The 72,089-nt window shown below is 43.4% G+C and overlaps 3 protein-coding genes and 2 pseudogenes across 4 annotated transcripts; 2 read left to right on the top strand and 3 right to left on the bottom strand.

Annotated features, from left to right (window-relative positions):
• Window positions 1-32,199: 32,199 nt before the first annotated feature.
• Window positions 32,200-54,192, bottom strand: LOC123396188 (annotated as a pseudogene).
• Window positions 54,193-55,016: 824 nt separating this feature from the next.
• On the bottom strand, window positions 55,017-58,773 carry LOC123396187 (annotated as a pseudogene).
• A 1,949-nt stretch (window positions 58,774-60,722) lies between these two features.
• LOC123396186 lies at window positions 60,723-61,337 on the top strand. The gene has a single exon (XM_045091223.1). It carries the CDS (start codon window positions 60,762-60,764, stop codon window positions 61,335-61,337), a length of 576 nt encoding a protein of 191 aa, XP_044947158.1. The 5' UTR covers window positions 60,723-60,761.
• A 2,620-nt stretch (window positions 61,338-63,957) lies between these two features.
• On the top strand, window positions 63,958-64,750 carry LOC123396114. Of its 2 annotated transcripts, XM_045091157.1 has the most exons (2): window positions 63,958-64,551; window positions 64,595-64,750. In XM_045091157.1, exons 1-2 carry the CDS (start codon window positions 63,988-63,990, stop codon window positions 64,598-64,600), a joined length of 570 nt encoding a protein of 189 aa, XP_044947092.1. In that variant the 5' UTR covers window positions 63,958-63,987; the 3' UTR covers window positions 64,601-64,750. The 2 variants fall into 2 exon arrangements, with proteins under 2 accessions (XP_044947092.1, XP_044947093.1); XM_045091158.1 differs by lacking the exon at window positions 64,595-64,750 and having other exon boundaries at window positions 63,958-64,557.
• A 3,023-nt stretch (window positions 64,751-67,773) lies between these two features.
• LOC123398910 (subtilisin-like protease SBT5.3) lies at window positions 67,774-70,766 on the bottom strand. Its single transcript, XM_045093352.1, has 3 exons — window positions 70,627-70,766; window positions 70,347-70,554; window positions 67,774-70,058 (listed from the first exon to the last, which is right to left on the bottom strand). Exons 1-3 carry the CDS (start codon window positions 70,714-70,716, stop codon window positions 68,032-68,034), a joined length of 2,325 nt encoding a protein of 774 aa, XP_044949287.1. The 5' UTR covers window positions 70,717-70,766; the 3' UTR covers window positions 67,774-68,031.
• Between the last annotated feature and the right edge of the window lie 1,323 nt (window positions 70,767-72,089).

Below are 72,089 nucleotides of genomic sequence, written 5' to 3'. Positions count from 1 at the left end.
AACTAGCATGACAGAAATTCCCGTGTGTCCTCTGGAGAATTTTTCCTCTTGTAAGACTTTGTCCAGGCTTGTCCCTTGCTACAAAATGGATTGGGCCACTTTGCTGCACCGTTGCTACTTTTTTTACTTGTTTCTTGCTACGAATCATCTCACCACACAATCACTTGTTACCGACAATTTCAGTGCTTGCAGATTTTTCCTTGCTAAAAACCACTTGTCAGATCCTTCTGCTCCTCGTTGGGTTCGACACTCTTACTTATCAAAAGGACTACGATTGATCCCCTATACTTGTGGGTCATCAGGGAGCTACAACCTATCCACCTTATCGCCCGATCGGCCGGAGACGACATCATGCTCTGGTCGAACAGATGCTCAAAGGAGCAGACCATGCTCCTACTGCGGGATTGGTGCACCATGTTGTTTCACCTTTCGGAGAGATCGTAACCTTTTTACCTTTTTCCTTATTTTTTCCTCCTGCCACCACCCCCCCTCCTCCTCCCCGTGTTTTCCTGTTGTAATTATACTGTTTAATTAATGAAATGGTTCAGGCCGGCGTAAGCCCACCGTAGCACTGTAAAAAAATAATGCCGATCACCTTTAGTCCCGGTTGGCTTACGAACCGGGACTAAAGGAGCTCCACGTGGCCGTCGTGGGACGCGTGGCGGGAGGACCTTTAGTCCCAGTTGGTAACACCGACCGGGACTAAAAGGCAGCCACGCGTCAGCAGGTGCCATGCTCTGGTTTTTTTGAAAGGAGGGGATTAGGTGTTTTGAAGGGTTTAGGGTTTTCATATTGTGTTTCTCCCTTTTATTTTTGTGTTTACCATTTATATTTTATGCTTTCCATTCAACTCGATGCTAGCTAGTACAAATAGCAATGAAAGAACCATTACACAACACCGTCATGATCAATATATAGAAAGAACCATGAGTATCACTTGAAATTTGTTCAACTTAAGAAACAAACATCAATGTATCACATTCATCTTAACATAATAATTAATTAACTAACAGTTCTCGAGCTGATATATTCATGACTTAGTTCTAAACATGGTCAATAACAACCATCATCTGATAGTCCTTGCGGTTGCTCTTCCTTATAGTGATTACCACAAGGGTGTCCACCCTTAGTTCTCTCTTACCCTTGATGAAATCCTGCGAGTCGTCCTTGTGGAATGATATGCTCCCGTCGGATTTTGTCTTGTATTGGACGTTGGTGACAGGCCCTCTTGGTCCATGGATTACTCCAACATTGTCGACGGCGGGGATGTCCACTCCGGAAAACATCTTTAAAGGTAACTTCTGAAGACCCCATCATTAAGAGAAAATAGAGAGCACAGAATGTTAGACATCTCACCATACTTAGTTCGGACCAAAAAGAGATGAAAGAATATAAAACGTCTCACCATAACTTTTTTGACCATGTTTGTTTTTGTTAGACGATGCACAAAGGGCTTCCCCAAGAACGACGAAGAGGATGGTACCATTTCTTTCACACTAGCTTTATCATCCCGAGTTAGCTTCTTCATCCTTTGGGAAAAAATGCAGAAAGAGTAGGACCATCATCTTCATCTTCGATCTCCTCCTATTCACCTTGGTTGTCCTCATCTTCATCATGGATATCCTCATCTTCATCCTGGTTGTCGATGTCATCTTCGTCATCTTGCGTGACAATGTCATCTTGGTCATCGTCATCATCATCGCTTTGGACATATAATGTCCTTAAACTATTCACCTCTCCTATGAAAAAGCTATGAGTTATCCTACTTTAAAATTGTTCACTACAATGTATTGTTCCCATCCATCACCATATATGATGGTTTTACTCTTTCCTTTGCGCAGATCCAATTCGAATTCGCGCTCCTCATTATCCTCAAAGTACAACACATTACCATATGAATTCTTGAAGTCCCCCCCTTATGTTGCATGAAACACACTATGCAACAATTAATAATCAACAACAAAGTCAGTAAAATAGTTAAACAAATGATTAGAATTCAATACAAATTCAAGTTAAAGACTGTTGCCACTGATTTTTGAAATCCCTTTCTGAAAAATACCCCGATCTGCGATGCAGTTCCAAGACTGTCCATACATGAATTTTAGCACACCTTGCAGATCTTACGCCTCATGGTCCCTAATAAGCCCAAGTAGTTTGTCAAACATAAGAAAATGCAATTAACACTTTTTTATATTTCATTTCCGAATGTAGAATAGTTCATAGATGTAACTTATGATATATAATGTGAATCTTTAAAAACTCATAACATGACATGCCTTATTGCAACCTGAGAAACAAAAATTTATATAATGTGTATGTTATTTAACTTAAGCACTATTCATTTGAATCTTTTATCTGTTTTTGTATGTAAGAAATGATCATGTTTGTTGTTGAGATTTCCCAAGTGCACATGATAGATCACCATCAAGATATGAAAAATTGATGAACATAAAAAAATATAATACCATACATACATGAACATATACATACATACGTGAACATACGTACATCCGTACATTAACATACATATATATGCATGAACATAAAGAAAATGCAGGGCAGAGGCTGTGGCTAAGCAGTAGGGCAGGGGCGGCTGCGGCGGTAGTGCAGGGCAAGGGTTGCAGGAGCCAGTACATGTTTTTAGTAGTAATCTGTGAAAGTTTGAGATAATACTTTGAGCTCAACCCCATGATCCTAGATTCGCTACTGGATGTAACGCGACATATGTGAATCCAAACCACACGAAGACGGTGAACATAGAGACGAGAGGAGCGGCGACGGCTCAAAGTGGGAGGAGGGGCGGAGTCGATGGAGGTGGCCAGCCGGGGGCGACGAAGATGAGTGGCACGCGGTGGGGTCGGGGCCGGAGGAGCGACGACAGTGGCATTGGGGTCAGAGACAAGAGGAGCCGGCGACGCGGCGTCGGGGTTGGGGGAGCGCAGACGGCGTCGATCCAGCAGCTTGGTGGCGTCGTGCGTGGGTTCGACGTCGGAGTGGAGAGAAATGTTGGGGAGGGAGGTCCGCGGATGTTATATATTTCCCAACAGTTTAGCCCGGATCATGGCTCCAATCGGGACTAAAGGGTTGGCATCCCGCCCTTTCGCCTGACGAAATTCCCCCCTTTTGTCCCGTTGGAGGCTCCGACCGGGACTAAAGGCTTGGCCTCCCGCCATTTGCGCTGGCAAAATTTCAGCTTTATCCTGGTTGGTGGCTCCAACTGGGACTAAAGGAACTACAAATGACCCTGAAATTGAAAAGCACTACAAATGAACTCTGAAAAGGTTGAAACTTGGCATGGTATCATAATTTCACCCACATAGCATCTGGTAAAAAGTAGAGAGAGTTACGTCAAAAACTATATGCATTTCGTGTATAAACTGGACAATCTATTTCGAAGTATCACGATTTCGGACAAAACTCATTTGTTACAAAGAGATTTCATTTTTTAACATATTTTAACTAGAGACTTTTTGTGCGTTCAATATGCACCGTTCGAAGCCACATAATCAATTTTCAACCCTTTTCTGATTTCATTTTCTATTTTTCATGCATTTAATGATTCTCTTTAGCTAAATAACCCTGAAATTAAAAGGCACAACAAATGAACTCTGAAAAGGTTGAAACTTGGCATGGTATCATAATTTCACACACATAGCATGTGATAGAAAGTTGAGAGGGTTACGACAAAAACTAGATGTACTTCGTGTACAAACTGGACAATCTCTTTCGAAGTATCACGGTTTCGGACGAAAACTCATCTGTTACAAAGAGATTTCATTTTTAACATATTTTAACTCTATACTTTTTGTGCGTTCAATATGCACCACACAAAGCCACATTATCAATTTTCAACCCTTTTCTCACTTCATTTTTCTATTTTTCATGCATTTTATGACTTTTTTGAGCTAAATGACATTAAAATTGAAAAGCACTACAAATGAACTCTAAAATGGTTGAAACTTGGCATGGTATCATAATTTTACACACATAGCATGTGCTAAAAAGTTGAGAGGGTTACAAATGGATTTCATTCTTTGACATGCAATATGAGTGAGATTGTAGGATCAAAGCTTGGATAAACTTATTGCTTATTGCGCCGTAACCATGGATAATCTTCATCGTTTAACAAGATGCTTGGGTCAGCCTTCACATTGAAGGGAGAAATTTCATGAAACTTTTCATAATCTTCTAACATGTCTATCTTGTCCTCCACCCCCACGATGTTTCTTTTTCCTGAAAGAACTATGTGGCGCTTTGGCTCATCGTATGATGCATTCACTTCCTTATCTTTTTCTCTCGGTTTGGTAGACACGTCCTTCACATAGAAAACCTTCGCCACATCATTGGCTAGGACAAATGGTTCATTTGTGTACCCAAGATTGTTGAGATCCACTGTTGTCATTTCGTACCGCATGTCTTCCTTTACCCCGCCTCCTTCCAGATTGACCCATTTGCACCGAAACAAAGGGTCCTTCAAATCTTTCCCATAGTCAAGTTCCCATATCTCCTCTATGTAACCATAATATGTGTCCTTCGGCCTATTGGTGTTCGCTACATCAAAGCGGACACCACTGTTTTGGTTGGTGTTCTTTTTATCTTGGGCGATCGTGTAAAATGTATTTTCATTTATCGCATACCCTTTGGAAGTTAATATAGTCAAAGATGGTGTCCTGGCCAACAAGTACATGTCATCTCCAACAATGTTTTTACCCATGAGATGTGTTTGCAACCAACCGTCGAAAGTCCCGATGTGTTCACGTGTAATCCATTCGTCAGACTGCTCCGGGTGTTTGGAGCGTAGAATATTCTTGTGTACATTGATATACGGGGTCGCCAAGGTAGAATTCTATAGAACTGTGTAGTGTGCTTGCGCCCAAGAATGCACGTCCCTATATATTATTGAGTTTGGTCCTAGCGTATCCTTTCCACTCAGTCTCACCTCATGTCGCGATTGTGGGACACCAATCGGCTTAATGTCAGGAATAAAGTCGACACAAAATCCAATGACCTTCTCTATTTCATGGCCCTTGGATATGCTTCCTTCCGGCCTAGCACGATTTCGGACATATTTCTTTATGACTCCCATGAACCTTTAAAAGGGGAACATATTGTGTATAAATACAAGACCCAGAATGGCAATCTCGTCGACTAGGAGAACTAGGACGTGCGTCATAATATTGAAGAATGCTCGTGGGAACACTGCTACTGCAACAAAAGACCTTCCAACGGCGCCAGAAACACGTGCTGACGGGAGACTATTCTTCTCTTGATACTCCTCAGCAACAGCACCAGGAATCCTTCTGCTACGGCTACGCCTTTAGGTACTTCCTAGGCAAATATGCAAAGGATTCCCCCGTGGCCTTGGAGCCTTGCGTTGGTGTTCCCTCGAAGTGAAAAGGGTGATGTAGCACAGCGGCGGTAAGTATTTCCCTCAGTTTTGAGAACCAAGGTATCGATCCAGTGAAGGAATATCAAAAGTACCTGCACAAACACAAAGAGCTTGCTCCCAACGCTATGAAGGGGTTATCAATACCTTATAGATTGTTTGCCAAGTGAGACCTGAAAACAACAAAGTAACAAAGCAAAGTGAAAGCGAAAGTGGAAACGATAGGTGTGAATAGACCCGGGGGCCGTAGTGTTCACTAGTGGCTTCTCTCATGAAAGCAAGTAGACGGTGGGTGAACAAATTACTATCGAGCAATTGATAGAACTGCACAAAGTCGTGACGTCATCTATGGCAATGATTATATCTATAGGCATCACGTCCAAAAAAAGTAGACCGATACTTTCTGCATCTACTACTATTACTCCACACGTCGACAGCTATCCAGCATGCATCTAGTGTATTAAGTCCAAAAGAACAGAGTAACGCCTTAAGCAAGATGACATGATGTAGATGGACAATCTCATATCTACTATAAAATCCCATCTTGTTACCCTTGATGGCAACAACATGATGCGTGCCTTGCTGCCCCTACTGTCACTCGGAAAGGTCACCACACGGTATGAACCCAAAACCAAGCACTTCTCCCATTGCAAGAATCATAGATCTAGTTGGACAAACAAAACCCAAGACTCAGAGAGACTTACAAGAATATCAGATCATGCATATAAGAAATCAGCAAAGACTCAAATATATATCATAGATAATCTGATCACAAATTCACAATTCATCGGATCTCGACAAACACACCGCCAAAGAGGATTACATCGGATAGATCTCCATGAAGATCATGGAGAACTTTGTATTGATGATCCAAGAGAGAGAAGAAGCCATCTAGCTACTAACTACGGACCCGTAGATCTGAAGTGAACTACTCACGAGTCATTGGAGGGGCGATGATGTTGATGTAGAAGCCCTCCAACTCCAAAGTCCCCTCCGGCAGGGCATCGGGAAGGGTTTCCAGATGAGATCTCGCGGAAACGGAAGCTTGCGGCGGTGGAAAAGTGTTTTCATGGATTCCCAGATTTTTTTCTGTATTTTAGGGAATATATAGGCGAAGGAGCTAGGTCAGGGGGGCGCCAGGGACGCCACAAGCCTGCTAGCCGCCGCCCCCTGGTGGCGGCTACAGGTCTTGTGGGACCCCTGTAGCTCTCCTGCCTTGGCCCTCAAGCCCCCTGATTTTCTTCCGTTCGGGAAAAAATTATTTTGGGGATTTTATTCCGTTTGGACTCCGTTCCAAAATCAGATCTGAAAAGAGCCAAAAACATAAAAAAAATAGGAACTGGCACTTGGCACTGAATTAATAAGTTAGTCTCAAAAAAGATATAAAAGATACATAAAACATCCAAAGATGACAAGATAACATCATGAAACCATCAAAAATTATAGATACGTTTGAGATGTATCAAGCATCCCCAAGCTTAACTCCTGCTCGTCCTCGAGTAGGGAAGTGATAAAGAATGAATTTTTGATGCTTTCATGCTACCTAGCATAGATGTCCTTTGTAACTCCTCTTATGTGACGTGAATGTTCAGATCCATTAGATTCAAAACAATAGTTTGCTATTGACGTGGAAACAATAATACTTCAAGCAAACTAGCAAGGTGATCATGAACTTTCAAAATAACAAGGCCAAAAGAAAGTTATCCCGACAAAAGCATAAGTCTGGCTATGCTCTATCATCATTGCACAACAAATTTAAATCATGCACAACCCCCGTATTGGCCAAGTAATTGTTTTCACACCTTTACTTTCTCAAACCTTTTCAACTCTCACGCAATACATGAGCGTGAGCCATGGTTTTAGCACTATAAGTGGTGTGGAGTGTGGTGGAGGTTGCAAGACAAACAAGGAGAAGATGATCACATTAACTAGGCATATCAATGATCTGTGGAGATTCTCATCAATAGATATCAATGTGAATGAGTAGGGATTGCCATACAAATGATGCACTAGAGCTAAGAGTATGTAAAAGCTCTGAAAGAAAACTAGTGGGTGTGCATCCAACTTGCTTGCTCACGAAGACCTAAGGCAAATTTGAGGAAGCCTATCAGTGGGTTATACAAGCCAAGTTATGTAATGAAAATTTCCCACTAGCTATATGGTGGTGACAAAACGAGAGACTCTCAATCATGAAGATCATGGTGCTTAATAAGCACAAGTGTGGAAGGATAGTAGCATTGTCCCTTCTCTCTTTTTCTCTCATCATTTTTTTGGTGGGCTCTTTGGCCTCTTTTTATTTATTTTTCATTTATTTTGGTGGGCATCTTTGGCCTCTTTTGTTTCCTCACATGGGACAATGCTCCATCAATGATCATCATCACAATTTCAACTCAAAACTTAGAGCAACGATGACTCTATATGGAATGCCTTGGGTAATGTACCGTGACAATGATCTAGCATGGCATAGACATTAATGGAAACATCATGCTAGCTATCTTAAGATCATGCAATGGCAATGTGGACGTGGTGGCACATGTCATGGTGGTAGTTGCATGGCAATATATCTCGGAATGACTTTGAAAAAAGCCATAGTAGGTAGGTACGGTGGCTGTTTTGAGGGAGGCTAATGGTGGGTTTTGTGCACCGGCGAAAGTTGCACGGCACTAAGAAGATAGTGATGGTGGAAGGTGAAAGTGCCTCCAAACCATGGACTCAACATTAGTCATGAAGAACTCATATACTTGTTGCAAAAGTTTTAGTAGTAATCAAAACAAAGCATTCAACGCATACTCCTAGGGGAAGGGTTGGTAGGTATAAACCATCGCGCGATCCCGACCGCCACACAAAGGATGACAATCAATAGACTAATCATGCTCAAACTTCATCACATAGCGGTTCACCTCATGCTCAAACTTCATCACATAGCGGTTCACCATACGTGCATGCTACGGGAATCACTAGCTTCAACACAAGTATTTCTAGATCCACAACACCTTACTAGCATAACTTCAATATTACCGCAACCATAACTCAAAACTAATTGAGATGAATCAAACTTCTCTAACTATTCAATGCACATGAAGGTGGAAGTTTTCATATAACTACCCCTTTTGAGACTACTTTCAAAGCATAGATCAACTACCAAGCCACGCACCGATGTGCTCTAAAAGATATAAGTGAAGCAAACAGAGCAAAATCAACTAGCTCAAAAGATATAAGTGAAGCACATGTGAGCTGAATTGGCTACCAAAGGATATAAGTGAAGCTCGACAAAATCACGGTGAATGCATGTCTGTCTATCTAGGTGTGAGGCAAGGATGATAGTGACACAACAAAAATAAAAGACTCCTACGATACAAGACGCTCTAAGCAAAACACATAACATGTGGTGAATAAAAATATAGCCCCAAGTAACGTTACCGATGGATTTGAAGACGAAAGAGGGGATGCCTTCCCGGGGCATCCCCAAGCTTAGGGTTTTAGGGCATCCTTGAATCTCTAGGGGTGCCTTGGGAATCCCCAAGCTTGAGCTCTTGCCACTCTTTATCTCTTTGTCCATAAGAACTTCACCCAAAACTTGAAAACTTCACAACACGAAACTTAAACAGAAACTCGTGATAACATTAGTATAAGAAAGCAAACCACCACTTCCTTAGGTACTGTAGCAAACTTGAATTCTACTTATGTTGATTTTGGTTACTATATTTTCAATCTTCCATGGCTAATACCCCCCCCCCCCGATACTATCCATAGTTTCATCAAAATAAGCAACCAACTCAACAAAAACAAAATCTGTAATCAGCAGACCAGTCTGTAGCAATCTGTATACTTTGTATACTTCTGATACTTCACAAATTCTGAACAATTACGACAATCTGAAGAATTTGTGTAGAAATCGGCAGAAAAAAGAATCAACTCAAAAGCTGTTACGGAAAAAAAATGTAAATTTGTTTCGTGAGCAGAAAGTTTCTGTCTTTTCCAGCATGACCAAACGATCATCCCCAAGACTAATGATAACGGTTTTGCTTGGCACAAACGCAAAAAGAAACACAAAAAACACAATAATAACAGAATTATGAAAGTGTGGAAAACAAAAAACAGAAAGAAAAAGGATAGATTTGTTAGGTTGCCTCCCAACAAGCGCTTTTGTTTAACGCCCTTAGCTAGGCAAAAGGTGAAGGAATCACGTATAGTCATGTTTGGTGCTCAAACCATAAGTAGCCCTCGTCATAGATTCATAAGGCAATCTTATTTTCTTTCTAGGAAAGTGCTCCATGCCCTTCTTTAAAGGAAATTTAAATCTAATATTCCCTTCCTTCATATCGATGATAGCAGCAATAGTCCTTAGGAAAGGTCTACCAAGAATAATGGGACATGAAGGATTGCAATCTATGTCAAGTACAATGAAATCCACGGGTACATAGTTCTTATTTGCAACAATAAGAACATCATTGATCCTTCCTATGGGTTTCTTGACAGTAGAATCCGCAAGATGCAAATTAAGAGAACACTCTTCAATCTCATGAAAACCAAGAATATCACATAAAGACTTTGGAATCGCGGAAACACTAGCACCCAAATCACACAAAGCATTGCACTCATAGTTTTTTATCTTGATTTTGATAGTAGGTTCCAACTCATCATGAAGTTTTCTAGGTATAGAGACTTCTAAATCGAGCTTCTCTTCAAGAGATTTCATCATAGCATCTACGATATGCGCGGTAAAGGCTTTGCTTTGGCTATAAGCATGTGGAGAGTTTGCAATGGATTGCATCAAAGAAATGCATTCAAACAAGGAGCAATTATCATAATTGAATTCCTTGAAATCCAAAGTGGGAGTTTCATTACTACCCAAAATTTTGATTTCTTCTACTCCACTCTCCACACCTTTATCATCAAGATGGGTAGACTCCGAATCATTGGGGCGTTTTCAACCAAAATGGATTCATATCCAGCCCCTTCATCAATAGGTTTGACACGCGAAAAAAAAGATTAAAGAGGAGTCACACCAAGCACTTTAAGATCTTCGTGATTTGCATCACTAGAACGCACCCTTTTAAACCATTCATGCCTAGCGCGAATTTGGGCGGTTCTTTCTTTGCTCTCATTCCTGGAGACACGCATAGCTTTCAAAGTTTCATCCAAGTTGACCTTGGGAGGAGCACATATAACTTTCAAAGCATCAATATCACAAGACATCCTATCAACGCTCTTAGCCAAATCGTCTATTTTGAGTAGTTTGTTGATGAACTTTTGAGAGTTGATGAACTCTTTGATATTACTCTCTAAATCAGAGGGTAATTTGTTGTGACTTACATAAGTGTTGTTGTAGGAATTGCCATAATTGTTAGAGGAGTTACTAGGAAAAGGCCTAGGAACACAGTTTCCTCTAAAAGCATTGTTGTTGCCAAAATTGTTCCTACCAACAAAATTCACGTCCAAACTAGCGTTGCTACTCTCAATCAAGGAAGATAGTGGCATGTCATTAGGATCTAAAGGAGCATTTCTACTAGCAACAAAATTCATCAACTTGTCCATCTTAGCACTAAGCGAGTTAATTTCTTCTATAGCGTGTACCTTTTTGCTAGCAGGTGACCTTTCAGTGTGCCACTCACAGTAGTTGGTCATGATATTGTCAAGGAGTTTTGTAGCGTCTCCTAACGTGATGTCCATGAACGTTCCACCTGAGGCGGAGTCCAAGATATTGCGAGAGGCAAAATTCAAGCCAGCGTAAAAGATTTGTATAATCATCCACAAACTCAAGCCATGAGCGTGACAATTTCTAATCATTAACTTCATCCTCTCCCAAGATTGTGCAACGTGTTCATGATCAAGTTGCTTGAAATTCATGATATCGTTACGTAAGGAGATGATCTTAGCCGGCGGAAAATACTTGGATATGTAGGCATCTTTGCACTTATCCCAAGAATCGATACTATTTTTAGGCAAAGAAGAAAACCAAGTATTTGCGCGATCTCGCAACGAGAAAGGAAAACAGCTTCAACTAAATCACGTCATTATCCACATCTCTTTTCTTTTGCGTATCACAAAGCTCAATGAAGGTATTGAGATGGGATGCGGCATCTTCACTAGGAAGGCCAGAGAATTGCTCTTTCATAACAAGATTCAGCAAAGCTGCGTTGATTTCATACGATTCCGCACTAGTGGCGGGAGCAATCGGCGTACTAATAAAATCATTATTATTGGTACTCTAGAAGTCGCAAAGTTTGGCGTTTTCAGCCATGATGACTTCAAGAAACAAACAAGCACACAAGCAAGCAGGAAAACCGGCAAAGGAAAACGGCAAAAAGGCAAAAGGCAAAAGAAAACAGCAAAGCAGAAAGGCAAATGAAAACGACAAATGTGAAGTGGGGGAGAGGAAATCGAGAGGCAACTGGCAAAAAAGTAAATGCAAGAGAGGAGTTCAAGAGACCTACTTGGATAGATCTCTCCTTCCCAGGCAACAGCGCCAGAAATACTTGTGCTACTGCAACAAAAGACCTTCCAACGGCGCCAGAAACACGTGCTGACGGGAAACTATTCTTGTCTTGATACTCCGCAGCAACGGCACCAGGAATCCTTCTGCTACGGCTACGCCTTTAGGGACTTCCTAGGCAAATATGCAAAAGATTCCCCCGTGGCCTTGGAGCCTTGCGTTGGTGTTCCCTCGAAGCGGAAAGGTTGATGTAGCATGATACGTCTCAAACGTATCTATAATTTTTGATGGTTTCATGATGTTATCTTGTCATCTTTGGATGTTTTATGTACCTTTTATATCTTTTTTGGGACTAACTTATTAATTTAGTGCCAAGTGCGAGTTCCTGCTTTTCTGTGTTTTTGGCTCTTTTCAGATCTCATTTTGGAACGGAGTCCAAACGGAATAAAATCCCCGAAATGATTTTTTCCCGAACGGAAGAAGATCAGGGTGGCTGTGGGCCAAGCCAGGAGGGCTCCAGGGAGCCCACAAGCCCCCACTCCGCCACCAGGGGGGAGGCGGCAGTGGCAGGGCTTGTGGACTCCCTGAGCCCCCCCTGACCTCAATCTTTGGCCTATATATTCCCTAAAATACAGCAAAAAATCAGGGGATCCACGAAAATACTTTTCCGCCGCCGCAAGCTTCCGTTTCTGCGAGATCTCATCTGGAGACCCTTCCCGGCGCCCTGCCGGAGGGGACTTTGGAGTTGGAGGGCTTCTTCATCATCATCATCACACCTCCAATGACTCGTGAGTAGTTCACTTCAGACCTATGGGTCCGTAGTTAGTAGCTAGATGGCTTCTTCTCTCTCTTGGATCTTCAATACAAAGTTCTCCATGATCTTCATGGAGATCTATTCGATGTAATCTTCTTTGGCGGTGTGTTTGTCGATATCCGATGAATTGTGGATTTGTGATCAGATTATCTATGATATATATTTGAGTCTTTGCTGATTTCTTATATGCATGATTTGATATCCTTGTAAGTCTCTCCGAGTCTTGGGTTTTGTTTGGTCAACTAGATCTATGATTCTTGCAATGGGAGAAGTGCTTGGTTTTGGGTTCTTACCATGTGGTGACCTTTCCCAGTGACAGTAGGGGCAGCAAGGAACACATTAAGTAGTTGCCATCAAGGGTAACAAGATGGGCTCTGTCGTTGATATGAGATTGTCCATCTACATCATGTCATCTTGCTTAAGGCGTTACTATGTTCTTTTGGACTTAGTACACTAGATGCATGCTGGATAGCGGTCGACGTGTGGAGTAATAGTAGTAGATGCAGACAGTATTGGTCTAATTGTTTTGGACGTGATCCCTATAGATATAATCATTGCCATAGATGACGTCACGACTTTGCACGGTTCTATCAATTGTTCGACAGTAATTTGTTCACCCACCGTCTACTTGCTTTCATGAGAGAAGCCACTAGTCAACACTACGCCCCCCTGGGTCTATTCACATCTATCGTTTCCACTTTTGCTTTTACTTTGCTTTGTTACTTTGTTTCTTTCAGTTCTCACTTGGCGAACAATCTATAAGGCATTGACAACCTCTTCATAGTGTTGGGAGCAAGCTTTTTGTGTTTGTGCAGGATCTTGTGATACTCCTCCACTGGATCGATACCTTGGTTCTCAAACTGAGGGAAATACTTACCACCGCTGTGCTACATCACCCTTTCCGCTTCGAGGGAACACCAACGCAAGGCTCCAAGGCCACGGAGGAAATCCTTTGCATATTTTCCTAGGAAGTCCCTTAAGGCGTAGCCGTAGCAGAAGGATTCCTGGTGCCGTCGACACGACTATTCCTGGCGCCATTGTCGGGGAAGCACAGCTGACATCAGAAGTATTTCTGGCGCCATTGCCGGGGAGGAGAGATCAAGATCTATCCAAGTAGGTCTCACAAACTCATCTCTTGCATTAACTTTTGTTGCGAGTTGCCTCTCGTTTTCCTCTCCCCCACTTCACATTTGTCGTTTTCATTTGCCTTTCTCCTTTGCCGTGTTCTTTTGCCTTCTGCCTTTTTCGTTCGCCCTTTTCTCTCGCTTGCTTTCTGTTCGCTTGTGTGCCATGTGCCTTCAATATGCTTGCATCTTTGCTTGCTGAAAATCTAGTGATATGGATCCTCATCCACTAGCTAATCTCTTTAAGAGACCCACTTATGTGGAACGAATTGCTAGTGAGTTGAGTGCACTTGACTCTCTTTGTGGAGTTTTGCTTGATATGCGTGAATCTGAAAATCATGATGAAGAAATTCATGAAATGATTCACGAGGGCTCCTTGGATGAAAATCATGATTGCAATGGTTTCACTATAAATTCTATTAGTGACAATCATGCTAAAATTATGCAAAACCCTAAGCTTGGGGATGCTAGTCTTGCTATGTCCACTACTTGTTGCAAAGATCATGATTGGGGTGATGATTTGTCTTTTGATCTTGAAAATCTGTTCAAGCCTCAAGATGAATATGATATTTGCAATATTATTGAAAGTGGGTTTGGAGAAGTCATGACTTTAGATGATAATCCCACTATTTTTGAAGAGCGTCAACTTTGCATGCATGTGGATCATGAAAAGAATATCCTTTGTGATAGTTACATTGTTGAATTCATTCATGATGCTACTGAAAATTACTATGAGAGAGGATCATATGCTTCTACTTATTGCAATAGTATCAAGCTTCCTCTCCATATGTTGAAATTTTTGAAGCTATGCTTGTTTTGCCTTCCTATGCTAGTTGATTCTTGCTCCAGTAAATTGTTTGATCACAAAATCCCTATGCATAGGAAGTGGGTTAGACTTAAATGTGCTAGCCATTTGCTCCATGATGCTCTCGTTGTGTTTCAATCCTTACCTTTTATGTGAGCATCATTGAAATCCATGCCTAGCTAACGGTGTTAAACGATAGCGCTTGTTGGGAGGCAACCCAATGAATAAATTTTTCTTTTCTTTTTGCTTCCTGTTTTGTTTTCTCCACACTTTCATAATTCTGTTATGATTGTGTTTTTTGTGTTTCTTTTTGCGTTTGTGCCAAGCAAAACCGTTATGATTAGTCTTGGGGATGATCGTTTGGTCATGCTGGAAAAGACAGAAACTTTCTGCTCACGAAACGAATTTTCATTGTTTTTCTGTAAGAGCTTTTGAGTTGATTCTTTTTGCTGCTGATTTCTACGCAAATTCTTCAGACTGTCGTAATGTTTCAGAAGTTTTGAAGTACGAGAAGTATATGAAATATACAGATTGCTACAGACTGGTCTGCTGTTAATAGATTCTGTTTTTGTTGTGTTGGTTGCTTATTTTGATGAAACTATGGATAGTATCGGGGGGTATTAGCCATGGAAGATTGAAAATACAGTAACCCAACATCAGCACAAGTAGAATTTAAGTTTTCTACAGTACCTAAGGAAGTGGTGGTTTGCTTTCTCATACTAATGTTATCACGAGTTTCTGTTTAAGTTTCGTGTTGTGAAGTTTTCAAGTTTTGGGTGAAGTTCTTATGGACAAAGAGATAAAGAGTGGTAAGAGCTCAAGCTTGGGGATTCCCAAGTCACCCCAAGAGATTCAAGGATGCCATAAAAGCCTAAGCTTGGAGATGCCCCGGGAAGGCATCCCCTCTCTCGTCTTCAATCCATCGGTAACGTTACTTGGGGCTATATTTTTATTCACCACATGTTATGTGTTTTTTGCTTGGAGCGTCTTGTATCGTAGAAGTCTATTATTTTTATTGTGTAACAATCATCCTTGCTTCACACCTAGAGAGAGAGACATGCACTCACCGTGATTTTGTCAAGATTCACTTATATCTTTTGGTAGACAATTCAGCTCACATGTGCTTCACTTATATCTTTTGAGCTAGATACTTTTGCTCTATGTGCTTCACTTATATCTTTTAGAGCACAACGGCGCGTGGCTTGGTAGTTGATCTATGTTTTGAAAGTAGTCTCAAAAGGGATAGTTATCCAAAGGGATACGAAAACTTCCACCTTCATGTGCATTGAATAGTTAGAGAAGTTTGATTCATCTCAATTAGTTTTGAGTTGTGGTTATGGTAATATTTAAGTTATGCTAGTAAGGTGTTGTGGATCTAGAAATACTTGTGTTGAAGTTAGTGATTCCCGTAGCATGCACTTATGGTGAACCGCTATGTGATGAGATCTGAGCATGATTAGTCTATTGATTGTCATCCTTTGCGTGGCGGTCGGGATCGTGCGATGGTTTATACCTACCAACCCTTCCCCTAGGAGTATGCGTTGAATGCTTTGTTTCGATTACTAATAAAACTTTTGCAACAAGTATATGAGTTCTTCATGACTAATGTTGAGTCCATGGTTTAGATGCACTTTCACCTTCCACCATCACTATCTTCTTAGTGTCGTGCAACTTTCACCGGTGCACAAAACCCACCATTGGCCTCCCTCAAAACAGCCACCATACCTACCTACTATGGCTTTTTCAAAATCATTCCGAAATACATTGCCATGCAACTACCACCATGACATGTGCCACCACGTCTACATTGCCACTGCATGATCGTAAGATAGCTAGGATGATGTTTCCATTGATGTCTATGCCATGCTAGATCATTGCCACGATACACTACCGAAGGCATTGCATATAGAGTCATTGTTGCTCTAAGTTTTGAGTTGAAAGTGTGATGATCATCATTAATGGAGCATTGTCCCATGTGAGGAAATAAAAGAGGCCAAAGAAGCCCACCAAAATAAGAAAAAGAGGCCAAACAGCCCACCAAAAAATGAGAGAAAAAGAGAGAAGGGACAATGCTACCACTTTTTCCACACTTGTGCATATTAAGCACCATGATCTTCATGATTGAGAGTCTCTCATTTTGTCACCACCATATAACTAGTGGGAAATTTTCATTATATAACTTGGCTTGTATATTCCAATGATAGGCTTCCTCAAAATTGCCTTAGGTCTTCGTGAGCAAGCAAGTTGGATGCACACCCACTAGTTTTCTTTTAGAGCTTTCACATACTCTTAGCTCTAGTGCATCATTTGTATGGCAATCCCTACTCATTCGCATTGATATATATTGATGAGCATCTCCGCAGCTGATTGATATGCCTAGTTAATGTGACTATCTTCTCCTTTTTTGTCATGCAACCTCCAACACTCCACACCACTTATAGTGCTAAAACCATGGCTCACGCTCATGTATTGCGTGAGAGTTGAAAAGGTTTGAGAAAGTAAAGGTGTGAAAACAATTACCTGGCCAATACCGGGGTTGTGCATGATTTAAATTCGTTGTGCAATGATGATAGAGCATAGCCAGACTATATGCTTTTGTAGGGATAACTTTCTTTTGGCCTTGTTATTTTGAAAGTTCATGATTACCTTGCTAGTTTGCTTGAATTATTATTGTTTCCATGTCAATAGCAAAATATTGTTTTGAATCTAATGGATCTGAACATTCACATCACATAAGAGGAGTTACAAAGGACATCTATGCTAGGTAGCATGGAAGCATCAAAAATTCATTCTTTATCACTTCCCTACTCGAGGACGAGCAGGAGTTAAGCTTGGGGATGCTTGATACGTCTCAAACGTATCTATAATTTTTGATGGTTTCATGTTGTTATCTTGTCATCTTTGGATGTTCTATGTATCTTTTATATCTTTTTTGGGACTAACTTATTAATTCAGTGCCAAGTGCCAGTTCCTGTTTTTTCTCTTTTTTGGCTCTTTTCAGATCTGATTTTGGAACGGAGTCCAAACGTAATAAAATCCCCGAAATGATTTTTTCCCGAACGGAAGAAGGTCAGGGGGCATGTGGGCCAAGCCAGGAGGGCTCCAGGGAGCCCACATGCCCCCACTCCGCCACGAGGGGGGAGGCGGCGGTGGCAGGGCTTGTGGCCTCACTGAGCGCTCCTGACCTAGATCTTTGGCCTATATATTCCCTAAAATACAACAAAAAATCAGGGTATCCATGAAAATACTTTTCCGCCGCCGCAAGCTTCCGTTTCCGCGAGATCTCATCTGGAGACCCTTCCCGGCGCCCTGCTGGAGGGGACTTTGGAGTTGGAGGGCTTCATCATCATCATCATCACCCCTCCAATGACTCGTGAGTAGTTCACTTCAGACCTATGGGTCCATAGTTAGTAGCTAGATGGCTTCTTCTCTCTCTTGGATCTTCAATACAAAGTTCTCCATGATCTTCATGGAGATCTATTCGATGTAATCTTCTTTGGCGGTGTGTTTGTCGAGATCCGATGAATTGTGGATTTGTGATCAGATTATCTATTATATATATTTGAGTCTTTACTGATTTCTTATATGCATGATTTGATATCCTTGTAAGTCTCTCCGAGTCTTGGGTTTTGTTTGGCCAACTAGATCTATGATTCTTGCAATGGGAGAAGTGCTTGGTTTTGGGTTCTTACCATGTGGTGACCTTTCACAGTGACAGTAGGGGCAGCAAGGCACACATTAAGTAGTTGCCATCAAGGGAAACAAGATGGGCTCTATCGTTGATATGAGATTGTCCATCTACATCATGTCATCTTGCTTAAGGTGTTACTCTGTTCTTTTGGACTTAATACACTAGAAACATGCTGGATAACTGTCGACGTGTGGAGTAATAGTAGTAGATGCAGACAGTGTTAGTCTACTTGTTTTGAACATGATGCCTATAGATATAATCATTGCCATAGATGACATCACGACATTGCACGGTTCTATCAATTGCTCAACAGTAATTTGTTCACCCACCGTCTACTTGCTTTCATGAGAGAAGCCACTAGTAAACACTACGGCCCCCGGATCTATTCACATCTATCGTTTCCACTTTCCTTTTACTTTGCTTTGTTACTTTGTTGCTTTCAGTTCTCACTTGGTGAACAATCTATAAGGAATTGACAACCCCTTCATAGCGTTGAGAGCAAGCTTTTTGTGTTTGTGCAGGATCTTGTGATACTCCTCCACTAGATCGATACCTTGGTTCTCAAACTGAGGGAAATACTTACCACCGCTCTGCTACATCACCCTTTCCGCTTCGAGGGAACACCAACGCAAGGCTCCAATGCCACGGGGGAAATCCTTTGCATAATTGCCCAGGAAGTCCTTTAAGGCGTAGCCGTAGCAGAAGGATTCCTGGTGCCGTCGACACGACTATTCCTGGCGCCGTTGCCAGGGAAGCACAGCTGACATCACAGCACAGCGGCGGTAAGTATTTACCTTAGTTTTGAGAACCAAGGTATCGATCCAGTGAAGGAATATCACAAGTACCTGCACAAACACAAAGAGCTTGCTCCCAATGCTATGAAGGGGTTGTCAATCCCTTACAGATTGTTTTCCAAGTGGGAACTGAAAGCAACAAAGTAACAAAGCAAAGTGAAAGCGAAAGTGGAAACGATAGTCGTGAATAGACCCGGGGGCCGTAGTGTTCACTAGTGGTTTCTCTCATGAAAGCAGGTAGACGGTGCATGAACAAATTACTGTCGAGCAATTGATAGAACCGCGCAAAGTCGTGACGTCATCTATGGCAATGATTATATCAATAGGCATCACGTCAAAACAAGTAGACCGATACTTTCTGCATCTACTACTATTACTCCACACGTCGACCGCTATCCAGCATGGATCTAGTGTATTAAGTCCAAAAGAACAGAGTAACGCCTTAAGCAAGATGACATGATGTAGATGGACAATCTCATATTTACGATAAAAGCCCATGTTGTTACCCTTGATGGCAACAACATGATGCGTGCCTTGCTGCCCCTATTGTCACTGGGAAAGGTCACCACACGTATGAACCCAAAACCAAGCACTTCTCCCATTGCAAGAATCATAGATCTAGTTGGCCAAACAAAACCCAAGACTCGGAGAGACTTACAAGGATATCAAATCATGCATATAAGAAATCAGCAAAGGCTCAAATATATATCATAGATAATCTGATCACAAATCCACAATTCATCGGATCTCGACAAACACACCGCCAAAGAGGATTACATCGGATAGATCTCCATGAAGATCATGGAGAACTTTGTATTGAAGATCCAAGAGAGAGAAGAAGCCATCTAGCTACTAACTACGGACCCGTAGGTCTGAAGTGAACTACTCACGAGTCATTGGAGGGGCGATGATGTTGATGTAGAAGCCCTCCAACTCCAAAGTCCCCTCCGGCAGGGCACCGGAAAGGGTCTCCAGATGAGATCTCGCGGAAACGGAAGCTTGCGGCGGCGGAAAAGTGTTTTCGTGGATTCCCTAATTTTTCTGTATTTTAGGGAATATATAGGCGAAGGAGCTAGGTCAGGGGGGCGCCAGGGAGGCCACAAGCCTGCTAGCCACAGCACCCCTGGTGGCGGCTACAGGGCCTGTGGGCCCCGTGTAGCTCTCCTGCCTTGGCCCTCAAGCCCCCTGATCTTCTTCCGTTCTGGAAAAATTTATTTCGGGGATTTTATTCTGTTTGGACTCCGTTCCAAAACCAGATCTGAAAAAAGCCAAAAACACAAAAAAAACAGGAACTGGCACTTGGCACAGAATTAATAAGTTAGTCCCAAAAAAGATATAAAAGATACATAAAACATCGAGAGATGACAAGATAATAGCATGAAACCATCAAAAATTATAGATACGTTTGAGACGTATCAAACACCAACTCGAAACTGACAAGACATTGGACCAAATCATTTTGTAACCTTGGTAGGATTTCTGGATTGATTACCTTCTGAGAAATGGAAATGAGGAATGCACATAGCTTCAGAATAGCTAATCGAACATTTTTTGGTAGAAGCCCCCTCAATGCAACCGGAAGCAGTTCCATCATAATCACGTGGCAGTCATGAGACTTTAGGTTCTGGAATTTTTTTTCTCTGCCAATTTATTATTCCCTTTATATTTGACGAGAAGCCAGACGGGGCCTTGATACTAAGCAGGAATTCAAAAATAGATTTCCTTCTCTGCTTTGGTAAGAGCGTAGCTGGAAGGACCTTGATACTTCTTTGGATGCATGTCGTCTTTCTCGTTCATATGTTGTATCTTTTGTCTTCCCATACATGCCCAAGAAACGTAGTAGTTCATGAAAACATTCTTCGTCACGTGCATCACGTCGATTGCAAAGCAGACCTCTAGGTCTGTCCAATAAGGTAGGTCCCAAAATATAGATTTCTTCTTCCACATGGGTGCGTGTCCCTCGGCGTCATTTGGAACAGATTGTACTCCAGGATCCTTTCCAAAGACAACTTGTAAATCCTTTACCATATCGAATATAACATCACCTGTACGGAGGACATACTTCTTCCGGTGATGTGCCTCACCTTTGAAATACTTGTCGTTCTTTCTTAAGATGCCTGCTCGGAAGAAATCAACGATGTCGCAAGAACAAATTCTTCTTCATATTTGTCCAAATATATACTTTCAGTCTCATGTAAACAGTGCATGCATGTGTGGTATCCCTTATTTATCTGTCCTGAAAGGTTACTAAGAGCAAGCCAATCATTGATGGTTACAAACAATAACACTCGTAGGTAAAATTACTGCTCTTTGTGCTCATCCCACACACGTACACCTTTTTTATCCCACAACTGTAAAAGTTCTTCAACTACTGGCCTTAGGTACACATCAATGTCGTTGTCGGGTTGCTTAGGGCCTTGGATGAGCACTAGCATCATAATGAACTTTCGCTTCATGCACATCCAAGGAGGAAGGTTATAGATGCATACAGTTACACGGCAGGTGCTATGCTTGTTGTTGTGCTCCCCAAAACGATTAATGCCATCTGCACTAAATCATACGTTCCTTGCCTCATCTACAAAGTCCCCCCACTTTCTCTCAATTTTTCTCCACTACGATCCGTCATGAGGGTACTCTCAACATCTCGTCTTTCTTACGACCTTCTCTGTGCCATCGCAACAATCTGGCATGCTCTTTGTTTCTAAACAGACGTTTCAACCGTGGTATTATAGGAGCATACCACATCACCTTGGCAGGAACCCTCTTCGTGGGGCGCTAGCCCTCAACATCACCAGGGTCATCTCATATGATCTTATACCGCAATGCACCGCATACCGGGCATGCATTCAAATTCTCGTACTCGTGAGTGTAGTAGAGGATGAAGTCATTAGGGCACGCATGTATCTTCTAAACCTCTAATACTATATGGAAGAAAACCTTATTTGCTTCGTACGTACTGTCACGCAATTCATTATCCTTCGGAATCTTGTTCTTCGTTATTTTCAGTATCTTCTAAAATCTATTGTCAGACATACCATTATCTGCCTTTCATTGCAGCAATTCCTGTGTGGTACCGAGTTTTGTGTTGCCATCTTCATAATTTGGGTACAACCATTTTTTTCTGATCCTCTAACATGCACGTGATAACCCACAAGTATAGGGGATCGCAACAGTTTTCAAGGGTAGAGTATCCAACCCAAATTTATTGATTCGACACAAGGGGAGCCAAAGAATATTCTCGAGTATTAGCATTTGAGTTGTCAATTCAACCACACCTGAAAGACTTAGTATCTGCAGCAAAGTTTTAGTAGCAAAGTAGTGTGATAGTAACGGTAGCAGCAGTAACAGTAGCAGTAGTGACAGCAGTAGCGGTAAAGTAACTTAGCAAGGACCAATATAGGAAAAGCTCGTAGGCATTGGATCGGTGATGGATAATTATGTCGGATGACATTCATCATGTAACAGTTATAAGATAGGGTGATATGTAACTAGCTCCAGTTCGTCAATGTAATGTAGGCATGTATTCCGTATTTAGTCATACGTGCTTATGGAAAAGAACTTGCATGACATCTTTTGTCTATCCCTCCTGTGGCAGTGGGGTCCTAATGGAAACTAAGGGATATTAAGGTATCCTTTTAATAGAGAACCGGAACAAAGCATTAGCACAAAGTGAATACATGAACTCCTCATACTATGGTAATCTCCGGGAATGGTTCCGGCTATTGTCACTCCAGGGTTGCCGGGTCATAACACATAGTAGGTGACTACAACTTGCAAGATAGGATCAAGAACACACATATATTGATGAAAACGTAATAGGTTCAGATCTGAAATCATGGCACTCGGGCCCTAGTGACAAGCATTAAGCATAGCAAAGTAGTAGCAACATCAATCTTAGAACATAGAGGATACTAGGGATCAAACCCCATCAAAACTAACTCGATTACATGATAGATCTCATCCAACGCATCACCGTCCAGCAAGCCTACAATGAGATTACTCACGAATGACGAAGAGCATCATGGATTTGGCGATGACGGATGGTTGGTGATGACGACGGCGTCGAATTCCCCTCTCCGGAACCCAGAACGGACTCCAAATCTGCCCTCCCGAGGAAGAACAGGTGGTGGCGGCGGCTCCGTATCGTGAAACACGATGAACTCTTCTCTCTTAATTTTTCCTGGGCGAGAGAGACTTTATAGAGTTGGAGTTGGAGTTGGAGGCTGCGGAGCTACGTGGGCCCCACAAGCCTGCTAGGCGCGCCCTAGGGGGGCGCCTCCTGGGCTTGTGGGCCCCTGGCTCCGTGTCTTCAGGTAATTCTTGCGCCAGTATTTTTTATATATTCCAAAAAAAATCCTCGTAAGTTTCCAGGTCATTCCGAGAACTTCTATTTCTGCACAAAAACAACACCATGGCAATTCTGCTGAAAACAGCGTTAGTCAGGGTTAGTTCCATTCAAATCATGCAAATTAGAGTCTAAAACAAGGGCAAAAGAGTTTGGAAAAGTAGATACGATGGAGACGTATCAACTCCCCCAAGCTTAAAGCCTTGCTTGTCCTCAAGCAATTCAGTTGACAAACTGAAAGAGACAGAAGAAAAACTTTTTTCTAACTCTGTTTGATCTTGTTGTTGTAATTATGTCTAACTCATATTCAGATTTTCAGCAAGATCATAAGCTAACCACATAAGAAATAACATTTAGGTCTCATGGTGTACTCATATCAATAGCATAATCAACTAGCGAGCAATAATAATAAGTTTCAAACGTCAACACTTCAATCAAAACAATCATAATACAATATGAACAGATGGTATCTCGCTAGCCCTTTGTGAGACCGCAAAACATAAATGCAGAGCACCTTCAAAGACCAAGGGCTGACTGAACATTGTAATTAATGGCAAAGAAGATCCAGTCACATTCATACTCAATATCAATTAATAGCAAAGCATAAAAACGATGGAGGTGCTCTCTAACTGGTGCTTTTTAATAAGAAGAGGATGACTCAATAGAAACATAAATAGATAGGACCTTCGCAGAGGGAAGCATTGATTTGTAGAGGTGCCAGAGCTCAAGCTTTTTAAAACAGAGATAAATAATTTTGGGTGGCATGTTTTCATTATCAACGCGATGACCAAGAGTTTTCACCATCTTCCATGCTACATATATTATAGGCGGTTCCCAAACAGAAAAGTAATGTTTTGACTCCCCCACCACCGATCAATCACACTCCACAACTAGCCGAATCCTCTGGTGCCGTCCATACCAACAACAATCCAGGGGGAGTTTTGTTTGCAATTATATTTTAGATTTGAGCATGGAACTGGGCATTCCGATTACCGGCCCCTTTCTCGTGAGTGATAGTGAATAAACACGTATCGAGGATAACACGCCTAGCATGGAAGATGTTGACCACCCCTTGTCACCACATGAGCGGTTCGAGCATACAAAACAGATTATTATTTGAAGGTTTAGAGAGTGGCACATGCAAATTTACTTGGAACGGCAGGTAGATACCGCATATAGGTAGGTATGGTGCACGCATATGGAACAACTTTGGGTTTATAGAAGTGGATGCACAAGCAGTATCCCCGCTTAGTACAAGTGAAGGCTAGCAAAAGACTAGGAAGCGACCAACTAGAGAGCGACAATAGTCATTAATATGCGTTGAAATTAACCAATGTTGAGTGCAAGCATGAGTAGGATATAAATCACCATAAACATGAATATTATAGAGGCTATGTTGATTTTGTTTCAACTACATGCATGAACATGTGCCAAGTCAAGCCACTTGAATCATTCAAAGGAGGATACCATCCTATCATACTACATCATAATCATCTTGAAATTCATGTTGGCATCCATGACAAACCATTATAAGCTCCTAGCTAATTAAGCATGGCATTAGAAACTATGATCTCTAAGTTGTCATTGCAAACATGTTTCTCTCATAACAATGTTGAATTAGGAATGATGAGCTAGTCATATTTACAAAAACAAAATAGGTAGAGTTCATACCAGCTTTTCCAGGCTCAGTCACTTCATCATATATCGTCATTATTGCCTTTCACTTGCACGACTGAATGATGTGAATAATAATGAGAGTGTTTATGCATTGGACTAAGATGGAATCTGCAAGCAAACTCAGACGAGAAGACAAAGTAATATGGCTCTTTGACGAATAAACAATTATGCATATGAGAGCCACTAAACATTTTAATCATGGTCTTCTACCTTGACCCAAAGAAAAAGAAAACAATTCACACGAGAAAGCTCCCAACAAGCAAAAGAAGAACGGGAAATCTTTTTGGGTTTTCTTTTTAAATACCACTAAACAAGCTGGAAAGTAAACTTACAACTATTTTTTTTGTTTTTCTCAATTTAAACAAAAAAACGAGAAGAAAGTGAGAAAAAGAAATAAACTAGCATGGATGATACAATGGCAAAGTATGAACACCAACTATCAAAGTGAATGTGTGAGCATGAATATAAAGTCGGTGAGAAACATGTACTCCCCAAGCTTAGGCTTTTGGACTAAGTTGGTCTACTCCCAAGGAGGGAAGTAACCGTCTCCGGGGTACTCCGGAGTGTACTGAGGGTGCCACTGCTGGGTGAGCTCCTCTGGCTCCCACTGATAAACTGGCGTCTCGTACTCGACTGGTGGCTCGGGCTTGGGCGCCTGTGGTGGCTCTATGCCCCAATATGTGTAGATGTCCGAGGGCATAATAATGTACCTGCCTAGGTGAAGGTTGAACAAAGAAGGAGCACGCAAAGTAATAGTCTCATGAGTACCCTAGCTAAATACCAAGTTATAAATCATCCTCTTATTATTATTTTTATCAAGAAAATCATGGCGAACCATGCTATCATAATCTAAATATCTCTCAAGAAGAAGCATATCTTCTTCCTCGTAGAGTCTAATAGGTATCTCGAAATGTTTAGCAAGACGGGTAGCATAGATACCTCCATAAACAACGCCCTTGGTACGGTTCGTGTTCAACCGTTGAGCCACTATAGCGCCCAAGTTATAAGTTTTATCATTATAAAGAGCTTCGCGCAAGACCGCAAGATCTGGGGAGCATAGAGCCCCGGCTTTCCCACGGCCAATCAAACATTTTCCCACGAATAATCAGAGATACCGAAGCACGGGAAAATGTACGCTAGCAACTCTAGCGCAAGACATCCTCTCTCCTCTCCTACAGCAACAGTATCAATGAAAGCCTCCAAGTCCCGTGGACGAGGTTCATGAATATCCCCAACATAAGGTAAATTGCAAACATTGCAGAAATCCTGAAGTCACATGCGCTGGAGGATATCATATAACATGAACTCAACCATAGGAGGACTCTTCCTTGGATAAAAATTAAAGCTTTGCATGAAAATATTAGTGAGGAGGAGGTATTGTGGACACTTATCTTCGACAAATGCGGTAAGGCCTGCGTTCTCCACCAAGTAATAAAAATCCTCATAAAGACCGGCGGCGTGTAAGAACACATCGCTTGGGCACTCGCAAGCTCGAACTTCTGCAACTCGGGGGACCGGGTACTTGGGTTTCTTCTTCTCATTTTCATCTTCCTTGGGGCCACGGCTTGAAGAGCCTCTTAGGAACCTCCTCATATTTTCCTTTTTCTTTCTCTGAAAATTTCTAAAATTTTTACTGACTCAAAAGAGAAGTGAACAAGGCTCAACAAAACTCATGGCAACTACTCCTAGAAGTGTCTAGAGGTCATATCTGTTGGGGAACGTCGCATGGGAAACAAAAATTTTCCTACGCGCACGAAGACCTATCATGGTGATGTCCATCTACGAGAGGGGATGAGTGATCTACGTACCCTTGTAGACCGTACAGCAGAAGCGTTTAGTGAACACAGTTGATGTAGTAGAACGTCCTCACGTCCCTCGATCTGCCCCGCGAACAATCCCGCGATCAGTCCCACGATCTAGTACCGAACGGACGGCACCTCCGCGTTCAGCACACGTACAGCTCGACGATGATCTCGGCCTTCTTGATCCAGCAAGAGAGACGGAGAGGTAGAAGAGTTCTCCGGTAGCGTGACGGCGCTCCGGAGGTTGGTGATGACCTTGTCTCAGCACGGGCCCGCCCGAGCTCCGCAGAAACGCGATCTAGAGGAAAAACCGTGGAGGTATGTGGTCGGGCTGCCGTGGAAAAGTCGTCTCAAATCAGCCCTAAAACCTCCGTATATATAGGTGGGAGGGAGGGGACCTTGCCTTGGGGCTCAAGGAGCCCCAAGGGGGTCGGCCGAGTCCAAGGGGGAAGGCTCCCCCCCCCCAAACCGAGTTGGACTTGGTTTGGTGGGTGGGAGTCCTTCCTTCCCTTCCCACCTCCCTTTTTTTTTCTTTTCTCTTTGATTTTCTTTCCTAGGTGCATAGGGCCCTTTTGGGCTGCCCCACCAGCCCACTAAGGTCTGGTGCGCCACCCTCAAGGCCTATGGGCTTCCCCGGGGTGGGTTCCCCCCCCCCCCCCCCCCCCCCCCCCCCCCCCCGTGAACTCCCGGAACCCATTCGTCATTCCCGATACATTCCCGGTAACTCCGAAAACCTTCCGGTAATCAAATGAGGTCATCCTATATATCAATCTTCGTTTCCGGACCATTTCGGAAACCCTCGTGACGTCCGTGATCTCATCCGGGACTCCGAACAACATTCGGTAACCAACCATATAACTCAAATACGCATAAAACAACGTCGAACCTTAAGTGTGCAGACCCTGCGGGTTCGAGAACTATGTAGACATGACCCGAGAGACTCCTCGGTCAATATCCAATAGCGGGACCTGGATGCCCATATTGGATCCTACATATTCTACGAAGATCTTATCGTTTGAACCTCAGTGCCAAGGATTCATATAATCCCGTATGTCATTCCCTTTGTCCTTCGGTATGTTACTTGCCCGAGATTCGATCGTCAGTATCCGCATACCTATTTCAATCTCGTTTACCGGCAAGTCTCTTTACTCGTTCCGTAATACAAGATCCCGCAACTTACAATAAGTTACATTGCTTGCAAGGCTTGTGCGTGATGTTGTATTACCGAGTGGGCCCCGAGATACCTCTCCGTCACACGGAGTGACAAATCCCAGTCTTGATCCATACTAACTCAACTAACACCTTCGGAGATACCTGTAGAGCATCTTTATAGTCACCCAGTTACGTTGCGATGTTTGATACACACAAAGCATTCCTCCGGTGTCAGTGAGTTATATGATCTCATGGTCATAGGAATAAATACTTGACACGCAGAAAACAGTAGCAACAAAATGACACGATCAACATGCTACGTCTATTAGTTTGGGTCTAGTCCATCACGTGATTCTCCTAATGACGTGATCCTGTTATCAAGCAACAACACCTTGTTCATAATCAGAAGACACTGACTATCTTTGATCAATTGGCTAGCCAACTAGAGGCTTGCTAGGGACGGTGTTTTGTCTATGTATCCACACATGTAAATGAGTCTTCATTCAATACAATTATAGCATGGATAATAAACGATTATCTTGATACAGGAATTATAATAATAACTATATTTATTATTGCCTCTAGGGCATAATTCCAACAATAATTGTATTGATTGGAAACACAATACTTGTGTGGATACATAGACAAAACACTGTCCCTAGTAAGCCTCTAGTTGACTAGCTCGTTGATCAAAGATGGTCAAGGTTTCCTGGCCATAGGCAAGTGTTGTTACTTGATAACGGGATCACATCATTAGGAGAATCATGTGATGGACTAGACCCAAACTAATAGACGTAGCATGTTGATCGTGTCATTTTGTTGCTACTGTTTTCTGCGTGTCAAGTATTTGTTCCTATGACCATGAGGTCATATAACTCGCTGACACCGGAGGAATGCTTTGTGTGTATCAAACGTCGCAACGTAACTGGGTGACTATAAAGATGCTCTACAGGTATCTCCTAAGGTGTTCGTTGAGTTAGTATGGATCGAGACTGGGATTTGTCACTCCGTGTGACGGAGAGGTATCTCGGGGCCCACTCGGTAATACAACATCACACACAAGCCTTGCAAGCATTGTGACTTAGTGTAAGTTGCGGGATCTTGTATTATGGAACGAGTAAAGAGACTTGCCGGCAAACGAGATTGAAATAGGTATGCGGATACTGACGATTGAATCTCGCGCAAGTAACATACCGAAGGACAAAGGGAATGACATACGGGATTATATGAATCCTTGGCACTGAGGTTCAAACGATAAAATCTTCGTAGAATATGTAGGATCCAATATGGGCATCCAGGTCCCGCTATTGGATATTGACCGAGGAGTCTCTCGGGTCATGTCTACATAGTTCTCGAACCCGCAGGGTCTGCACACTTAAGGTTCGACGTTGTTTTATGCGTATTTGAGTTATATGGTTGGTTAACGAATGTTTTTCGGAGTCCCGGATGAGATCACGGACGTCACGAGGGTTTCCAGAATGGTCCGGAAACGAAGATTGATATATAGGATGACCTCATTTGGTTACCGGAAGGTTTTCGTGCATTACCGGAAAAGTTTCTGGCTCATCGGTAGTGTACTGGGAGTGCCGGGAGGGGTGCCGGGGACCATCAGGAGGGGTGTCACGCCCCAAGGGGTCTCATGGGCTATGGGAAGAGATAAACCAGCCCCTAGTGGGCTGGAATAAGTTCCCACTAAGGCCCATAAGGTTTGAGAAGGAAAAAACACAAGGTGGAAAGAGTTTCCAAGTGGGATGGTGGAATCCTACTCCAAGTAGGATTGGAGTAGGACTCCTCCACCTTCAATTTCGGCCAAACCTTTAGGTTTTGAGGCTGCCTCCTCCCCTCCCTCCCTCCTATATATACTGAGGTATTAGGGCTGATTTGAGACAACTTTGCCACGGCAGCCCGACCACATACCTCCACGATTTTCCCTCTAGATCGCGTTTCTGCGGAGCTCGGGCGGAGCCCTGCTGAGATTAGATCACCACCAACCTCCGGAGTGCCGTCACGCTGCCGGAGAACTCATCTAACTCTCCGTCTCTCTTGCTAGATCAAGAAGGCCGAGATCACCGTCGAGCGGTACGTGTGCTGAACGCGGAGGTGTCGTCCGTTCGGCACTAGATCGGAGCGGATCGTGGTACGGTTCGCGGGGCGGATCGAGGGACGTGAGGACGTTCCACTACATCAACCGCGTTTCTTAACGCTTCTGCTGTGCGATCTACAAGGGTACGTAGATCGGAAATCTCCTCTCGTACATGGACATCACCATGGTAGGTCTTCGTGCGCGTAGGAAAATTTTTGTTTCCCATGCGACGTTCCCCAACATTGCAACGGGAGAATATAAATTTAGGAAAACAATACACCTCAAACACAAAGGAAGGTATAAAATATTTTGCAAAAATGGAGTGTCTGCTTGTGATTCGTCCCTGATTTATCTCTTGAATGTAAAGAAATGAGACAATTTGCCCGATGAAGCTATTTCATATTTAACAATGCACAGACCCTTTAAGTTACATGAAGCAACCATGATGATTATCTTGCCTTCAGCATGAGCGAATTATGTCCACTGAAAAAACTACACACATGGGGTTTCCAATTGCCAAAGCTAAACATACCATTATTTCAGTCATAAATGCGGAACATATATCATATGTACGAATGAATTATTTTCCCTGATGGTCGACAAAGCAAACTGCTCACAGAACAATTCATAGAATTAAGCAAAGAGGCCATGAATTTATTTTGGTACCCTTCTTCTCCAGGTATCACTTCAGGCATCAAAATGTTGATGTTCCATTTGGTGTCCGAAGTAGATTTGAATGCTAGCATGCCTGAAAACTATACCAATTTTTTTTCTATTAGGACCTTCTTTTAAGTAGGTAAGTATTTTCCGGATAACAACTTTGATTTAACTCAAAATTGATCAACCGGCGTGTCAACAAATAGAACTATAGAATTTAGTAAAATATGTACTCTTTGTGGTTCAAAGAGTAAACTTCCAACGACAGCACTACCTCTCACATCCTTTAGCAGCAGGACTCCATTGACTAAATCATGTTGATGTAAAAAGAGAAAGTGATTACTACAAGGCAGTTATAGATTAGCCACCAGGAAAAAAGGGAATTACAAATGGAAAAATAAGCTGGCATATTTGTCCATTGCTTAGTGTAAAGAGAGAGCACAAGCAACAGTGCATTTTCTATCACTTATAGATAGCCCACTTCATGCTTAACAGAGATCCATCGCCGACCCGATGCACCTTGAGGCAGATCTTCCTTTGTATCTTGACAGATATGCTGCATAAAAGTGTTGCTTACCATCCATAGTAATTAGATTTCGGTCAAAGTCACCATGCAGTTAAGCATATACGATCTCTACAATGACTTGTAACATTATATCCTTGTAGAACTTCTTCATATACAACTCTCTCATCACAACCAAGAGATCTATTTTCCACCTTTGGATGGCCTTGCATGCCAAAGCCATTGAAAACTTCAGCATGATTTACTTGATTAAAGGATGACATCGACTGAGGAAACATCCCATATGTATGCGGGTCTCCATATGTGTGGCCACTAACAATTTGAACAGGGGAAAAGGTTCATTTTGCTAGTCAAAGGATGCACCAGTGTCTTTTTAATAATTCCTAATTGTTAGAGCAAATCAAGGATAAATCTAGTGTAATCACCATCATCATTTTCCTTCTCATATGAGGAATTATAGAGCATCACCAAACAGTTTCGCACAAAGGAACAAATCCATCAGCTTTAAGTCATGTAGGGATAGCCACTCCTCACAAAGTAGTTTCACTCGAAACAACAACTGAGAAGAAAGATCTAACATGGAAGATATCATCTCACTGCAACCAGTAGACCGGTTCATCACCTCCTTCTATATAGGGTCCTTCTCAATCCAAAAATCCATGTACACCATCAGAGTACGTCTGTTAGCTGGCAACTGCACCCTTGAGGCCTTCCTAGCGATAGTTGCACCGTTTACCTGCACTCAGAGGTTGTTGCTTACTGGTTTCCCCATCCACTCAGGCCACAAGATGAAATTCAATTTAAAAAAAACTGACTTGTGATTTCTTGTAATATCAAAATCTATGGCAGATGATATGACCCTCACTATTACTTAGGTGGGCATCCACGGTTAGGTTTAGGGGGAGAAGACTCACCATAGGTGGCCACAGAGGGTGTGGATCCTAAGTGGCGGTGGGAAGGCGAGCCACTTTGTCGGGGCGCCGATGTTGTGCGGCACGGCGAAACGATAACGATGGCAACAGCTCCTCCGTGTGGACGCGTCCGACGGCGACCAGATGGAGACGACCACCTTCCTCCCGCGCGAGCATGGCCGGCGACAGCCACATGGAGGCGGCCTCTCTCCTCCCGCGCGAGCATGGCCGGCGACAGCCAGATGGAGGCGGCCTCTCTCCTCCCGTGCGAGCATGGCCGGCGACGGCCAGATGAAGGCGGCCTCCCTCCTCCTGCGTCGCCCCTCACCTCGCCACGGCCGGAGAGGGAGCGTCTGGATAAGATGAACCAAAGGATCATGATTGAAATTCTTACAAATTTAGGGGGCTTTTTGAAAAAATGAAGCGTTTTCTCAGATTCACTTATGACGGGACTGCATGTTGAATCCTAAAAATGAAGGGGATTTTTTTTAACGCCACGACGGACGAGAGAAGCCATTGATGCTTTATTATTAGGGAGAGATTTCTATAAGTAAAAAACGATAATCGAAGTCGTGCAAGGCACTTTCGGAAAAAGAAAACTAAGTCTCGTGCAAGGTAGATTGCGAACAACCGAATACTCCTAGAATCTAAAGGCAAATGGAGTAATCTTCCTCTAGCCGGGGTGGCCGCACATATCATGTGAAGATGGAACCAACGGTTCCTGCACCGGAAGGATTCGACGAGTAGTGAAATACATTGCTAGTACAGTACGTGTTGGTCCAAAAGGGCTCATGAATGGAAGGATGGCATGTTGAACGCCATAACAAACAATAACTATGAACATCTACAATCGGACACTCATGCTTGTGTCAAACATGTGGACAGATCGTTCGATCAATGACCGGTCACAAAAATATGACTCAATCAAAACCCTCATACCCATCTCAAACAATCGGTCTAACCGGCATCCTTCACATCCATCTTAAATATAAGGACAATATAAGGACTAGTGAACGCGTCCGCTCAGTCCGCCACGTAGAACGCTATCCCACGTCGAACCTCATTTTTTCTTTTCTTATTCATTTCTTTCTTTCTTTCTTTCTTTCTATATCAATTACGTGTAAGTGATTGAACAAATGAAAATAAAACGGCTACATCGACAAAAAAAATAGGATCTTAAAACGTGGCGAACGCATGCACAAATGGGATCGGATTTGCTAAATTCGGTTATAGATGCTCTAAGCTAGCAGCTGCAACCGAAACTGGATTAGACAGTACCGGCCAGAATCAGAACCGGAAAGGAGAGGGGGTGAATTGAAACTAGCAGCAGCGAGTAGGTGGCCTGCCTTACGCACGCACCAATCCAGTCTTATGTGTCAGTAGTTTCTTCCATGACTTATTAACTGACCACGTGCAGATCCGGCTGGTCAGGCTTCAGGTCTCCCCGCAGTGGTACAGTCAAGGAGGAGGCACATCACATCACATGGCATTAAGCTCCGGCAGGGCCAAGTGCCGGCCGGCCGGCCGCCCTGATCCCGGACCGAAACCGGTCCCCCGTCTTGTGCTTGTGCGCTTCCGATGGTCGACACCGCTGTTACCGCGCCTGCATGAACTGCATCCGGCTGGGCTGCAGATTAGTTATAATCTCTTGCCCATACAGGGACTGTACGCTCACCTGCTTTGAGTACTATACGGACGTAGGATTCTCAGCTGGTATTAATACCCACTTGAACCACATATTGTACGTCGGTCAGCTCGCCGGTAGAGAGGAGCTGTTTTTCAATGGGATACGCATACATACACTCGGTTGATTTGGAGGAAAGAGGGCTTTAACCACCTGAGTACACCTGGACGCTGCGCCCGAGGGATTGATAAATGAGCCTTCTTGAACACGCAGGAGCACAATCCACATGAATACGAATGTCTATTCCTATAAAAAAAATACTTTCTCTGTTTTTAAATATAATTCTTTTTAGAGTTTTTATTAAAGCATCTTCGACACCGTCCAATGCGTGGCGTGTTAAAAATGAGTTTGCGGCGCATTGCTCGTCTATTTTGACGCGGCGGCCAGCGCTGGCTCCAGCGACCGCTGTAAAATGCACAACACGCGCTTAGTTCAAGCGGGCGCGCTAAAATGCAACGCTCTCACACAATACATAGATATACATAGATATTTCATAGATAGATAGATAAAACAATACATAGGTATTTCATTTCACTATACATAAATAAAACGATACATCGCATAGATAGATAAAAAACTATGGTGCAAATAAATAAAAACTACGATGTAACTACTAGAACCTACTCCCTGTCGTCGTCCTCCTCCTCATCATCATCCTCGGTGTCCGAGGTATCGAGCCAAATATCATCCCAATGTTCATCATCACTCCCGAAGAACGACGTTCCACCGTTGTTGACGACCTCGCACTGCGATGTGGCTAGTGCCTTGCGCCGACGCCTATCACACGCTCCTCGCGATGCCTTGTCATCCTCTCCGCCCAGAAGGCATTCTCGGTGGCGACGTCTTCCGAGTGACGCCGGCGCCACTCCGTCATGGCTTGCTCGTCCTCCTCGGCGACGAGGAGGTGGCGATGCCACCAACGGTGGTCCTCACGGTCCTGGTCTGTTATCAGACGAGGTGGAGGGGCGAGGTCCTGCGCCTGCTCGCGCGTGTAGACGTCCTGAAAATTCATTTTAAAGTGTAGACGTCCTGGACTATATATATATATATATATATATATATATATATATATATGTATGTATGTATGTATGTATGTATGTATATATATATATATATATGTATGTATGTATGTATGTATATATATATATGTATATATATATTAAAGTGTAGATACATTCATTTTGCTTCGTATGTATTCTTCTAAAAAAATCTTTAAAAAGACTTATATTAAGGAATGGAGGGAGTAGATAAAAAAATAAGGGTATAAAAAAGAACAGTCCGTATATGAACTGTTCTTTTTCTATATGAAGCTATATTATACCAGATTAATATGAAATAAGATTTATAATATACTACTCACAGTATAAAGACTTTTTCGTATTCTTATATACGGACTGTACATGGACTTTCAAAGAGAAATTTGTGGCTACTCATGCACCCGATCTCCGTATTTTATTTTGGAAAGTTTTTGAAAAATATGTGAAACTTTGTGAGGATATGAGTACAATACATATACCTTGGTACACAATTTTTGATCCAAATTCGAAGCAAAACAACAAGGACAAATCACAATGTCAATACTAGCTAAATTGGGCCTTAAATTCGGCCCATTGTATTTATCATCTGTAAATTTGCCAAAAAAAAATCCATACTATGTTTGGAATTTGGATCTGAAATTTTGTAGCACGGTTAATTATCGTTGTTATTACAACATAGTTTTTTATACATTTGTAAATAGGATAATTTAAATTAGGTGCACTGGTAGCGCCACATATGCCCGTGCACTCGTGAATTTTTTTTTTGTTTTTTGAAATAGAGTCTCACTAAGTGCATGTTAGCTGCCTACTAGAACCACTCGAAGCGTAAATGCAATGTATCACTCATTGTGGCTCACCATTCTGTGTCACGACCTGGGTCGGCATGAAAGCAGGGCAGGGCGATATTTTGTCTATTTTCACGAACCAGGTTCCCCGTGTGGGTTTTCTCCGTTTACACATGATTCGATCTTTTCTGTTTTATATTTCATTTCTTACGTGTGTTGATTTTTATTTGAATTTACCCTCTTTTTGTTCTCATTTATTAACTTAATTTTTTATTGTCCATTTTAACTTTATTATGTTCCATTTCCATTTTTTATTCTTTTATTTTGATAATTATACAAACATTTCCTTCTAAATATAATTTTGACTGTCGACATATTAAAAGAGATGCTGAACACATATTGTTGCATGGCGGATATATTTAGATACAAGTTGAAAATTCGAAAATAAAATAACATTATAGAAGCTATTTTTTATGAATATGGGCAGAGTTTTTCAGTAACATATCAAAACAAATGTTGAAATTTTAAAACTAAAAAAAAATTCTAATCTGCAACCAAAATTTTGACAAAAAAAACACCGTTTTTGCATATCTGACAATTATTAGAATTGTAGGAATATTTTTCGAAATATACTTTTATATTTTAAATTATGAAATTTTGTAGATAAAATGGACCAGTATTTTTCTGTATGAACATTTAAAAAACATAAAATAATATTGAAATGCATGAACACCGTTTCAAGTAATTACATAGAAAACTGTTTTAGCTTTCCCTGAGAGGAGTTTCGACGTGAGTGCTGTGAGTCATATTGCCCTTGAGATGTGCGTGCGCGAGCAACCGGGCTGACACATTACGCTACTGTTCTATGTTTTTTGTCCAGCATTCATTGGGGTGATTCACTTGCAGATGGTGTATACTCTAGCGGCTCCAGCACAATCTAGCACACATTGTTTTGCCATTCTCTTATTTTTGAGCGTTTTCTAAATACAAATGCGTATTTTATTAACTGTAAACTTTTTTCATAATGTCAAGTTTTCTGAAAATTTGGAAAAAAAATAGAGCACCAACATTTTTGAAAATTTGAACACTTCTCTACATAATGCGATCATTTTTTTTCATAAAAGCAAACATTTTGTAATAAACTAAACATTATATAAAAGGAACTCAATTTTATTTATACATGAACAGGTTATTGGAAATACAATATTTTCTGAAAATGAAGACTTGTATTTTATATTTTTGGTTTTCTAGAAAAGAGGTACATATTTTTAAATTCTAAAACATTATTTGAAACCCAATTGTGTTTTTGGCAATTATGATCATTTTCTAAAATTGTATAAATTTTTGAAAAATTCTAAGCATTTTTTAAAATTTCAACATATTTTAATAGAGGAACACTTTCTGGAGAAGGAAAGGGAAACCGAAGAAAACAACATGAAAAGGTAAACAAAAAAAATGGACCTTGAGCGAAATGCTTAGCTTTTCAGAAAAAGGTTTCCGGTTCGCTTAACAGGCTAGCCCAGTTAATGTCACTGAGCAGCAAATAAGAAGGAAAACGTAGTGGAAATTTGCCTAAGAAAAGCCGTAGTGGAAATTTCTATCTGCCTTATTATGCGGCAAAATGTCGTTGGTACGCACAGGAAAGCGATCCGGGCGAAATAAGATGGGGGGGCTACCCTATCTGTACATGAGACCGGCGATGGAGCACGCGATCGTCACAAAGTAATTTTGGCTACAGTGGCCCCGTTTTGGGTGCTTGTAGAAGGGCCCTGACTATTTTGTACACCTTCTAGAAGGTTTTTACTCGTTTTCTGTTTTCTGTTTATATTTTTAGGTTTTTTAGGTCTTTTCCTTTTTTCTGAAAAAACGGAACAAAAAGCTACAATAGCGGAATCACTGCATGACGGCCAGCTCTAGAATGAAGTTACAGGACGGCCAATGATTTGTTTCTCAAGGTAATGACTTTTCGGTCTACTTGTGAATAACGTTTCTGTGGCTCCGATGGTGATTCAGAGGTCTACAGGCGACATTAAATTTCGGCCACGGCCCACCAGCAAGGAGGATGGCGTCGATGATGGAGCATAATATCAACATTGTCTATATTTGTGTTGCAAAACTACCTAGTGTTGTGTTATTTTTTTAACTATTTCTGTAGGTAAAAACGACAGTCAAAGTCGTGCAAGGGACTTCCGAAAAAAGAAAAAGAAGACTCGTGCAAGGCAGATTGCGAACAACTGAATACTCCTCGAATCTAAGAACAAATGGAGTAAATCTTCCTCTAGCCGGGGGGTGGAACCAACGGTTCCTGCACCGGAAGGATTCAAGTAGTGAAATATACACTGCTAGTACAGTACGTGTTGGTCCAGAAGGGCTCATGAATAGATGGATGGCATACTAAACGCCATAACAAACAATAACTATGAATATCTACACTCAGACACTCATACTTGTCTCAAACGTGTGGACAGATCGTCCGATCAGTGACCGATCACAAAACACTCGGTCCGACCGGCATCCTTCACATCCATCTCAAATGCGAGGACAATATAAGTTCACAAAGCAAGTACGAAGGAACACGATACTCTCATGGTCTAAGGAATTATGCAAACGTTAACTTTCCCTCTGTTATTAACCATTAACTTGTGACGAATGTATCTCATAGCATAACATCAATTGGGTCGATTCAACACAGATGTTCTACTAACATTGTGCCCTCCATCCATGATGCATGATGGCTTTGCAAGCCATACTGATTGATTGTAATGCATGATGGCTTTGCAAGGCATACTGATTGATTGTCCAATTTACATGTCGAAGAAGGACGACATCCGAGGCCATGCTGATGGAGTGAGTCCCTGAAGCTGGCCTCAAGTCTTGGATTGGATCCATCAGATTAGCTTGTTCTTGTTGTTTTCAGATTAGCTTGCTACTGTTTGATTCTTGTTATATTTCTTAGCTTTATCCATTGTAGTGTTTTGGAGTGAAATGGATTACGAAGTGGTATTGAAGTGTTGATTTTGAAGGGCATGAAAGAATGAATTTTAATTTCTTTTAGTGCATCTTTTTTTGACCGTGTAAACACTGATTTCTATCTGCTATACCATGGGAGTGGATTTTTCTTTCTTGTTGTCCTGCTCACTTTTAGTGCATCTTTTTTTGACCGTGTAAACACTGATTTCTATCTGCTATTTACCGGTCTTATTCAATGAAGGGTTCTCACCATTTTCTTATGGGACTTTTCTCACCTGCTTATTATTTATATTTCTATCAAGATTGTGTTAGGCCATGTCGTTAGCTTTCCAACAAACTTGGTTTCGTTGAAATCGGAGTTCGTATGCGAAAGTTAGAGCAGATTCAGTATCCAGTGGTAGTACCGGTCCTGGTGCCAGCAGTAGTACCGCTCTTGTAGCGGTAGTACCACCCCTGGAGCTGTAGTACCGCCCCCGGAGCGGTAGTAATTTTTTACTACCGCTCCGGGTGGGCGGTAGTACCGCTTCGGGACGGTAGTAGCTCTCTCTGAGCGGTTGTTCTTTGTCGGACTTTTTGCGAAGACTTTCTCTAGAGGTAGTACCGCCAGGGTCTAGCGGTAGTACCGCCAGGGGCTAGCGGTAGTAACGCTGTGCTCGGGCTGTAAGTGGGGGTAACGGTCTGATTTCTTCCCCCGCTATATAAAGGGGGTCTTCTTCCCCCTTGGACTAACTGATCCGTTGAGCTCATGTTCTACCTCCATTGTTGACCTTCTTAGAGCTTGCTTACTCTCAATCCCTCCAATGATTCTTGCTTGGTCTTGAGGGAAAAGAGAGAGGAGATCTAGATCCACATCTCCACCAATCACTTTCTCCTCTATGTGAGGGGAACCCCTTGGATCTAGATCTTGGAGTTCTTTGTGAGCTCCTTGTTCTTCCTCTTATATTTCTCCATAGCTTTTGTTGTTGTGGAGGGATTTGAGCGTGAGGAACTTGTCCACTTCGTGTGTTCTTGCCATTGCATTAGTTGCATCGGTTTGAGTTCTCCACGGTGATACGTGGAAGTGAAGTTTGAGAAGCTTATTACCTTTGGTACTTAGTACCCTAGATATTGTTCTTCGTGGATGCTTTGGCGTCCTAAAAGCTTGGTGGTGTCTCGGAGCTCAATCATTTTGGTGTAAAGCTCCGGGCAAGCGTCGGGGTCTCTAGTTAGGTTGTGGAGATTGCCCCGAGCAATTTGTACGGGTACCGGTGACCGCCCCCAAGGTTTGCCATTTCTACGGGTTCGGTGACCGCCCTCAACGGTCCCTTAGTGGAATCACGACGTCTTGCATTGTGCGAGGGCATGAGGAGATTACTATGGCCTTAATGGCATCTTGGGGAGCATTGTGCCTCCACACCGCTCCAACGGAGATTAGCATCCGCAAGGGTGTGAACTTCGGGATACATCATCGTCTCCGCGTGCCTCGGTTATCTCTTACCCGAACCCTTTACTTATGCACTTTACTTAGTGATGGCCATATTGTTTATTTTCATATATCTTACTATCACTTAGTTGTTTATCTTGCTTAGCATAAGTTGTTGGTGCACATAGGTGAGCCTAGTTGTTTTAGGTTTTGTGCTTGACATATTAAACGTTAGTTTTATTCCGCATTTGTTCAAGCCTAAACCGTAATTATTTTAAAGAGCCTATTCACCCCCCCCTCTCTAGGCGACATCCACGTCCTTTCACTCCCTGTGCATCGCAAGGACTAGCTACCGCAATGAGCGGTAGGTCGTGTTGTGCTGAAACTAAACCTTGGACTCTGCCCGAGAGGGGTAATGCATGATGGCTTTGCAAGGCATACTGATTGATTGTCCAATTTACATATCGAAGAAGGACGACATCCGAGGCCATGCTGATGGAGTGAGTCCCTGAAGCTGGCCTCAAGTCTTGGATTGGATCCATCAGATTAGCTTGTTCTTGTTGTTTTCAGATTAGCTTGCTACTGTTTGATTCTTGTTATATTTCTTAGCTTTATCCATTGTAGTGTTTTGGAGTGAAATGGATTGTGAAGTGGTATTGAAGTGTTGATTTTGAAGGGCATGAAAGAATGAATTTTAATTTCTTTTAGTGCATCTTTTTTTGACCGTGTAAACACTCATTTCTATCTGCTATACCATGGGAGTGGATTTTTCTTTCTTGTTGTCCTGCTACACCATGTGCAGTGTACCCCCACACAATCTCATCCATTCCTGTGGCAACTTGTGTTGATTGTGATATTTATTTTGTTGTATGTTTTGTGGATCAAGTTATTGTTGGTGAACTTTCAACATAAGAAATAAGGGAGGAGGGAATGACGGTCGAAATGTAGAATGTCCAAACTTTAGATTTTCTGTTGGGGAACGCGACACAAAACAAAAAAAATCGGTACTATGAGCACGCCCAGGATCACTATGGAGACTTCATACAAGGTTCGATCTTTTCGTTACCGACTCGTAGCAGCGAAAGTAGAGTCGATGACGATCGACGGTGCAGATCCCCGCAGCTAGGATTTACAACCTCCCAATCGTGAGGATGTACTCCCTCGTCTGCCCCTCGGACAGCCCTCCGGGAGGCGGTCGGACAGTCCCTCGAACGGTTTCTCGAACAACCCTTCAGGAGGACCATCGAAAACCAAACGGTCACTCGAACAGCCCTTCGGGAGGACCCTCGAAACTCGGAGAGGTACTCGGACAGCCCTTCCGGAGGCACTTACGAACTAAGACCGAAACTACGATCTCTTTATAGAGTTGCACACATACGGTGTCATCTATCCGACAGGCCTTCGCCGTCCACAACTAGTTCCTGCCGGAACCCACACAGCCTTTCGGCTCTACAAAACTATGCCCTTATCCTTCCATGTCATCCCCTCAAGATCTTTTGGGAATATTCCCTTTAGATATTTCCCCAAAAAGCAACCAATCAGTGCTTTTCACTATTCACAAAACCAATTTTTGTCACCGAAAAACCTGAAAATATTTTTACGGGTCCTAGAATAATTCCAGTACCAAACAATTTTGGACATGTTCCGAAACATTTTTAGATCAGTGATTTTCCTGTGTGAAAAGCAACGAAATCGGTTCCGATAGTCCGAAACATTTTCGGTTTTTGTCTCTGAAAAATCTCAGAAGTTACCAGAACTATTCTGGTATCCTCCAATAATTTCCACACGTGTGCCACAACCAATCTAACTTAATGATTTACTTTGAAACAACTTTTCGGTTTTACCGGAACTCTTTCGGTGTTCTCTCTATGGAACTCTTCCGTTGTCCCCGAAACTTTTTCGGTGATTTTCTCTCAGACTCCGTGTCTAGTATTCAGCAGATAGATGACCCTTAAGTGTGTGACCCTATAGGTTCGGTGAAGTATAGATATGACCGGAACACTTTCCGATCAATGATCAACATCAGTCGTGGACACCCATATTGACCCCTATACCTACACGAATAAATATTCGAGGGAACCTCCAGTTGTCGTGTGCTATTCCTTTTACTTCGCTATATGTTTCAAATACCCGAGGTGAGACTTGTCGGCATCCCCGTGAATCAACACTTGTCCACTATGCCAGTTACCTCATTACCAGTTTTGTTCTCTTTTCTCGTTTCCGTGTTTCGGCATCCCTGTGATCAAATCACAATGTTTATGTCCAGACGATGATGGATGCCGTAACACCGAGAGGTCCCAAAGAATATCTCTCCATCGTCGGAGGAGCAAATCCCAATCTCAAGCTACCAAGTTACTTGTCATACTTTTCCGTCAACCCGTAAGCAGCCGTAATAGCCACCCCGTTACAGATGACGTTTAACAAACCCCAAAGTTCACAAAGCAAGTACGAAGGAACACGATACTCTCATGGTCTAAGGAATTATGCAAACGTTAACTTTCCCTGTGTTATTAACCATTAACTTGTGATGAATGTATCTCATAGCATAACATCAATTGGGTCGATTCAACACAGATGTTCTACTAACATTGTGCCCTCAAAGTTGTCGGCATAGTCATGCCCAGGATCAGGAAAACAGAACCATCATGCAACACTTGAGCTAGTCTTAGAGGCCAGTCTAGGAATACTTTTTACTGTTTATTATTCAACACGTGCATATGAGTCTTCCTCCGAGCCTCGTGGTTATTGTAGACTCGAGAACTATAGCAGTTATAGCATGGAGCATAAACATAATTATGAACATGGACATAAACAATAACATTTATTATTGCATCTCGGGCATATCTCCTACACTTTCAACATAAGAAATAAGGGAGGAGGGAATGACGGTCGAAATGCAGAATATCCAAACTTTAGATTTTGTATATTTGACTAATAATTTAGGACCTTTGGTATGATGTCGAATTTTTTAGGTTAAGACGTGAAGCGATGCCAGGTTTGGAGGGAAACAAATTGGTGAGTTAAGTAGGGTCAAATGTGATGTTGGACATATGGAGGAAGATGTGTCTAGCGAGCAAGTAGTGAGTAGTGTTGTGGGAGAAGGGTTGGTTTTTCACTTGCGTGAATTTGTATTGTATAATTGATTTACTGTAGTCTTCATTTACATTTTACTAGAGGGGTAACATGTACTCCCTTCGTAAACTAATATAAGAGTGTATAGATCACTATTTTAGTTATCTAAACACTCTTATATTAGTTTACAGAGGAAGTAGCAAGTAGTGGGCATATCCCCCCAGAGGAGATCGGCTCAGCACATATACCATCCTGTTGTTCATCTCTTGATACAAGTTGGTCCAGAGTAGTCATTACAAGAGTGTTGGTGGCCGGCCCCTGCCCGGGGACCATAGAGTCCTGATCCATCCATTAGGAGTACTAGTTGGCTGCTCGTGCGTTGCCACGGACCATTCATTTATTTTTCTTGTTGCATACATAAACGTAATGTTGTAAAAATATATGTATACATAAAAAATATAGCCACATACCTATTCAAAAAAATCAAATTCAACTTCGGTTGGAATATTATTTTTCCCAAAAATACTGTAATTAGAGGTGTCACACTAATACAAAGTTGTAATATTAACTAAGCTATACACGAAAAATATCAATTGTATACAAGCTCTGAATCATGAGCTAAGTAAAACAGAAGAAAAATAAATTACTTTATCAGTGTAGCCAGCCTTAGCAATAATTGTCATCAAGAGTTCATTCCTACATGAGTTTACAATGAAAAAAAACATATATGATAATTGAGGTTCTTGTATTCAGCTTCAACATAAGTCAAAAGAAAACAGTCAAGGTTCATTGTTACAAGTTGCAGAAACCGAAAATTTAGCTGTACTCATTAAATCATAATCCATATAACGCTCCATGCTCTGAATATTCTACTTTATTTCGTGAAAATAATAGATTCTTGCTTGCACTCACAAGAGAAACGTCTTACAGGCCGTCAGTTGTCGCTGCAGGATGATGGCGTAGTAGTAGTAAAAGCCTATGTAATGACTCGCATGTTTTTTGTACAGTTAAAGAATTAAGGAACAACATGCAGAATCAGGAGCACTTTCAGAAACGCAGAAAGATATATGCAATGTAATAAAATGAACATTCTAATTATGTAGGTAGAACCAGACAACAATTGATATATAGCTATTATTCTGGGGAAATATGGCATCAACACTCCATCTTTTTTTTGCCAATTGTAGATGGAAAACAAATAGATACAAACAAAATTCTGTTGCAATGAGATTCTCCACGGCCAAACCAAACACCTTGTATATTTTCCCAGCAGGAGCACTTGAACCGAAGCGGTCAATGCCAATTGCTTTGCCTTTCTGTCTGGTGTACTTCACCCATCCCAGTGTGACGTCGGCTTCGATGCTAATCCTGGAAGTAACCTCGTTTGGTAGTACACTCTCCTTGTACTCCTCAGACTGCTCCTCAAACAATTCCTAGCAAACAAGCGAGACAACCCGTACAAAATTTCCCTCCTTCCTCAGCTGCTCTGCTGCTTTTTCGGCGATCTCTAGCTCAGAGCCTATGCCGATAAGGATGAGGTCAGGTTTGTGTTGGGGAACGTCGCATGGGAAACAAAAATTTTCCTACGCGCACGAAGACCTATCATGGTGATGTCCATCTACGAGAGGGGATGATTGATCTACGTACCCTTGTAGATCGTACAGCAGAAGCGTTAGAGAACGCGGTTGATGTGGTGGAACGTCCTCACGTCCCTCGATCCGCCCCGTGAACAATCCCGCGATCAGTCCCACGATCTAGTACCGAACGGACGGCACCTCCGCGTTCAGCACACGTACAGCTCGACGATGATCTCGGCCTTCTTGATCCAGCAAGAGAGACGGAGAGGTAGAAGAGTTCTCCGGTAGCGTGACGGCGCTCCGGAGGTTGGTGATGACCTTGTCTCAGCAGGGCTCCGCCCGAGCTCCGCAGAAACGCGATCTAGAGGAAAAACCGTGGAGGTATGTGGTCGGGCTGCCGTGGAAAAGTCGTCTCAAATCAGCCCTAAAACCTCCGTATATATAGGTGGGAGGGAGGGGGCCTTGCCTTGGGGCTCAAGGAGCCCCAAGGGGGTCGGCCTAGTCCAAGGGGGAGGACTCTCCCCCCCCAAACCGAGTTGGGCTAGGTTTGGTGGGAGGGAGTCCCCCTTCCTTCCCACCTCCTCCTTTTTTTTTCTTTCTCTCTTGATTTTCTTCTCCTTGGCGCATAGGGCACTTGTGGGCTGTCCCACCAGCCCACTAAGGGCTGGTGTGTCTCCCCAAGGCCTATGGGCTTCCCCGGGGTGGGTTGCCCCCCCCCCCCCGGTGAACTCCCGGAACCCATTCGTCATTCCCGATACATTTCCGGTAACTCCAAAAACCTTCCGATAATCAAATGAGGTCATCCTATATATCAATCTTCGTTTCCGGACCATTCCGGAAACCCTCGTGACGTCCGTGAGGATCTCATCCGGGACTCTGAACAACATTCGGTAACCAAACATATAACTCTAATACGCATAAAACAACGTCGAACCTTAAGTGTGCAGACCCTGCGGGTTCGAGAACTATGTAGACATGCCCCGAGAGACTCCTCGGTCAATATCCAATAGCGGGACCTGGATGCCCATATTGGATCCTACATATTCTACGAAGATCTTATCGTTTGAACCTCAGTGCCAAGGATTCATATAATCCCGTATGTCATTCCCTTTGTCCTTCGGTATGTTACTTGCCCGAGATTCGATCGTCAGTATCCGCATACCTATTTCAATCTCGTTTACCGGCAAGTCTCTTTACTCGTTCCGTAATACAAGATCCCGCAACTTACACTAAGTTACATTGCTTGCAAGGCTTGTGTGTGATGTTGTATTACCGAGTGGGCCCCGAGATACCTCTCCGTCACACGGAGTGACAAATCCCAGTCTTGATCCATACTAACTCAACTAACACCTTCGGAGATACCTGTAGAGCATCTTTATAGTCACCCAGTTACGTTGCGACATTTGATACACACAAAGAATTCCTCTGGTGTGAGTGAGTTATATGATCTCATGGTCATAGGAATAAATACTTGACATGCAGAAAACAGTAGCAACAAAATGACACGATCAACATGCTACGTCTATTAGTTTGGGTCTAGTCCATCACATGATTCTCCTAATGATGTGATCCGTTTATCAAGTGACAACACTTGCCTATGGCCAGGAAACCTTGACCATCTTTGATCAACGAGCTAGTCAACTAGAGGCTTACTAGGGACAGTGTTTTGTCTATGTATCCACACAAGTATTGTGTTTCCAATCAATACAATTATAGCATGGATAATAAACGATTATTATGAACTAAGAAATATAATAATAACTAATTTATTATTGCCTCTAGGGCATATTTCCAACAGTCTCCCACTTGCACTAGAGTCAATAATCTAGTTCACATCACCATGTGATTCCAACGAATCCAACACCCATATAGTTATGGGGTCTGATCACGTCTTGCTCGTGAGAGAGGTTTTAGTCAACGGTTCTGAAACTTTCAGATCCGTGCGTTCTTTACAAATCTTTATGTCATCTTATAGATGCTGCTACTACGTGCTATTTGGAAATGCTCCAAATATCTACTCTACTATACGAATCCGTTTCACTACTCATAGTTATTCGGATTAGTGTCAAAGCTTGCATCGACGTAACCCTTTACGACGAACTCTTTAACCACCTCCGTAATCGAGAAAAATTCCTTAGTCCATTAGTTACTAAGGATAAATTTTGACCGCTGCTAGTGATTCAATCATGGATCACTCTCTGTACCTCTCAACATACTTTGAGTCAAGGCACACATCAGGTGCGGTACACAGCATGGCATACTTTATATTCTACGGCTAACGCATAGAAGACGACCTTCGTCTATTCTCTTTATTCTGCCGGGGTCGGGTTTTGAGTCTTACTCAAATTCACACCTTACAACGCAACCAAGAACTCCTTCTTTGCTGATCTATTTTGAACTCCTTCAAAAACTTGTCAAGGCATGCATCTTATTGAAACTTTCATTAAGCGCTTTTGATCTATCTCCATAGATCTTTGATGCTCAACGTTCCAGTAGCGCAATCCAGGTATTCCTTTGAAAACTCCTTTCAAACAACCTTGTATGCTTTACAGAAATTCTACATTACTTCTGATCCACAATATGTCAACCACATATACTTATCAGAAATTCTATAGTGCTCCCACTCACTTCTTTGGAAATACAAGTTTCTCATAAACTTTGTATAAACCCAAAATCTTTGATCATCTCATCAAAGTGTATATTCCAACTCCGAGATGCTTGCACCAGTCCATTGAAGGATCACTGGAGCTTGCATACTTGCTAGTATCTTTAGGATCGACAAAACCTTCTGGTTGTATCACATACAATGTTTGCTCAAGGAAACCGTCGAGAAAACAATGTTTTGACATCCTACGTGCAATATTTCATAAATAATGCATCAACAACTAACATAATTCTAACAGACCTTTAGCATCGCTACGAGTGAGAAAGTCTCATCATAGTCAACTGTTTGATCTTGTCGAAAACATCTTTGCGACAAGTCGAGCTTTTCTTAATAGTGACTTATCACCATCATCGTCTGTCTTCTTTTAAAGATCCATTTTACTCAATAGTCCTATGACCATCAAGTAGTTCTACCAAAGTCTACACTTTGTTTTCACACATGGATCCTCTCTCGGATTTCATGGCTTCCAACCATTTGTCGGAATCTGGGCCCACCATCGCTTTCTCCATAACTCGTAGGTTCACTGTTGCTCAACAACATGACCTCCAAGACAGGGTTACCGTACTACTCTGCAGCAGTACGCGACCTTGTCGACCTACGAGGTTTGTAGTAACTTGATTTGAAGCTCAATGATCACCATCATCAGCTTCCACTTCAATTGGTGTAGGCGCCACAGGAACAACTTCCTGCGCCCTGCTACACACTGGTTGATGTGATGGTTCAATAACCTCATCAAGTTCTACTACCCTCCCACTCAATTCTTTCGAGAGAAACCTTTCCTCGAGAAAGGATCCGTTTCTAGAAACAAACACTTCGCTTTCGGATCTGAGATAGGAGATGTACCCAACTGTTTTGGATATCCTATGAAGATGCATTTATCCGCTTTGGGTTCGAGCTTATTAGACTGAAACTTTTTCACATAAGTGTCGAAGCCCCAAACTTTCAAGAAACGACAATTTAGATTTTTCTAAACCTCAGTCTATACTGTGTCATCTCAATGGAAATACGCGGTGCCCTATTTAAAGTGAGTGCGGTTGTCTCTAATGCATAACCCAGAAACGATAGTGGTAATTCGATAAGAGACATCATAATATGCACCATACCAAATAGTGCGTGGCTATGACGTTCAGACACATCATCACACTATGATGTTCCAGGTGGCATGAACTGCGAAACAATTTCCACATTGTCTTAACTGCATACCAAAACTCGTAACTCAGATATTCATTTCCATGATCATATCGTAGACAGTTTATCCTCTTGTTACGACGAACTTCACTCTGAAACGGAATTGAACTTTTCAACATTTCAGACTTGTGATTCATTAAGTAAATACTCCTGTATCTACTCAAATCGTCAGTGAAGTAAGAACATAATGATATCCACTGCGTGCCTCAGCACCCATTGGACTGCATACATCAAAATGTATCACTTCCAACAAGTTACTATCTTATTTCATCTCAATGAAAACAAGGCCTTGCTCATGTGATATGATTTGCATGTCACTAGTGATTCGAAATCTGGTGAGTACAAAGATCCATCAGCATGGAGCCTCTTCATGCAATTTATACTAACATGACTCAAGCGGCAGTGCCACAAGTAAGTGGTACTATCATCATTAACTCGTATCTTTTGGCACCAATATCATGAACATGTGTAACACTACGATCGAGATTCAATAAACCATTGAAGGTGAATATTCAAGAAAATAGAGTAACCATTATTCTCTTTAAATGAACAATCTTATTGCAATAAACACGATCCAATCATGTTCATGCTTAACGCAAGCACCAAATAACAATTAGTTAGGTTTAACACCAATCCCGATGGTAGAGGGAGCGTGCGACGTTTGATCATATCAACCTTGGAAACACTTCCAACACGTATCGTCACCTCGCCTTTAGCTAGTCTCCGTTTATGCCGTAGCTTTCATTTCGTGTTACTAATCACTTAGCAACCGAACCGGTATCCAATACCCTCATGCTACTAGGAGTACTAGTAAAGTACACATCAACATCATGTATATCAAATACACTTCATTCGACTTTTGCCAACCTTCTTATGTACCAAGTATCTAGAGTTGCTCCGCCTCAGTGACTGTTCCCCTCATTACAGAAGCACTTAGTCTCGGGTTTGGGTTTAATCTTGGGTCTCTTCATTAGTGTAGCAACTGTTTTGCCGTTTCACGAAGTATCCCTTCTAGCCCTTGCCTTTCTTGAAACTTAGTGGTTTTACAAACCATCAACTATTGATGCTCCTTCTTGATTTCTACTTTCGTAGCGTCAAACATCGTGAATCGCTCAAGGATCATTGTATCTATCCTTGACATGTTATAGTTCATCACGAAGCTCTCACAGCTTGGTGGCAGTGACTTTGGAGAACCATCACTATATCATCTGGAAGATTAACTCCCACTTGATTCAAGTGTTTGTCGTACTCAGACAATCTGAGCACACGCTCAACGATTGAGCTTTTCTCCTTTACTCTGTGGACAAAGAATCTTGTTGGAGGTCTCGTACCTCTTAACAAGGGCACAAGCATGAAATCACAATTTCATCTCTTTAGAACATCACTTATGTTCCGTGACGTTTTACAACGTTTTCGGCGCCTTGCTTCTAAGCCATTAAGTATTTTGCACTGAACTATTGTGTAGTCATCAGAAACTTGTATGTCGGATATTCATAGCATCCACAGACGACGCTCGAGGTGCAGCACACCGAGTGGTGCATTAAGGACATAAGCCTTCTGCGTAGCAACGAGGACAATCCTCGGTTTTATAGACTCAGTTTGCAAAGTTTGCTACTATCAATTTTCAACTAAATTTTCTCTAGGAACATATAAAAACAGTAGAGCTATAGCGCAAGCTACATCGTAATTCGCAAAGACCATTAGACTATGTTCATGACAATTAGTTCAATTAATCATATTACTTAAGAACTCCCACTCAAAAAGTACATCTCTCTAGTCATTTGAGTGGTACATGATCCAAATCCACTATCTCAAGTCCGATCATCACGTGAGTCGAGAATAGTTTCAGTGGTAAGCATCTCTATGCTAATCATATCAACTATACGATTCATGCTCGACCTTTCGGTCTCATGTGTTCCAAGGCCATGTCTGCACATGCTAGGCTCGTCAAGCTTAACCCGAGTGTTCCGCGTGCGCAACTGTTTTGCACCCGTTGTATGTGAACGTTGAGTCTATCACACCCGATCATCACGTGGTGTCTCGAAACGACGAACTGTAGCAACGGTGCACAGTCGGGGAGAACACAATTTCGTCTTTGAAATTTTAGTGAGAGATCACCTCATAATGCTACCGTCGTTCTAAGCAAAATAAGGTGCATAAAAGGATTAACATCACATGCAATTCATAAGTGACATGATATGGCCATCATCACGTGCTTCTTGATCTCCATCACCAAAGCACCGGCACGATCTTCTTGTCACAGGCGTCACACCATGATCTCCATCATCATGATCTCCATCAACGTGTCGCCATCAGGGTTGTCGTGCTACTCATGTTATTACTACTAAAGCTACGTCCTAGAAAAATAGTAAACGCATCTGCAAGCACAAACGTTAGTTATAAAGACAACCCTATGGCTCCTGCCGGTTGCCGTACCATCGACGTGCAAGTCGATATTAACTATTACAACATGATCATCTCATACATTCAATATATCACATCACATCGTTGGCCATATCACATCACAAGCATACCCTGCAAAAACAAGTTAGACGTCCTCTAATTTTGTTGTTGCCTGTTTTACGTGGTGACCAAGGGCATTTAGTAGGATCGCATCTTACTTACGCAAACACCACAACGGAGATATATGAGTTGCTATTTAACCTCATCCAAGGACCTCCTCGGTCAAATCCGATTCAACTAAAGTTGGAGAAACCGTCACTTCCAGTCATCTTTGAGCAAAGGGGGTCACTCGTAACGATGAAACCAGTCTCTCATAAGCGTACGAGTAATGTCGGTCCAAGCCGCTTCAATCCAACAATACCGCGGAATCAAGAAAAGACTAAGGAGGGCAGCAAAACGCACATCACCGCCCACAAAAACTTTTGTGTTCTACTCGAGAAGACATCTACGCATGAACCTAGCTCATGATGCCACTGTTGGGGAACGTCGCATGGGAAACAAAAAATTTCCTACGCGCACGAAGACCTATCATGGTGATGTCCATCTACGAGAGGGGATGAGTGATCTACGTACCCTTGTAGATCGTACAGCAGAAGCGTTAGAGAACACGGTTGATGTAGTGGAACGTCCTCACGTCCCTCGATCCGCCCCGCGAACAATCCCGCGATCAGTCCCACGATCTAGTACCGAACGGACGGCACCTCCGCGTTCAGCACACGTACAGCTCGACGATGATCTCGGCCTTCTTGATCCAGCAAGAGAGACGGAGAGGTAGAAGAGTTCTCCGGTAGCGTGACGGCGCTCCGGAGGTTGGTGATGACCTTGTCTCAGCAGGGCTCCGCCCGAGCTCCGCAGAAACGCGATCTAGAGGAAAAACCGTGGAGGTATGTGGTCGGGCTGCCGTGGAAAAGTCGTCTCAAATCAGCCCTAAAACCTCCGTATATATAGGTGGGAGGGAGGGGGCCTTGCCTTGGGGCTCAAGGAGCCCCAAGGGGGTCGGCCGAGTCCAAGGGGGAGGACTCTCCCCCCCAAACCGAGTTGGACTAGGTTTGGTGGGAGGGAGTCCCCCTTCCTTCCCACCTCCTCCTTTTTTTTCTTTCTCTCTTGATTTTCTTCTCCTTGGCGCATAGGGCACTTGTGGGCTGTCCCACCAGCCCACTAAGGGCTGGTGTGTCTCCCCCAAGGCCTATGGGCTTCGTCGGGGTGGGTTGCCCCCCCCCCCCCGGTACATTCCCGGTACATTCCCGGTAACTCCGAAAACCTTCCGGTAATCAAATGAGGTCATCCTATATATCAATCTTCGTTTCCGGACCATTCCGTAAACCCTCGTGACGTCCGTGATCTCATCCGGGACTCCGAACAACATTCGGTAACCAACCATATAACTCTAATACGCATAAAACAACGTCGAACCTTAAGTGTGCAGACCCTGCGGGTTCGAGAACTATGTAGACATGCCCCGAGAGACTCCTCGGTCAATATCCAATAGCGGGATCTGGATGCCCATATTGGATCCTACATATTCTACGAAGATCTTACCGTTTGAACCTCAGTGCCAAGGATTCATATAATCCCGTATGTCATTCCCTTTGTCCTTCGGTATGTTACTTGTCCGAGATTCGATCGTCAGTATCCGCATACCTATTTCAATCTCGTTTACCGGCAAGTCTCTCTACTCGTTCCGTAATACAAGATCCCGCAACTTACACTAAGTTACATTGCTTGCAAGGCTTGTGTGTGATGTTGTATTACCGAGTGGGCCCCGAGATACCTCTTCGTCACACGGAGTGACAAATCCCAGTCTTGATCCATACTAACTCAACGAACACCTTCGGAGATACCTATAGAGCATCTTTGTAGTTACCCAGTTACATTGCGACGTTTGATACACACAAAGCATTCCTCCGGTGTTAGTGAGTTATATGATCTCATGGTCATAGGAACAAATACTTGACACGCAGAAAACAGTAGCAACAAAATGACACGATCAACATGCTACGTCTATTAGTTTGGGTCTAGTCCATCACATGATTCTCCTAATGATGTGATCCGTTTATCAAGTGACAACACTTGCCTATGGCCAGGAAACCTTTACCATCTTTGATCAACGAGCTAGTCAACTAGAGGCTTACTAGGGACAGTGTTTTGTCTATGTATCCACACAAGTATTGTGTTTCCAATCAATACAATTATAGCATGGATAATAAACGATTATCATGAACTAAGAAATATAATAATAACTAATTTATTATTGCCTCTAGGGCATATTTCCAACAGTTTGTTGGCCGAGGAATTGTCAGAAATGACGTATCCTCCCTTAGCAACGCCTTCAACCGATGTACCTTCCAGCTGTGGGAGCTTCTGCCGAGAGAGTGCAATATAGATGGCCTCTTCCTGTTGATAACCACAATCATATAAGCCGCAGAAGTCTCGGTTCCATCAGCTGGTCGGAGTATTAATATGCCTGGCATTGCTCTGAGACTGAATAACTGCTCAACCGGCTGATGTGTCGGCCCATCTTCTCCGAGTCCAATGGAATCATGAGTCATCACAAAGATAACTCTTGATTCAGACAAGGCTGAAAGGCGTATAGACGCTCTCATGTAGTCAGTGAACACAAGGAACGTTGAACAGTAAGGTAGCAGGCCAGGGGTGTGTACAACAATGCCGTTACAAATGGCACCCATCGCATGCTCTCTAACACCAAAGCGGATGTTTTGCTCTTCAGAGGTGTCCTTTTGGAAATCACCGAACATCTTTAGTAATGTCATGTTTGATGATGCAAGATCAGCACTGCCTCCAAGAAATCCAGGTATTACTTTAGCAAGAGCATTCAAGCATTGTTGAGATAGGTTCCTTGTAGCATCAGCAGGACTTTTAGGGGTATATTTCTGAAAAACAAACAACGGAAGAAAAAAAGATCAGACTTTCAGGTATATATTTCTGAGATTGATGAATATTACATATACAAGACAATTAAGGTTCAGGGGACAACTCACCGGAAGAGCATTCTCCCACCCAGCCGGAAGATTCCCTGATATTATGCTATTTAGCTCGGTAGCCTCATGCTGGTATTTCTTTTCATACTCTGCAAACTTTGCATTCCACTCAGCTTGAAGAGAAGCACCCTCATCAAGATGGTGAGCCCAATGCGTGTAAGGAGTGATTATTTAATCAAACTTCAGTGCAGAACAAATTAAGTTCAATTCATCGGCATTCGCCAACAGTAGTATGTTATCTTGTCAAGACCATACCATAAATTTGTATGTGCCATTTTGAATGCATGGACAATGGAAATGGAAAAGAACATGTTCAAGATTGTATAAGCATGCAACTTCTAGAAGAACGGCCAAAGGAAAAACTACATGTTTAAATTTCTTACCACGGGCTTCTGAAAATTCGTACTTATTGAATGTCAAATTATATATAGATAGAAATATAGCCAATAATAAACAAAAAATAATAATTAGAATCTACTTAGTTTGCAATGCATTTCGATAAAAATAATAATTTGGCCCTATACACCTGCTGCACAAAATAAAGGTGTTACACCTACAATGAACTCTTTATTGTGCAGCACATTACAAATGATAATAACACTTAAATGCCCTTTTTATTCTTAAGATTGATTGTCTCACAAAGGCATGTGCATTGTTATTATTGATTAATTAAAAACAACACGTTGATGATTTTTTCCTTTAAAAAATGTTCCAAGATGTTAGAGAAACTTCACTCCAATATGCAATTGGGTGGCACACTATTACATTTATAAACTACTACATCAAAACACATCTTCTAGAACGTGCTACTCCTACCTCTCTTGTGCGAGCTGGATATATAAATATTTGATAACATTTATTGTTTTAATTTGTACTGCCATTTATTTGTATTTTTACAATAATTATCTAATTTCATATTTGGTGTATCAACTCAAAAGTATTTTGACATAAGACTCCGAAGGAAATTTATTCGATCACCAACAGGAGAGAACCTGTAATTGGACATACATTCAAACATTGATATCAAATAATCCCAAAGATATTGGCGTTAGGAATTGCTATGAGCATAAGTGATTGACACAACCAACCGAAAAGCTACCAACATGCTTCTCCATTTTGAGCCAGTCTACCTATTGAGGACCTCTTGATTAAAACCTGCAACCATTCCAGATAGCCTGCAAAACGGAGGTAAAAGTCGGTAAATAATGTACAAATAATAATTTTAGTTGAGTTGAAAGGCTTAAATTGGAAATCAACAAATATATGCATGCTTATTTCATATTGCTATTTTAATGAGCAACAATAACCTCCTTGTCAGCACCATAATATATCATCCAAAATCATATTAAGAATTTTGGAGCAACTTTATACTACTTATGAATATAAACAATACGATTAATGACAAACCTTGGATTGTAACAGATGGGAAAAACACTTGATGTTTCAAGGAATTACATGGTGTCAATATCGTCTACAAGCTTTCTGGAGAAAGAAGGATAGGGAGTTGTTATGTTCAAGGAAACAGAATGGCTGGTAAAATTACATAAAGAAGTTTGTACATTTCGAAGATACAACTTTTCGTAAGGAACTTCATCAATGAATTCCCATAGAAAATATATATAGTGTCCGATTTTGGGAAATGTAATAGCACACCAAACCATAATTCTAAATACCTTGGAACCTGGTGTATTATTTATTTGAAAAAAATGCATAGAGCAAATGAGCATGGTCCAATACAGGTTCTGCAACTTCTATTGTATGCGTGTTTTTTCAAACAATTTATCGGAAACAGAAAGAAATAAAATATGTTTTAAGTAGGTAGTAGTATGTTTTTGAAGATGTTGGTTTCCTAATATTTAAGCATACAAGTGAAATTTACTAAACCATGGGAGATGAATTGGAGGTACAGTACAAGAATGAATAAATAGATTTTATTTATATTTTCCACACCCTACATGTACAACACCGAGAAGCTCCTCGTAAATCAAGCTTACAACGGTGATGCCATCATCCTACTTTTCTGTCTACTTTTCTGTCTTCAGTTGTTCAGTTTTAGATGCCTGGCTGCAATTGAAGAAGGCACCAGTAGGTGATGCTGACAAATCACATGCTAGGTAGATGTGGCATAACAATTTTCACAGGTAGTAACGGAATAGTCATTTTGTTTTTTGAGAATATTTTAACATGCTTCCTCTTACCCCCTCTTTTTACATGTGAGGTAAGAAGGTAAGAGTTAATCAAACCACTAATTAATGAGATCAACTGCTCAGATCTACATTATATACTCTTATCTCTCATGACAAAAGAGGGGGTAAGAGGGAGCATGTTAAAACTGTTTTTTTAACTGCTCAGAAAAGCTTAAACAGCATGCCTACTAATGATTGCACTTATGATATTCACGTACCTTTACATTAATCTCTCTTGCTGCAACATGAATTATTTCGGAGCCAAAATCATTTGCAGTGGGAAAACGCCATCTGACCTAACATCAATGCATTGCTTATTAAGACCTACTTGTGATCAAGTTGTTCTATGAAAAATGCACGTTACTACAACATAAGGTAGTATACCAAAAAAATCTACAACATCAAATATTTGAAGATGAAATAGCTTGTGTTTTAGTACTTTCCATGTTTACTGGAACTTTGGCAGTTTGCCTTATATTTGGAGAACTGAATACACTTTTTTCAAGGAAGAATCAAATATAATATTTAACTGACATCATTTTGAGATCCAATAAGTTGAATTGGCATACCTCAAAAGATTTAGAAGTATCTCTTTCTTGAATATATACGCCCCCATTGAAGTTATGTACTTGGCCAGCTAGAATGTTACTCTCAAGTGTGGACTGGAGAGGTGAGGGGCACGAAGAAATCAATTGAACTTACCATTGCTTTAAAGTCAGATCCTCTCGGTTTTTCACTAAATGAAATAACTCTTCCTGTGTCGTCTATCTTCATTAGACCAAAATTAGACGCCCGACTAACATTGAAAACAAAATTATTCATTTCTAATCCACAAGACATAAACTAACAGAATGTTAAATAGAAGAGTTCATTATATGCTAAAAATCAAACATTTTCCTTCAGAAAGCAATGTCAATTCAATTTTTTTTCAAAAACTTCAAAATTTGAAGAATAATTATAGTATTTCCTCTGCATGTAGATGATGCACAGTGGAAGGCCACTTGTGACTTTATGTACATTAGCCACTGAAATAGAAAGGAAATCACCTGTCATCAATTGGCAAGCAACATATGTTGATGCCTGCGTCTCTCTGCCGATGACTCTACATACGGAGTGGCGAGAGCAATTTAACCATGTACTTGAACAGACAAGTGTGGAAAACAGTCTTTATGCGGTAAATTACCTGAACAAAGTCCATGTAGTCCATACGATAGAGGTGATCTCCTGAAAGAATCAACACATCTTCTATGTCTTTAGATTTGGCATCCTCGAAAGCAAAAATAAGTAAATAACATGCAGCGTTACAAGCATGAGGTTTCCAGTAGCTGAATCCAAAGCACAGCTGAACCCAGTTTCTTAATTCTGTAATTATATCAGTGAACATTTTTCTACCTACCACGTGCACACTCCCTGCACCGTGATTCATCGTCTGTAGCGATGAAAGAAAAATGTATATCAAATTGCCGAACCGCGTCGGCGGTACCCTGAAACCACCTCTTTCCCTCCGATCCAGGCCTCTAAGTTGCTGCCAGAACCTGAAAAATCAAAACAATTAGTTTCCACTCTGTTATCCCTGTTTCAGATAATCAAAGCAAGACTCGAAGATTCCTTGAAGCAGTGTGTCTGCCATCCATAATGAATTATCCCCTAATAAGTAGTATAAGTAGTCTAAATTGAACTGCAGGATTTGCCACCTTGACGAAACCGTCTCCGAAGCCGACGCCATTGCTGAAGTTGTAGGCCTTGGAGAGGTGGTGGTTGAGGGAGGCGGAGTTGAATTGGGTGAGGACGTACACCTTGTTGATCCCGATGTTGATGCAGTTGCTCATGGGCACGTCGATGAGCCGGTATGCGCCGCCTATCGGCACGTGCGGCGGGTGGCACCGTCGACGAGTCAGTCCAATGCATGTGAAACAATCTAATCTACTCGCATTTGCCGAATCATGGAAAGAGGAGTGGTGGTAAGTGGTAACTCACCGTTGGCTTGGCCCTACGCTTGGTGAGAGGGAAGAGCCTGGTCCCGGCGCCGCCGCGAGGATGACCGCCACCACCGTCCTCGGGTTCGTCGTCTCCGTGTCCTCGTACGCCGTCTACACGACAAAGAGTCATGAACTGCATGACCAGAGCTAGCCAGTGATTGGGAGACCGAGAGGGACGGGGCACGTGTGTCACTTACGGTGGCTACGGCAACGGCGGCGGCGGACTCCATGGTCGCGACGGACACGCGCGCCGAGGGGCAGCACTGGCGGCGGCCTTGGAGCGGCCGGACGCGTGCGCATCCGAGCAGTAGGGACGGCGGCGGAGCAGGAGATGGGGGCAGGGGCGGCGGAGCAGGAGATGGGGGCGGGGGCGGGGGCGGATGGAACCCTAGCCCAGGGTCGGGACTCGGAGGAAGAGATGGACGGGAGGGGGCACAGGTGGGTGGGATGCGAGGGGATCGCTCCAGCCGGCCTCGACCTCGTCGTCCTCGTCCTGCTGCAGCGGGAGCGAGCGGGCACCATCGGATGCGCTGGGTGGTCGCAGGAGAAGGGGGGCGACGGGGCATGTAGGGAAGAGAGATCTGGATGCAAACAGGAAGGTGGGGGAGGAGGTGGAGATCGTGCGAGCTGTTTAATTTTTTTCCGCTATACTCGGACGTGGGCTGTGGGCTGTTCCTGCGATCTTTTCTAACGTGGGGCTGTACGAGAGAAGGGGAGGTCGAACCATCGCTAGTCGATCCATCACGACGTTCGATCCTGCTTTAATAGTAGAGATTACACAAATACAAGCAACGAGGCGTCTTTGAATCATTAATGTTGCAGTTTGACGTTTGGGCTGTAAGTACGCAATAAATAGTGCGGATAAAGATGAGTAGGAGAAGTACTCACTTAATTTTCTTTCTTGTAAACAAAATGAAGTAATTGCGTGCCTAGAGATGCCCATCATGGACAGACTTGCACCACCTCATCGATGCGTGGCACAACCTTTTCTTTTAATTGGCATGGATCACGCGGCTGCACCCCTTCATAGCTTGTTCTCTTTACCATGCCGTCATTTCTCTCTCTATATATAGAAAAGGTAGCCATCCATCTATGACAAAAAAAAGTAGTCGAAAGATACTCCTGTTAACTTAGTGTAAATATCATGGTAAGTTATGTACTGCAGGCACGATAGTTTAGATAGTCCACGCGTGTGTGATAGCCTGATTTATTAGGGATGATAGACTCTTCATATTAATAAGGAATTCCTTCTTTTCTGAAAGACCATTCAAACAGATCGTGGCACACAACATGACACATGTACTCGGTTTGGAGTAGTTCTTGGATGGATGACCGACCGGAAAGTTGATCCCGGATACGCATTAGTCATGTTGTTCATGACGTTTATGACCCGTCATGACACACGACATGACACATATACTGAACTGGATGCACAGACGTTTGTGCCAAGAGGTTATTATTGCTGATATTATGGAAAAAGAAAGATTCAAAAAATACAATAGAAAACAAGTGAAGGTGGGTTAGTTGGTAATTGGGCTTAATAGCTATTGAATAGACCTGAGTTTAAGTCCCCTTTCTAGCATTTTTTTAATATTGTGTAGCCAAACACCAGAAAAATCACTATTGATTACTATTGGCATCTATGATTTCCAAACATTTGGTACCCTATATGATACTATTCATCACCGAGGATGCAGAATGAGTTATTTTCATCCGAGATAATCTTACGACCGTTTCATATATTTTTCTTGTTTTGTATGTAAATATTTACTTGCATATTGATTCATTATGTAAAATTTAACATGAGAAAACAAAAATATATGTTATAAGACTAGAGAAAGTGCATTTTATGTGTATTTTGCATTATGTTTTTACGTTCGTAACTTTACATAGCATAAAATTTGTTTTATGACAATTTAATATTTCCTTATGTTTTTCTTTTTAGGTATGAATCAAGGAAAAAATACGGTACATTAATGGTAAAATAGAGGGGTGATAAAATAATGAAGCTGCCATGTGTTTCATTTTTTCTGAGGATTTGCCGTGAGCTGTTGACGAGAAGAAGAAAATGTATGGTTGATATGAGAGAATCATGTGTTTAGGCGTTGGGGTAAAGAATAACTAATCCTAACCTAAGATCACAAATAGCGTGATTCTATATATATGTATTAGATAAAATAATGAAGGTGCCGTAAGATTTTCCTTTTTTTATTTTTTGAAGATTTTCCGTGAGTTTTTCCTGACAAGAAGAAACTGTTCGGTTTTTTTTTGGGGGGGTTTGAAGAAAAGAAAATGTATGTACGGTTGATAATACGGGAGAACCGTGCGTGTAGGAGTTGGGCCGGGCCGCATCTGGCGCTGGTGTACCTGGCGTGGCACGAGAAGCCCAAAGCCCAGGAGCGAGCCGACACCGACACCGACTAGGCTGGCCTCCGCCGCCCCTATATATATATAAGAAGGAAGGAAGGAAGACGCCCCAAATCTTGAATCGAGTATACAGCCGGAAGCTAGGGTGGTTCGAAAATCCCCAAATCGCAATCGCGTAGATCGAGAGATGGCGGCGACCGTCGGCGAGTTAGATCGGTTCGAGGATCTGTCTGTGTCGTCAGGGACGAAGAAGGGGCCTTGTTTCTGGGAGGAGGAGGCGGCACCCAAGCCGACGCGTCGTGGTGGAGACAAGGGGTCTGCCAAGGCCGAGGTGCCCAAGCCGTCGCGTCGTGGCCGACGGAAGGCGGCAGGAGAGCAGGAGGAGGAGGCGGTGGTCATGGCAGGGCGTCATGGTCGACAGAAGGCCGGTTCGCAGGGGGAGGCGGGCAAGGGCCAGGGCAAGGGCAAGAAGGGTCCTCTTCCTCCGGCCAAGAACATGATGTCTGAAAAGGAAATCAGGTACATCATGTCTTGGCAAAAGCGCGACCCCTTGGACCGAAAGCATAACAGGGCCGCCGGCTTCTTCAACCGGTTGAATGATGATCTCTTGGAGTATCAGCAGGAGATCAGGGAGGAGTATGAGGAGAAGGGCTACGTCGAGATCCCAGACAACTTCATGGAAGACGCCTACAGAATGATGCTTGAGGCTCACAGGAAGGCGTACCTCGAGGTTTTTGGCACGGAACCGCCAGCTAAGTTCTAGATCGGAGACCGTCTATCTATCGCTAGTAGTAAAGAGTAGTTTGCAGTATTTGTATTAATTAACATGTACCCTAAAATATCTATCTGTCTTATCTGCCTGTCATGAACTCATATGTTGGAGCAATCTCTCTATGCTTTAATATATGAGTATATATTCCCCTGTGTCTGTTTGCTTCATGTGCAATATAATATGTTTGATTTCTGTACGACTTGGTATAGTTGATCAGCAGCCGGACCTGATTTCATTGTACCATTGTTTTCAAGTCACCAACTTCTGGTTTTGCTCACATAATTTTAACATTGCAATCGTGCAAATTTCACCGCTAGTGTTTGCCTTTCTTGACTGCATTGTCATCTTAGGAAATTTCATTTCGGAAATTTCGGCCCACCCCGCGCTGCTTCCCGCCCACGCGGCCACGCCCTCCAACAATTTCCTCTTGTTACCCTTCCCCAAAAAAATATTCTCTTGTTATACCCCCCCCCCCCCCCTCCTAAAAAAACCCTCTTCTTTGTGGGACCCATCCAACCACGAAAGTGCGAGTTGACTAAAACACACCTCAAAACCTAAATCTATTGTCTATCTATTCTACTACCCATGTAAAAAAGGTGACTCCTCCGGATCAACCGGATGACCTCATCTGCCTAGCCAGTCTTTTGATCAGGTGCTGGTGGACGTGTGATCTAGCGCAACACCGGGGAGCCTCTGGGTGCTATCCATGGCAACATCGACCGCACAACCCCCTCCCCCCTCGACGAAGCTCCATTGCAACCCCCGGCGATGAGAGACAAAGCTGCAATGGGGTCTCGCATCGCAGTTGAAGCACCGAATATTTTTTGAGGATGTGAACAATTTTTTAAATTCCTGATCATTTCATAAAAGTAAATATGTTTTGAAAACACAAACGTTATTTGAAATTCCTGACCAATTTTTTGAAAACATGAACATTGTTTTAAATATCAATTTTTTAAAACAGACATATTATTTGAAAATAGTATAATATTTATTTAATACTCAAACGTTTTCTAAATTTGTGATTACATTACTGGAAATTTCAAAAAAGTTGAAACTACAATTTCTCAAAAACGAGCATTTTTTAATTTCCTAATAAATATTTTTAAAATCCAAAATATTTTTATGAATTTTTTATGGAGAATTTACAAAAGTGAGTTTTTTTATATTATAAACAACGTTTGAGTACATGAACTTATTTGAATGTGCCAAATCTTTCTAAAACGCAAACAACATTTGAAAATTCTGAAAAACTTTTTAAAATGACCATATTATTTTAATAAGAGAACTCTTTAAAAAGAAGGGAAATAAAAAAAAATAAGAAACGAAGGAAAACCGATAAAAGAAAAGCAACACAAACAGCATGAAAAAAATCATAGTTCACGAGCCAGGAACGTTCATACCAAAACCCGGATATGTAGAATCCAAAAATGTGTCGACCCAGTTAAGTCGCTCCTACGTCATCTTTTCGTGGTCGGTCGGCAGTTTCCTACACAGATCGGGAGATAGGATTTGCCGAGATTCCCCACCTGAATATTCCATAAAAGCGCTGAAGGAAGAACCATTCATTTACATAATGAAAGGATAGGGGAAAACAAGCACAAGAGCATAGGCTATTGCCGACGAGGAGAGATGCATGCAACGGAGGCTGAGCTTCCGCATCATAGAGATGCCACGGTAGCGGCAATGGTTGTCGATAGACGATGATTAGGTTGGGCATATGTATCTTTCAACGTAAAGCTGTAAAATTTATATTCTCGGAGCCTTTTGTGCAAATCTCCAAGACACCAAACTCTCTAATGAAGGGGCCGTGTTTTTTCCTTTTTTATATATTTGCCGTGAGTTTTTCCTGAAGAAGAAAATGTATGTTTTTCTTAAGAAAAGAAAATGTACGGTTGATATGGGAGAACCGTGCGTGTGGGCGTTGGGCCGGGCCGCATCTGGCGCTGATCCACCTGGCATGGCACGAGAAGCCCAACCGGAGACCAGGAGCGAGCTGACACCGACACCGACTAGGGCTGTCCTCTGGCGCCCCTATATAAGAAGAAGGAAGACGCGGCGTCGTCTCCTCCCCCAAATCTTGAATCGAGAGCCTGTTCAAAAATAGACGTCTTACATTTAACATTATAATTGACATTTATTAAAATTAATGCCGCATAATGATAAAATAAGTAGGTTTTGCACTTTTTTCTAGCCCGGTGCAACGCACGGGCATTTGTACTAGTAGTAGATAAAATAATGAAGTTGTCGTGTGCTTTTCCTTCTTCCTTTTTTAAGATTTTCCGTGAGTTTTTCCTGACAAGAAGAAAATGTAGGGTTTTTGGTTTTGGTTTTTTGAAGAAAAGAAAATGTACCGTTGATAATACGAGAGAACCGTGCGTTTGGGAGTTAGGCCGGGCCGCATCTGGCGCTGATGTACCTGGCGTGGCACGAGAAGCCCAAAGCCCAGGAGCGAGCCGCCACCGACACCGACTAGGGCTGGCCTCCGCCGCCCCTATATATATAAGAAGGAAGGAAGGAAGACGCCCCAAATCTTGTATCGAGTATATAAGAAGGAAGGAAGGAAGGAAGGAAGGAAGCGACCGTCGGCGAGTTAGATCGAGTTCCAAAATCCCCAAATCGCAATCGCGTAGATCGAGAGATGGCGGCGACCGTCGGCGAGTTAGATCGGTTCGAGGATCTGTCTGTGTCGTCAGGGACGAAGAAGGGGTCGTCTTTCTGGGAGGAGGAGGCGGCACCCAAGCCGACGCGTCGTGGTGGAGACAAGGGGTCTGCCAAGGCCGAGGTGCCCAAGCCGTCGCGTCGTGGCCGACGGAAGGCGGCAGGAGAGCAGGAGAAGGAGGCGGTGGTCATGCCAGGGCGCCATGGTCGACAGAAGGCCTGTTCGCAGGGGGAGGCGGGCAAGGGCAAGGGCAAGAAGGGTCCTCTTCCTCCGGCCAAGAACATGATGTCTGAAGAGGATGTGATGTACATCCTGTCCTGGGAAAGGCGCGAGCCCTACAGCCGGAAGAATAACAAGGCCGCCGGCTTCTTCAACCGGTTGAATAATGAACTCTTCGAGTACCAGCAGGAGATCAGGGATGAGTTTGAGGAGAAGGGCTACGTCGAGATCCCAGACAACTTCGAGGAAGACAACAAGCGAATCAACCTTGAAGCTTACAGGATTGCCTACCTCAAGGTGTTTGGCACCGAACCGCCGGCTAAGATCTAGTCTGGATCGGAGGAGTCTGTTTTTTTTACTGTCTAAGATCTAGTCTGGATGAAGTGGATCGGAGGAGCTTCGTTATTTCATTACTTGCCGTCTAGTAGTACGTACGATTTGTTAACTGAAACACTGTAATTAAGTAGTAAATCCTATCTATGTACAGTACTAGTATTTGAGCAAAAGTGGTGCTTGAAATCCATCCGATCGACTGTGACGTAACTTACTCTCGGGGCGATCGCATGGGGTCTATTATTAAAAGTGATCCCCCGTCTGTCATGATGGTTCGATCAGCAGCAATCCTCCTTCTATCTTTAAAAAAAAGAGAAGTTCATCCACGTCCATCCAATCCGTCAAAAGCCGAAAAAAAGAGACGCGACCCACGAACGCACCTGCCTTCCCGATCCCCTCCTCTCGGCCTCCGTGGTCTTCCCCGGCCTCCACTCCACTGCCGGCGCCGCCTCCCCTCCTTTCCTTGCTCGTAGATCCGCTCAAGCAGCGAAGCCCACGGTTAGATCCTCCATCTCTCCTCTCGACGGGAACCCTAGCCGCCGGCCATGCCGACCGACTGACGGCGGTGGCGTCGATCCGATTGGGGCATGATGCAGGATGATGGCAGAAGGGATTCGGGAGGTGGGGGACGGCCGCAGCGGCGTCGGCCACGCCCACGCCGGTAGCAGTGCCGACGACGCCCGCCCAGTCACCTCCCGCATCGGGCACGCCCGCGCCCATCGCCACCCCCGTCGCGCCCGCTAAGCCGCCACCCGCAGTCGCGCCGGTCAAGCCGCCTCCGGTTGTCGCGCCCGTGTCCGCGCCACCGCCCGTCGTGACGCCTCCTCCCGTGTCACCATTGCCTGAAGGCGCCTCCTCCCGTGATGCCACCACCGGGAACCGCGCCTCCACCCGCGACGACGCCCCCGCCGGCGGCCGCACCGCCGAGGCGCTCGTGGTGCTCCCTCCCGTGGTGACGCCCCCGCCGGTGGCCGAGGCACTCGCCGTGCTGCCTCCGGCCAAGAGCAAGAACAAGCACAAGAGAAAGAGGAGCGGCAAGAAGAAGTCGCCCGCCCCTGCGCCGGAGCCGCTCAGCCCGCCGGCCCCCATCGTGCCCGAGCCCAACAGCCGGAAGAATGACAAGGCCGCCGGCTTCTTCAACCGTTTGAATGGTGAACTCTTCGAGTACCAGAAAGAGATCAGGGATGAGTTTGAGGAGAAGGGCTACGTCGAGATCCCAGACAACTTCGAGGAAGATAACAAGCGAATCAACCGTGAAGCTTACAGGATTGCCTACCTCAAGGTTTGGAACCGAACCGCCAGCGCTCTGAACTGGATCGGAGGAGTCTGTTTTTCTTACTGTCTATCTATCCCTAGCAGTAGCAGTAATTGGAGCACTATAGCTTGCAGTCTTTCTATCTGTATCAATATCTGTGCACTACCTATCTTATCTGCCTATCAGTTCTTACTATGCACTCTACTACTCCCTCCGTTTCTAAATAGAAGTCTTTGTAGAGATTTTACTAAAAAACTACATACGAATGTATATAGACATACTTTAGGGTGTAGATTCATTCATTTTGTTTTGTATATAGTCCACTAGTGAAATCTATAAAAAGATTTATATTTAGGAACGGAGGAAGTAATTTGCATGTTGGAGCGGTCTATATAGTATTATTTAATTTGGGTGTTTAATTTGGGAAGCATCGAGAATGGAGGATACTTGGGAGCACAATACATTCTAGAGATAACTGGTTTAGCATGCTTCAGAGTTAGAGAAATGGCAGGTTTCTTTGTCTTGCGGTCAACAAGACCCTACGAAACAACCATCGACCCCTTATATATATATATATATATATATATATATATATATATATATATATATATATATATATATATATATATATATATATATATATATATATATATATATATATATATAAACTCTATTCATCATTCAGGATGCAGAATAGTTTATTTTTCACCCGAGATAATTTTAAAATCAATTTACACAAAAAATAATTTTGAAATACAAATATTTACATTTATATTGATGCATAACATAAAATTTGATAAAAGAAAAACAAAAACATAGGTCACAAGATCAGAAAAAATTGAATTTCTTGTACTTTTTTGCACTTTTTTTGTATATTCGTAATTTTACAAGACATAAAATATTTTTACTTTGATTATATTTTTTACAGTCTCCTTTTACATATAAAATAAGACAAAATTTACAAAACGTAAAATTACGGTGCATTGATATTAAAAATAGAGGGGGATGAAGAATAACTATTCCTCACCGAGGGTGACGAATAGCGCGACCCTATATATATATATATATATATATATATATATATATATATATATATATATATATATATATATATATATATATATATATATATATATATATATATATAGTCACATAAATTTCATAAAATCCAGCCATCTGCATGACCGGTCCTCCTTTTCTGGTCGTCGATGTGTTCCGGAACTGCCGTCGAAGGATATCTGGATTGGATAGAGTTCGGTCGTGCACGTCCATATCAGCCTACGCGGTTCCTTGAGGACGCGACGCGAAGCTCTGTTTGTTTGTTGACACCATGGGACATGTCAGTATCTCGATTTCCGGTGCGTAGACATCGGTGGAGAAATTCATCGTGGCTGAGATCGGAGGATCAGTAATGTGAATGGGGCCTTGGAGACAATGGAGCCAGCCAGGTGTTTGATAACTTTCAGAAGCAACAATGACAAGTGGGGAAGGAAGAACATGAGGATTTCATGTTTGATGGTGTTCCTTGGGTGCCGAGTCGTGACTTTCAAGGTGAAAACCTTTGGTTTAGCGTTGATCAAAATGGTACATCCCATATCACGCGGAAACCTGTGGTAGGCAATATAACTTGATGAAGAAAGGTACACTCATAATATATATTTGGTTCGACAGCTGAAAAGAAAAGTTTATTTCTCAAGCCTATCAATAGCTTGTCGGCATGAGCCAAGCCGTTTTGGTTCGGCCTAAGATTACCTCTCACTTAGGTCAACTCGGCAGACTTGGCAAGCACGGGGACATGTAATCACTGTCATAAGAACCCGTCGTCGGTGTCGAAGAAGCATGGCATGATAAGGACCTCAATGTGATCCTTTTTTAGGGTATGCTAGTTTAATAGCGCGTGTGATGACAATTTGTTTGTTTTAGCGTATGCTAGTTCAAAAGTATTTTGACCTTGATATCCTTCACATATATGCTCTATTTTAAGCCCCTACACCCGGTAATTACTCATAGATGTAGCAATTGAAGCTTTTTCTAGAAAGAAGGAATTTACAAGAAGGAAAACTTACCACTTTATTTACACTCAAGAGCCAAAACAGATTCAGCGTTTATTAGCGATCATAAGATCTAAAACCTAACTCATCTCATTCTCATGAAATTAAAAAAAAATTCCTAAACTCTCAACACTTTCTTCCCTTGTGCTTCATACCATCAAAATCTCAATCGAGGGCATTTACCACGACGGGGCTCCTAACATAGTGTGTCCCATCTGACCAGACGATCTTCCCGAAGACGTAGCCCCTCCCTAGTTTTTCCTTCTCCGACGCCACCTTCACCTTGAACTCTTTCTCCTCGCCAGCCTTCTCGAATATGAGCACCGTGGGGTCAACGGTCATGTTGACCCCGAACGGCGCGCGCCAGGATGCACGGTATGTCCCGGGCCGGCCCACGTTCTTGAGCCGCCGCCTGATCGTCATCCTACGGCGCAACGCCGGTACCACAATGGACGGGTAGTTGAGGTCCTCCATCGGCGGCGGCTTGGCCGGGCATGTGAACTTGCCGGAGCTGAGCCGGCTCAGGTCCTTTGTGGAGAAGCCGAGGGAGCAGAGGAAGGTGAAGTAGCCGTTGGGGGTGATGTCGTAGACGAGGCCTGGGTCTACGGCGCGGTTCGGGTGCACGTTGCCGGACCCGTAGGCGAACGGGGTGGCCTCCTTCCCGTCCATCTCGCGCATGGGCTTGCCGGTGTTGTCCTGGGTGCGCGCGGTGGTCATGATCGCGGAGCGCATCATAGCGGGGCTCCAGTCCGGGCGGGCCGCCTTGAGGAGGGCGGTGACACCGGAGACGTGCGGGCACGCCATGGACGTGCCGGACATGATGGCGTACTCGGAGCGGCGCTTGTCGGCGGCCACCTCGGTGGGGCTGACGTACTCGGTGAAGGCGGCGAGGATGTCCACCCCCGGCGCGGCGACGTCCGGCTTTAGCACGTAGGGCAGCGTGCCGCTGGGCCCGCGGGCGGAGAAGGCGGCGATGGACGGCGAGTTCTTGACGCCGAGCTCCGTCTTGGAAGGGGAGATGTTGGCCGCCGGTTCCGAGGTGGAGGACATGTAGTTGTAGAGTGATACGGCCTCGTCGTAGGTGATCATTGTGGCCGGGAGCACGTGAGGGTCGGCTTCGATGTCGTTGCCGTCCATCTCGCCGTTGGCAAGGATCATCCCGACTCCGCCGGCGTTGAGGACGGTCATCCCCTTCATGACCCGCGGGATATCCCCGCCGCGCACGCACACGACGATCTTGCCCTTGACCTTGGCCGGGTCAAGGCAGCCCGTGGCGCAGTTGGTGGCGTGGTGGACGGTGCAGTTGGGGAGCGCGGCGCTGCTGGCGTTGATGACCGGGAAGAGCTTGTTGGAGTGAAGGTCGGAGGCCTCAAGGCTTATCCCCCTCATCTTGGCGTTGTTGCCGAGGGTGACCTGGTCGGGGAAGTCCCTGTCGACGGTGCTGGCGGCGACGGTGGTGACCCATGGCGCGGAGTTGACGACGGTGTCCTCGAAGGGCCCTGAGTTCCCCCCGGAGCAGACGACGGCGACGCCGTGGATGGTGGCGTGGAGGGAGCCGAGGGTGACGGCCTCGTGGAAGAAGGAGCTGGCGTCGGCGAGTGGCGCGTCCACGCCGAAGGAGACGGAGATGACATCGGCGCCGTCATGGACCGCGGCCTCGAAGCCAGCGATGACGTCGGCGGTGGCGCACTCCCCGTTCCAGCAGACCTTGTAGACGGCGACGCGGGCGCGTGGGGCGCCGCCCTTGGCGGTGCCGTTGGCATAGCCGAAGAGGTTGGCGCGCGGCACGAAGCGGCCGGCGGCGGTGGAGAGCGTGTGCGTGCCGTGGCCCTCGGTGTCGCGCGTCCAGTTGTGCTCCACCGCCGCCGGGTGCGACAGCAGCATGTCCTTGTTGAAGTACTTGGCGCCGATGAGCTTCTTGTTGCACGGCACCCCGTACTTTGCGGTGTCGGTGCAGCCGCCCTTCCAGCGCTTGGGCACCGGGGCCATGCCCTCGTCGGAGAAGCTGTTGGATTCCGGCCAGATGCCGCTGTCGAGGTTGGCGATGATGACGTTCTGGCCGAACTTGCCGTGGTTCCAGATGGAGTCCGGGAGCACCTGGCCGTCCCTCTCCATGTCCATGAAGCCCCAGGACCTCGTCGTGTGCAGCTTCATCATCTTGCTCGGCATCACCGTCAGCACATCCGGGTGCTCTGCTCCACCAACAAACCAACCAACCCACCCATGAATCAGTTAATCAATCAAAGGGACATTTGTAAGTAGAAGAGATCATAGAATGTTGTGTCTAGATCTCAGTCAAGTGAGACTCTCATCAAGTGACTTAACCAAGCACGTCCCAATCAAATGACAAAACATATAATTTCAAAAATAAAAACATACACAGATCTTTGTGTAAGATCTCATAAACATAACACCGACTAAGCAGACCTCAATCGACTAAGACTTAGCAATCTCGATAATTGAATGAATGGCATCCTTACTTGCCATCTGGGTGGCCACCTCCTCCTCGAGATAGGCGGCGAAGCCATTGATGTTCTTGTTGTAGGAGTAGAAGATGGCGTCCTTGGCCGCCTGCTTGCTCCCGACGACGGAGGCGAGGAGCTCATGGTGCGACTCGGTGGCGCGCGCGTGGTCCTCCGCCGTCGCCTCGCGGCCGTAAGGGTGCGCTCCCAGGTACACCACGTACGACTGCGCGCGCGTGCATGCATCAGACCAAGACGGCGAAGTTCATCAAGGCGAAAGAAACATGCAACCACGTACCCTCTTCCATGCGTGGACAAGGTGGCACTCGGCGGCGCACAGGAGGAGGACGGCGGCGAGGATGAGCAGCGCCCGGCACGCCATCGCCATCTTCTTCTTCGGTCGGACGTGGTCTCGCCGGCGGCCGGCCAGAGGGTGTGGTGCTTGCAAGTGGACCCCGACTGCGGCGCGCCGGTGTAAATATAATAGAGCTTCATTCGCGGATCACGGAGCGAGAGGGGTCTATATTTGGCTGGCTCTGACTGCGGCGAGCACAGCAGAGCAGATCGCTTGGCCGCAGGAACGCTTCAACGTCCAACGGACTGACGCCTACTAACAAGGGTGTTCATTCGGCCGGTGTAGGGATTACCTGGAGGTTTTCTCGGAGCCGCGTCGCCGCAAAATTGGGTTGGGCACTTCGTCCATCGTAAACCCGGCCATGCTTAGAGGGTTTGGAGGTTTAAAACTGCTTTAAGGTTCGAGGGTTCTGCTAGACATGCTCTTAGAAACTGATCGAGGCTGCAGAGGATGTGACGCATCGTCCACGCTAGTAGAAAAAAGTCTATAGTCCCGGGACTAATCAATCGAGATGCTAGCTCCGAACCGGGGCTAATGACCTTTCAGTGGCGGGACTGGGAGCGAGGGGGGGTATTAGTCCCGGTTCGTATTACGAACTGGGACTATTTCTTCGCTGTTTTTTCTTTAGCACTTTTTAGGGTTTAGGATTTTGCACTAAATTGGATGAGGTTATTTTGCTGCCCCCTATTTTTCTATTTATTTGTTTTGGGCACTTTTTAATTCTTGTTTGCACTAAATTGGATGGTACATGCACAACAATAAAGAAACAACTATTCTGTCCATCATCGTCATAAATATATTACATCATCTCATCTGTCGTGCTTTGTCGAACACATTACAAAATGTAGACACGAGTTACATGCACATATATGCATTTTTTTACACTATATCATTTCATATCAATTGCATCGATGGGCAATAGTATTCTTCCTTGACATCTAGGACCTCTGCATCTAAGAATCTGGCAATTTCCTTTTGAATTTCTCGTACACGTTCCTGTGGTAGAAGACCGTCCCGCAACCGTTCGATCTAATTTAAAGAAGGGATCAATATATATATCAATGAAAACGAACACAATTCACGGTAATAAAATAAAGCTGTGAGTATTGTTTATCGTACTTCAATTTTTTTATGTCCCGGTTTTTGCCCGTCATGGGTCGTGTGACGAATGAACTCGCAAACATAGTATCCACATAAATTGTTCCCCTTTTCCTGCCTCAAGCACTTTACAAGAACAGAGTTCAATCAAAGACATAATCAAGAATTATAATGGTATTGAAACTAGAATAAAGAGATGTGCGGATCTAGCTAGTAGTTACTTACATCTATTTGTCTAAATGTAAGCTCTGACTTCCAAACACCCCGAGCCTTGGCGGTGAACCGTTGCCAAGCTCTGCCAAGAAAAG

The sequence above is a fragment of the Hordeum vulgare genome, chromosome 5H (genome assembly GCF_904849725.1).
Source record: "Hordeum vulgare subsp. vulgare chromosome 5H, MorexV3_pseudomolecules_assembly, whole genome shotgun sequence".
Classification (NCBI taxonomy): domain Eukaryota; kingdom Viridiplantae; phylum Streptophyta; class Magnoliopsida; order Poales; family Poaceae; genus Hordeum; species Hordeum vulgare.
Note: the sequence above shows the minus strand (reverse complement) of the source record. Positions and strands in the feature narration are given on the sequence as shown.

What these genes read in the sequence shown, in the direction of transcription:
- LOC123396186 (XM_045091223.1), top strand. Translation starts at nt 60,762, where the DNA reads ATGGCGGCGACCGTCGGCGAGTTAGATCGGTTCGAGGATCTGTCTGTG.
- LOC123396114 (XM_045091157.1), top strand. Translation starts at nt 63,988, where the DNA reads ATGGCGGCGACCGTCGGCGAGTTAGATCGGTTCGAGGATCTGTCTGTG.
- LOC123398910 (XM_045093352.1), bottom strand. Translation starts at nt 70,716, where the DNA reads ATGGCGATGGCGTGCCGGGCGCTGCTCATCCTCGCCGCCGTCCTCCTC. An exon ending in TTGTCCACGCATGGAAGAGG is followed by an intron (nt 70,555 to 70,626) that starts GTACGTGGTTGC and finishes ACGCGCGCGCAG; the next exon opens with TCGTACGTGGTGTACCTGGG. An exon ending in GGTGGCCACCCAGATGGCAA is followed by an intron (nt 70,059 to 70,346) that starts GTAAGGATGCCA and finishes TTGGTGGAGCAG; the next exon opens with AGCACCCGGATGTGCTGACG.